Raw genomic sequence first — 70831 nt, forward strand, 5'->3', positions numbered from 1 at the left:
CCCAGAACAGCGACGGGAGCCTATACACACTGGCAATCCTATTGGATGTATTTCTCCACATCCTTGTCGTGGACCTGTCCTGAGTCAACTGTGTCTCCATATATCTTCATGACTCCCTCTTGTGTAGACCTGTCTAATACAATACGTGATGAAAGGTCATATCATTACATACAATCTCAGTAGGGGATTTAGGGTGCGTTTGGTTGAGGAGTGGAGGAGAATGGAGCGACCACATTCTAGTTTTCTGGATGTTTGGTTTCCAACAAAAGAGGAGCGAAGCGGCTTCTGAAGTCTCCATATATATAGAAATTTATCATAAATAGTTGGAGTGCTCCTGCTCCACCAAAATGGTCGGACGCGAGCGCTCTCCTCCCTCTTCTCCCCTCTACACTCATATGAGTCACCAACCAAACAAAGAACGGAGCGACTCCGCACTATTCTACTCTTACAACCAAACAAAAAATTGAGTGACTCTATTCTACTTGTCAAACGGAGAATAGAATGACTCTATTATCAAAAACTAAAATGAAACCGCTCCATTGTAATTGACTATGCAACCAAACCTACTATTAGCATATTATTTGTTCTTGAAGCATACACATTTGCATGTTTTCCATATAGCCCAGAAAACAGCTGCCAGACCCAAAACATACACCTGTTTTCCATGTGCCCAATTAGTGAAGTAAGAACTGAAGAAGCCACATGAAAACTTTAGCTTTCAGCGGAATTTTGGCTTTCCAAATCTTTTTTTTTTTGGAAATTATCCCTAAATTCAATTCCTGCAGAGCTTTCGAAACCTTTTTCGCAGATCTTTTTGCAATCTTCAATTGATTTTTCTGCTCCTCGTGAAGCCACTTCGTGAAGGTGAGGCGCCAGTTCTTTCGCTTCATGAAATTCCACAGAATAATCCAGTTCCTCACTGATATATAGCATATAATAAATAGTGTGGAATAATTTGTCTGCTAATGATACCTGTGAGCCATGCACACCATGTATATATCACGCCACCAGTTCTTTTGCTTCATGATTTGTAGCACTTAATTGCGATGGATCAGAACAAGTTTGATGAGCGAGCTAGCTAACATGCATGCAATGAGACAGTGAGTGCCCACCACAAGATCATAACACAGGCTATATACGTATTGACTACGCTGGCGCGCTCATGGCCCATCATATATCTCTCGTGTGTGCTAAGCATCCAATTGATTCACAGTTGAGCAGTCCATTCTGTCAGTTTGGGCAATCAAAGCTCTCCATTTCTCTCCGTCGTCGTCCCCTTCATCAAATCTCGATGAGGGAATAAAGCCAAATCACGGTCCTGGTACAGACGGGAGTAGTTTGATTTAAACCGGTCCGAATTGAAGGAATGAACGCGACTTGTACAAATCTACACGCCACGAACTAATCTGACGGAATGCTCGAGAATTATATATATATATACTCCTATATATATGATATGATATGATGAATAATCTTACCCCGGCCTGGTCGTACTGCTTGGGGCATATTTTGGAACGCATGATTTTCACGAGAATGAGACTCAGTTCATTTTCATAGAAAAAAAAAACACATGCAGGATAATAGGGATCTCTCTTCCTTCATTCCAAACAGATCCTTTAATTTAGCGTGCGTACGTGGCTAAAACTCAATTATGTTGACAACGCACGATTGACCCGTTGTGCATGCCAACCTCGCTATGGTCAGTCCTATATAAGGCGCAGTCTTATATGATTCCAAATGATATATATGTAATCAAGTTGTTTTCTGAACAATTAATCAAAGTAAAGTTTATATATAGTATTTACTAATTATATCTAAGTAGTACATATATAGTAGAAGTTGTGCGTCTAGAAATATCAAATCATTTTCAATTTAGAATGGGGGAAGTACTATTTCCGTGACATAAATAAGCATGCGTGATGCGTTTCTGGCCATGTGCATAAGTGGATTTAATCTCCCTTAATTCTCCTCTCTATCCCCAGACGCAACTGAACAAGCACTCAGGGTTTACTTCAGGAGCTCACGATGCTTTGCTGCTTAATGTTGTAGGAGTTCGTTTACAGATAGCCTTGCCACGCTTTCTGGTATCCGGAGTGGTAGTTGTTACCTATATATAGTCCTTTGTTGACGATGCCGCTTAACTTGGTTCTCTGTACTTTCGTTTGTGTGGCGATAATAAAATTCAGGCTTCGTTCGCGTTGTAATAGAAAGGAAGCGCATGGTTAAATTAAATTCGAAGCCAATCGTGTTTGCCTTTTTTTACTTTCATAATGTCTTCACGTATATTGTAATACATCTATATATTCTTATTTTTTTTGTGTGTGCCTGGTGAACCATGACACGTCATATATAACATGATAGCATAGTGGTTGGAAGGAAACACGCAAGTACCAAAATATTCTTTTTCCATACATGAATCAAATGAATAATAATATAATGTCCCAACTCCCAACCGATACACATACGTACAGTATTATTTGATATCGTTTTAATAATAGCAATACTTATATACAAAAATGAACAATGATGACTGTCATGTGGCGCCATTGATTTATGAAGCTAAGTACGTACACAGGAGTAGGGGCTGCATGCAGAGTATTTAGTTGGTCGGGTTGGTGGATTACATGATGATGATATGATACGTGGATGTTGCCTTGCATTGCCGCCCTCCGCCCGCCGAATCCGATAAGCTAGCGCGGCGCGCCAAGGCTGCTGGTTGGCCAGGCGTGGCGGGATTATTGTTGATTGGCCGGCCTAGCTACGCATGCATGCTTTGACTGCACTGCACTGCAGTGCACGGTACGTGATCTGATCGAACAATGTCATTATGGTCAGTGTATAATTGTATATACAGTGCGGGGAGCATATCAGACCACACCCAACGACTGAACAACGGCTTTGTCCCGTTACCTCTGGTGCCGTACGTCCGGCCGCCCCTCCCACGCAGGCAGAGTTGGACTAGCTGGTGTCTGGTTGCCCCCATCCTCTCGTGTTTGAACAGGGCATGGGCGCGGCCAATAGTTAGTTTCTACTCCGTCCTAGAAATAAAACAATCTATATGAATGTCTTCAATCAATTTTAAAAGTTTGGCTAACTTGTAAAACAACAACACAATCTGTAATGTTATATATACTTCCTCAGTTCTTTATTGTTTTAGTTAAAAAATTAAATTAGCGGACGATAAATATTTGGTAACTAAGGTAGTATAAATCTAACGTATACCTACTATATTCTTCACACGGATAGACTAGCTGCTAGGCTATGGTAGCGAAAGATAAACAAATTTTAAATTTTATGCAAACCTTGTGCAGTATTGAATAGATAGGGTACTTTACTAGTCATCCTAACCTAGCCATTAGGCAGCTAGTAGATTGAAAAAAAAATATTTTTTCGACGTCTACACATGTACTTAATTTCTCTGTCCACATGCCCTCCCAATGTTAAAATAAGGAATGTTAAAATAAGGAAAGTTACAGACAAAATCACAAATACATTTATCTTTTAGCTACTAGTAGTAGCTGATAGCTGATGTTACCACTAGTACAATTTGGCTCTATACAAGCGGTAGGCTTTTTACATCACAGACGGTTCGGTTAGAAAACCGCCTGTGATGTCCCAGGCGGTTCAGTACGCATGTGATGTAATAGTATCACAAACGGTTTTTGTTTAGGACCGCCTGTGGTGCTCTATCCTTTTCACAAGCGGACCCTAAGACAAAACCGCCTGTGATTGTAAAAATATGAAAATACAATTTAAATATGAAAATAATTTTAATTTTTAACAGAAACATGCAAATACAATTTAAATGAATTAATATTTAATTTTTAACAATAATATGCAAATACAATTTAAATGAATTATAATAGCACACATAGATAACTAGAGAGATTTTAAATTAATTGGGAACCATAATTCATAGTCGATCATACATGATAACAAATACAATTTGATTCATACAATTTTTCATGAACTACCATTTTTCCGCATGTATGGCTTTAAGTTCTTATCAATTTTCTTTTCCACACGCTTGATTCTCTCTGGACCGTTAAAGACGAACATCTCTTCATACTTATTGTATTCCTCATCTTGGTCTCCCACATTCTCAACTCCAACAATTTTTTGCTTTCCAGAAATAACTACATGCATCTTCTCATCTGCTGGATCGAGTACATAGAACACTTGTGCAACACATTCGGCGAGAACCCACGGGTCATCTTTATATCCTACTTTCTTTAAGTCTACCAGTGTGAGTCCGTAGTTATCCACTATCACCCCCACGGGATGTTGTACCCATTGGCACTTAAATAAGGGTATTTTCATGCTTGGGCCATAATCAAGTTCCCATATTTCCTCTATGAATCCAAAATATGTGGTCTTCTGTCCATGTAGGTCAAAAGCATCGATACGAACACCGCTATTTTGTGCAACACTTTTCATGTCTTTTGATTTAGTGTAGAATGTGTACCCATTGATGTCATATGCTTGCCATGATGTCACAAAACACGATGGCCCAGAAGCCAAATTCTTCATTGTTTTCTCTTCCAAAGAGTCTCCGAATGGGATGTTTTTGTCCATTAACCATTCGCTGAAACGATGTTTGTGCTCCCTCATGATCCAGTCCTCTGTGCGGTTCTGATTTTCTTTACGAAGCTCATCCAGGTGTTCCTCTATGTAAGGCTCGGCTATCGTGAGATGTTGTAGTACACTACCATGAGCACAATGTACTAGCTTGTAATCCTCAACGCGAAAAGTTTTCTTGCCCATTCTCCCTCTCCCACATAGTTTACCCTCATGTTTAGGTACAGGCACACCTATCATTGTTCCGTCACTGATGTAATCTATACAGCTCTCAATCACTTCTTCTGTAGTGTATCCCTCCATGATTGAACCCTCTGGGTGAGCGCGATTTCGCACATAACCTTTTAATACTCCCAGGTATCGCTCCAACTGAAACATATGATGTAAATATAGTGGCCCTAATATTTTTATCTGATCCACGAGATGTATGATTAGGTGTACTTGCATATCAAAAAATGATGGAGGAAAACACATTTCAAGCTTGCACATAGTCTCGATGATGCATGCCTTTAGATAGTCCAAGTCTTCTAAAGCTATTACTTTTTGTGAAACCGCATTGAAAAAGTAACACAAGCGTGTGATGACAACTTTGACATGCTCTGTTTCGAGGGCTCTTACCGCAATTGGGAGGAACACCGTCATCATCACATGGCAGTCATGAGAGTTGTAGCCAAATAGAGACAAGTCCTTCATCCTGACTAGTCTGCTGATATTGGATGAGAAACCTGTGGGCACTTTGACCCCACGCAAACATTTGCAAATCTTTGTTCTCTCCTCAACTGACAAGTTGTAGCTAGCTGGGGGAGGTAAGGCTTCCCTTTGCCACTATCCACTGGATGAAGTTCCGGTCTGATTTGAAGATCTACTAGATCATTGCGTGATTTGAGTCCGTCTTTTGTCTTACTCGGCATGCCTAGCAAGGTTCCAATGATGCTGTCAAAAACATTTTTTGTTACATGCATCAAATCAATGCTGTGGCAAATTTTCATATCCTTCCAGTACGGGAGGTACTTGAAAAAAATTGATTGCTTCTTGAAAGTTGTGTAAGTTGAAGGGTCAGTTCTCTTTCTCTTTTCTCCTTTGTTTTTTCCCTTTCCGAATACAACATGAATGTTCTTTACAATTTCAAAAACAAGTTTCCCACTATAAGGCTTTGGTGCACCTTCACTTTCCAGTTGATTGTTAAATTCCGCTTTCATCTTTCGATACTTATGTTGCTTCATCAAGAACCGTCTGTGTCCCATGAACACCAACTTCTTGGATGATTTAAGGTACATGGAAGCAGTTCCATCGACGCACACTACACAACCATTCTTTCCTTTAGTCTTTTGCCCTGATAGTGTGGCGCCACCGGGAGAATCATGGATGGTAACAAATATAATTGCTCTTAAGTTGAAATACTCATGGCAATACTCATCCCATATTCTAACTCCTTCATTCCAGAGCTTTGTCATATCTTCCATAAGAGGTTCTAGGAACACATCAATATCAACACCAGCTGATTTCGGACCTTGAATAAGAATAGTCAACATAATGTACTTTCTTTTGTGACACAGCCATGATGGAAGGTTGTACATCGTTAAAGTCACGGGCCAGGTGCTATGTACACTTCTTTTTTCACCAAATGGATTCATTCCGTCTGTACCCAAAGCAAATCTTACATTTCTGGTTTCTTTGGCAAACTCAGGATACATAAGATCGAAATTTTTCCACTGTGATGCATCAGCAGGGTGTCGAATCTGTTTGTTATTCTGCTTGCGATTTTCAGCATGCCAACGCATAAGCTCAGCCTCCCTAGGATTTGAGAACAAACGTTTTAAGCGATCAATTACTGGAAGATACCACATCACCAAAGCTGGGTTCTTCGACTTCTTTTTCCCATCCATGTCATCAAAAGTGTCATCGTCACTTTCAGGTCCAATAGTGGATTTCTTGTTTTTATTTTTCTTCGGGAATTTTTTTACACAGTCTTGATTGTAGCTCTTCTTGTATCGACTGACATTGCAAACTGGGCATCTTGATACGTTCTCAAAATCGCCACGATACAGAATACAATGGTTCGGACATGCATGAATTTTTTGCACACCCAGAGCTATGGGAGATATAAGCTTCTTCGCTTTATAAGTGCTTGTTGGTAGTTTGTTGGGTTTTGGTAGTAATTGAGACAGAAAATTCAAAAGATCTATGAAGCTAGTATCAGACCATCCGGCGCTAGCCTTCAACTTCAGAAGTTCTAGAACTGTACGCAGTGTAGTAAACTCTTTGTCACAACCCTTTGATTCATCATATAAAGGTTCTTTTGAAGCACTTTCCAGTCCCTCCATTTTAGATAGCCCTTTCTGCGATCCCACAGAACTCAACATTTCTGGTTCCATATGGCGCAACATCTCTTCGCAATCAAATTCTTCAAAATCTTGATTAGCATCCACATTATCCATTTTACCATCAACTTTAAGATCTAAAATTCCGACAACTCTCTCGTCATTACCAGGCACTTCACACGGATCCAACTCACCATGTTCTGACCATATCGTGTAATTGTTTGTAAACCCTCTTTTTAGCAGATGTGATTGGATTACTCCTGTATCTCTCCAAGCTATCTTATTATCACAGTCGATGCACGGACATAATATCTCCTTGCTCTTTCGCAAATTCGCGTGCTTTTTGGCCGCTTCAATAAAGCTTCTCAATTTTCGAATATATGACGGATGTGGTCTTGGCACATTGTACATCCAACCTCGGTCCATTACCTATCCTTATATTGATTAACATCAATAAAATCATTAATTAATTGAATTCATCCATAAAACATGAAACAAATTGATATGTATGAAAATAAAACAAACATTGCAATAATAGATACCTTGAGGTGAGACAATTGTGTTTTTAAACAATCTTTAAACTAGATCAACTATTATAAGTCCAAATCTTGAATTCCAAAGCTTTTCTTCAAATCCGTTCTATATTACAAAATTAAGGCAAAAAATCGCATCAAAATGAGAAAGAAAACAAATGGAGATCATATATATGCATAAACTATTGAAATCAATCAATAAACTCAAAAACAAAACCTTCTCCCTGTAGATCTCAAAAAAACCCGCCGCCACTATTGAAATTAGGGTTTTGCGAGTTAGGGTTCTGGAACCCGTCGGGGGGCTAGCCCTTTTATAGTGTACACACATCACAGGCGGTTATTTAGCCAAACCGCCTGTGATAGACAACATCACAGGCGGTTTTTGTTGTCGACCGCCTGTGAAGTTAATTTATCACAGGCGATCGGAATTAACAACCGCCTGTGATGTTGTCTATCATAGGCGGTTTGGCTAAATATCCGCCTATGATGCTTTACAATATAAAAAGCTGAGCGCCGCCAGGAACCCTAACTCTTCCCGCCCGAGCAAGAACCCGAGCGCCGCCAGGCTGCCGTCGTGTCCCCGTCCCCGAGCACGAACCCGAGCGCCGTCGTCCTAGTCCCCGAGCTCGAGCGCCGCCGTCCCCGTCCCCGAGCTCGAGCGCCGCCGTCCCCGAGCGCCCGAGCAACGCCGTCCCCTTCACCGAGTCCGAGCGCCGCCGTCCCCTTCACCGAGCTCGAGCCCCGCCGTCCTCGTCCCCGAGCCCGAGCGCCGCCGTCCCCGAGCGCTCGAGCAACGCCGTCCCCGAGACCGAGCCCGAGCGCCGCCGTCCCCTTCACCGAGCCCGAGCGCCCGCCGTCCCCGAGCCCGAGCTCGAGCCCCGCCGTCCTCGTCCCGGAGCCCAAGGGCCGCCGTCACGGTCCCCGAGCCCGAAGCGCCGCCGTCCCCAAGCTCTTAAACTTCTTCCTCTCGTAGTAAGGTCAAAGTTCAGGTTCATTTCTTCTAAGTTCATAGCTCGAATTTCCTATATGTGTTTGAATCATATATGTGTTTGAATCATATATGTTAATTGATGGCAGATTACTTGTGTTTGAATCATATATGTGTTTGAATACACAGCTGGATATATATGTGTTTGAATCATAGCTTAGGTTAATCAAATGGTTAGGTTAATCGAATGCTTAGGTTAATCAATGGTTCAAACACATTAAGGTGTTAATCAATGGCTATCCCTGATTATCAGTTCTTAGATTAATTACTGTTGTTGTTTTCACTTACATATTTTGTTTGGTTGTCAATATGCTTATTGCTTATTGCTTGGTTGTCAATTACTTGTTTGGCTATCCCTGAATTTTGTGTCCCTCCATCGATTGGGATCTATTTTTATCCCTTCTGATTAAATATTTTTTCACTTACATATTCAGTTATAAGAAAATCATGGAAGTACATAGCCATGACAATGTTATTATCTCCCTATGTTATAAGACTTGTTCTTATCTCCCTTCTTAGTTTTTTGACTACCTATCTTTGCTTCTGAGAGCACCTAGAGGGGGGGTGAATAGGTGATCCTGTAAAACTTAAAAATTAAGCCACAAAACTTGGTTAAGTGTTAGCACAATAATCACCAAGTGGCTAGAGAGGGGTCTCAACAAAACACGACCACAAAGATATCAATCACAGAGATGGCACAGTGGTTTATCCCGTGGTTCGGCCAAGACCAACGCTTGCCTACTCCACGTTGTGGCGTCCCAACGGACGAGGGTTGCAATCAACCCCTCTCAAGCGGTCCAAAGACCCACTTGAATACCACGGTGTTTTGCTTTGCTTTTCTTAATCCCGTTCGCGAGGAATCTCCACAACTTGGAGTCTCTCGCCCTTACAAAGATGTTCACACAGAATCACGGAGCAAGAGAGGGATTAGCAACTCACACACGACACAAAGATCACAGCAAATACACACACACAGAACCAGACTTGAGCTCAAAAAGACTAGCACACTAGAACAGGGCTCAAATCACTAGAATGTCGAACAAGTGCGCAAAAGTGAAGTGTGAGTGATCAAGAATGCCCAAAGGATGCTTGGTGTTCTCCTCCATGCGCCTAGGGGTCCCTTTTATAGCCCCAAGGCAGCTAGGAGCCGTTGAGAGCAATCAAGGAAGGCTGATCTTGCCTTCTGTCGACTGGCGCACCGGACAGTCCGGTGCACACCGGACACTGTCCGGTGCCCGATTTCCTTCCTTAAATGGCGAAGCCGACCGTTGTAGATTTGGGAGCCGTTGGCGCACCGGACATGTCCGGTGCACACCGAACAGTCCGGTGCCCCTTCTAGCCGTTGGCTCGGCCACGTGTCCCGCGCAGATCGCGCAGCCGACCGTTGGCCCGGCCGACCGTTGGCTCACCGGACAGTCCGGTGCACACCGGACAGTCCGGTGAATTATAGCCGTATGTCGCCGTTGAATTCCCGAGAGCGGCCAGTTCGCTCGAGCCAGCCTGGCGCACCGGACACTGTCCGGTGCACCACCGGACAGTTCGGTGCTCCCAGACTGAGCAGACTTTGGCTGAACTAGGCCATTCGATTTTTCCTGTTTCCAGCACTTAGACACAATACATTAGTCTCTAAAACAATGTACTAAGTCTGAGAAACATACCTTTATCCTTGATTTATACTTTGTCCACCATTTTACACTTAGGCACTTCTGTTGGACACTAAATCACCAAAATACTTAGAAATGGCCCAAGGGCACATTTCCCTTTCAATCTCCCCCTTTTTGGTAATTTATGCCAACACAATATAAAGCAAGTAGAACAAATACAAAATCAATTCAAATAAGAACTCAAGTTGTTTTGATTCAAATTTGACATATATGGATCACTCTTTGCCACCACTTGGTTTTTTGCAAATCAAACTCAATTTTCTTTCTCTAAGTCAAACACACATGTTAAGACATAAAGAGAGTCATTCCAAGATTTCAAAAACTCCCCTTTTTCCCATAATCAACATTTCTCCCCACAAGAAGCCAACTTTTGACAAGAGGGACAATAAAAGAGTTTTGACAAATCAAAAGCTCTATTCTACTATTTTCAAAATCTCTCAAGTGGTAGCTGATACATTTATCACTTTGGCCTTTATTTTCTCCCCCTTTGGCATCAAACACCAAAACGGGATTAATCTTGGCCCCAAAACCCCATTGCCTCACCAAAATCTTCAATAAGAATGCAAATGCAATAAGAGTACATGAGATGAACTTGGAATAAGTTACCCTCTCATCGGAGTGCAGTGGAAGTCTTTCATGGTCCAAGTCCATCTTTTCCCTTTCAAACCTCCTTTGAGACTAAAACAGCAAACTCAAGCACACGGTTAGTCTCAAAGGGTCAAGTTGTAGCACATCTCCCCCTAAATATGTGCATCACTTTGCAACGGACTTGTGAGGTCCGGGGAGTGTTTGTACAACTTGAGCACCATTACTAAGCAACACAATGCGTAAGAAACATGATCAAAGGCATAAACACATGTATGCTATAAATCAATCCAAGTTTCGCGAATCTAAGACATTTAGCTCACTACGCAACCTGCAAAAGGTCTTCTCATCTAGAGGCTTGGTAAAGATATCGGCTAGCTGGTTCTCGGTGCTAACATGAAACACTTCGATATCTCCCTTTTGCTGGTGGTCTCTCAAAAAGTGATGCCGGATGTCTATGTGCTTTGTGCGGCTGTGTTCAACAGGATTATCCGCCATGCGGATAGCACTCTCATTATCACATAGGAGTGGGACTTTGCTCAGATTGTAGCCAAAGTCCCTGAGGGTTTGCCTCATCCAAAGTAGTTGCGCGCAACACTGTCCTGCGGCAACGTACTCGGCCTCAGCGGTGGATAGGGCAACGGAGGTTTGTTTCTTAGAATTCCATGACACCAGGGACCTTCCTAAGAATTGGCACGTCCCCGATGTACTCTTCCTATCGACCTTACATCCAGCATAGTCGGAATCTGAATATCCAATCAAGTCAAAGGTAGACCCCTTTGGATACCAGATCCCGAAGCAAGGCGTAGCAACTAAATATCTAAGAATTCGCTTCACCGCCACTAAGTGACACTCCTTAGGATCGGATTGAAATCTAGCACACATGCATACGCTGAGCATAATATCCGGTCTACTAGCACATAAGTAAAGTAATGACCCTATCATTGACCGGTATGCTTTTTGATCAGCGGACTTACCTCCTTTGTTGAGATCAGTGTGTCCGTCGGTCCCCATCGGAGTCTTTGCGGGCTTGGCATCCTTCATCCCAAACCGCTTCAGCAAGTCTTGCGTGTACTTCGTTTGAGAGATGAAGGTGTCGTCCTTGAGTTGCTTCACTTGGAACCCAAGGAAGTAGTTCAACTCGCCCATCATTGACATCTCGAATTTCTGCGTCATCACCCTGCTAAACTCTTCACAAGACTTTTTATTAGTAGAACCAAATATTATGTCGTCGACATAAATTTGGCACACAAAAAGATCACCATCACAAGTCTTAGTAAAAAGAGTTGGATCGGCTTTCCCAACCTTGAAAGCATTAGCAATTAAGAAATCTCTAAGGCATTCATACCATGCTCTTGGGGCTTGCTTAAGTCCATAGAGCGCCTTAGAGAGCTTACACACGTGGTCGGGGTACCGTTCATCCTCGAAGCCAGGGGGGTTGCTCGACGTACACCTCCTCCTTGATTGGCCCGTTGAGGAAAGCGCTCTTCACATCCATTTGGAACAACCTGAAAGAATGGTGAGCGGCATATGCTAGCAAAATACGAATGGACTCTAGCCTAGCCACAGGAGCAAAAGTCTCCTCAAAGTCCAAACCTGCGACTTGGGCATAACCTTTTGCCACAAGTCGAGCCTTGTTCCTCGTCACCACCCCGTGCTCGTCCTGTTTGTTGCGGAACACCCACTTGGTTCCCACAACGTTTTGCTTAGGACGAGGCACCAGCGTCCAAACTTCATTTCTCTTGAAGTTGTTGAGCTCCTCTTGCATGGCCAACACCCAGTCCGGATCTAGCAAGGCCTCCTCTACCCTGAAAGGCTCAATAGAAGAGACAAAGGAGTAATGCTCACAAAAATTAACTAATCGAGATCGAGTAGTTACTCCCTTGCTAATATCATCCAGAATTTGATCGACGGGATGATCCATTTGAATCATCGCTCGAACTTGGGTTGGAGGTGCCGGTTGCACTTCTTCCTCCATCACATGATCATCTTGTGCTCCCCCTTGATCACACGCCTCCTGTTGATGAACATGTTCATCGTCTTGAGTTGGGGGATGCACCATAGTTGAGGAAGAAGGTTGATCTTGCTCATCTTATTCCTATGGTCGCACATCACCAGTCGCCATGGTTCGTATAGCGGCCGTCGGAACATCTTCTTCATCTACATCATCAAGATCAACAACTTGCTCTCTTGGAGAGCCATTAGTCTCATCAAATACAACGTCGCTGGAGACTTCAACCAAACCCGATGATTTGTTGAAGACCCTATACGCCTTTGTATTTGAGTCATAACCTAACAAAAACCCTTCTACAGCTTTGGGAGCAAACTTAGAATTTCTACCCTTCTTCACTAGAATGTAGCATTTGCTCCCAAATACACGAAAGTAAGATACATTGGGTTTGTTACCGGTTAGTAGCTCATATGACGTCTTCTTGAGGAGGCGATGAAGGTAGACCCTGTTGATGGCGTGGCAAGCCGTGTTTACGGCTTCCGACCAAAAGCACTCGGGGGTCTTGAACTCTCCAAGCATCGTCCTCGCCATATCGATAAGCGTCCTGTTCTTCCTCTCTACCACACCATTTTGTTGTGGTGTGTAGGGAGCGGAGAACTCATGCTTGATCCCTTCCTCCTCAAGGAACTCCTCCACTTGAAGGTTCTTGAACTCGGACCCGTTGTCGCTCCTTATCTTCTTCACCTTGAGCTCAAACTCATTTTGAGCTCTCCTTAGGAAGCGCTTGAGGGTCCCTTGGGTTTCAGACTTATCCTGCAAAAAGAACACCCAAGTGAAGCGGGAAAAGTCATCAACAATAACTAGACCATACTTACTTCCTCCTATGCTTAGATAGGCGACGGGTCCGAAGAGGTCCATATGTAGCAGCTCCAGGGGTCTTGATGTGGTCATCACATTCTTGCTGTGATGTGCTCCTCCCACCTGTTTACCTGCCTGACAAGCTGCACAAGGTCTATCTTTTTCGAATTGCACATTAGTTAATCCTATCACGTGTTCTCCCTTTAGAAGCTTGTGAAGGTTCTTCATCCCTACATGTGCTAAGTGGCGATGCCACAGCCAGCCCATGCTAGTCTTAGCAATTAAACATGCATCTAGACCGGCCTCTTCTTTTGCAAAATCAACTAAGTAAAGCTTGCCGTCTAATACACCTTTAAAAGCTAATGAACCATCACTTCTTCTAAAGACAGACACATCTATGTTTGTGAATAAACAATTATATCCCATATTGCATAATTGACTAACAGATAGTAAATTATATCCTAGAGACTCAACTAAAAACACATTAGAAATAGAGTGATTCATTTGAGATTGCAATTTTACCTAACCCTTTTACCTTGCCTTGGTTCCCATCACCGAATATTATTGAATCTTGGGAATCCTTGTTTTTGACGTAGGAGGTGAACATCTTCTTCTCCCCCGTCATATGGTTTGTGCATCCGCTGTCGATAATCCAGCTTGAACCCCCGGATGCATAAACCTGCAAGGTAAATTTAGGCTTGGGACTTAGGTACCCAATTCTTGTTGGGTCCTACAAGGTTAGTCACAATTTTCTTAGGGACCCAAATGCAAGTTTTATCACCCTTGCATTTTGCCCCTAATTTCCTAGCAATCACCTTTCTATCCTTTCTACAAATTGCAAATGAAGCATCACAAGCATGATAAATTGTAGAAGGTTCATTAACTTTTCTAGGAATATTGACAACATTTCTCCTAGGCATATGATGAACAACATTTCTTCTAAACACATTTCTACCATGCATATAGGAAGAACTGGAAGCATACATATCATAAGAGTCATAGGTATGTGAATCAAAAGTATTACAACTCCTATGAGACTGTCTTCTATCATTGTACATAAAAGCATGGTTCTTTTTAGTACTACTTGCCATAGGGGCCTTCCCTTTCTCCTTGGCGGAGATAGGAACCTTATGGCTTGTTAAGTTCTTGGCTTCCCTTTTTAAGCCAAGTCCATCCTTGATTGAGGGGTGTCTACCAATCGTGTAGGCATCCCTAGCAAATTTTAGTTTATCAAAATCACTTTTGCTAGCCTTAAGTTGGGCATTAAGGCTAGCCATTTCATCATTTAACTTTGCAATAGAAGCTATGTGTTCACTACAAGCATCAATATCAAAGTCTTTACATCTATTGCAAATAACAACATTTTCTACACAAGTTGTTGATTTACTAGCTATTTCTATCTTAGCATTCAAATCATCATTAATGCTCCTTAACCTAGAAATCGTCTCATGGCAAGAAGATAATTCACAAGAGAGCATTTCATTTCTTTTAACTTCTAAAGCATGAGATTTTTGTGCTTCTACAAATTTGTCATGTTCTTCATACAACAAATCTTCTTGTTTTTCTAAAAGCCTATTCTTATCATTCAAGGCATCAATTAATTCATTAATTTTATCTACCTTAGTTCTATCTAGGCCCTTAAATAAACATGAATAATCTATTTCATCCTCATCACTAGATCCGTCCTCACTTGAAGAAGCATAAGTAGAGTTTCGACTACATACCTTCTTCTCCTTTGCCATAAGGCATGTGTGACGCTCGTTGGGGAAGAGGGATGACTTGTTGAAGGCGGTGGCGGCGAGTCCTTCATTGTCGGAGTCGGAGGAGGAGCAATTCGAGTCCCACTCCTTTCCTAGATGTGCCTCGCCCTTGGCCTTCTTGTAATTTTTCTTCTTTTCCCTCTTGTTCTCGTGTTCCTGGTCACTTTCATTGTCGGGACAGTTAGCAATAAAATGACCAATCTTACCGCATTTGAAGCATGAGCGCTTTCCTTTGGCTTTGGTCTTGCTTGGCTGTCCCTTGCGATCCTTAAGCGCCGTCTTGAATCTCTTGATGATGAGGGCCATCTCTTCATCATTAAGTCCAACGGCCTCAATTTGTGCTACCTTGCTGGGTAACGCCTCCTTGCTCCTTGTTGCCTTGAGAGCAACGGGTTGAGGCTCATTGATTGGACCGTTTAGAGTGTCGTCCACGTACCTTGCTTCCTTGATCATCATTCGCCCGCTTACGAATTTTCCAAGGATTTCTTCGAGCGACATTTTGGTGTACCTGGGATTCTCACGATTGTTATTCACCAAATGAGGATCAAGAACGGTAAAGGACCTTAGCATCAATCTGACGACGTCGTGGTCCGTCCATCGCGTGCTTCCGTAGCTCCTTATTTTGTTGATAAGGGTCTTGAGCCGGTTGTATGTTTGTGTCGGCTCCTCGCCCCTTATCATCGCGAATCGTCCAAGCTCGCCCTCCACCAACTCCATCTTGGTGAGCAAGGTGACGTCGTTCCCCTCATGTGAAATCTTGAGGGTGTCCCAGATCTGCTTGGCGTTATCCAAGCCACTCACTTTGTGATATTCATCCCTGCACAATGAAGCTAGAAGAACAGTAGTAGCTTGTGCATTCTTATGAATTTGCTCATTAATAAACATGGGACTATCCGAACTATCAAAGTGCATTCCACTCTCTACAATCTCCCATATACTAGGATGGAGAGAGAACAAGTGACTACACATTTTGTGACTCCAAAATCCGTAGTCCTCTCCATCAAAATGAGGAGGTTTACCAAGTGGAATAGATAATAAATGAGCATTTGTATTTTGAGGAATACGAGAGTAATCAAAAGAAAAGTTCGAATTGACCGTTTTCTTTTTCTCGTAGTCGTCGTCATCCTTTTGGGAAGAGGAAGATTCGTCGCTGTCGTAGTAGACGATCTCCTTGATGCGCCTTGTCTTCTTCTTCTTCCCATCCTTGCGCTTGTGGCTCGAGCCCGAGTCGGTAGGCTTGTCATCCTTCGGCTCGTTGAAGATAGACTCCTTCTCGTTGTTGTTGATCACCATCCCCTTTCCCTTAGGATCCATCTCTTCGGGTGATTAGTCCCTTCTTGAAGAGAATGACTCTGATACCAATTGAGAGCACCTAGAGGGGGGGTGAATAGGTGATCCTGTAAAACTTAAAAATTAAGCCACAAAACTTGGTTAAGTGTTAGCACAATAATCACCAAGTGGCTAGAGAGGGGTCTCAACAAAACACAACCACAAATATATCAATCACAGAGATGGCACAGTGGTTTATCTCGTGGTTCGGCCAAGACCAACGCTTGCCTACTCCACGTTGTGGCGTCCCAACGGACGAGGGTTGCAATCAACCCCTCTCAAGCGGTCCAAAGACCCACTTGAATACCACGGTGTTTTGCTTTGCTTTTCTTAATCCCGTTCGCGAGGAATCTCCACAACTTGGAGTCTCTCGCCCTTACAAAGATGTTCACACAGAATCACGGAGCAAGAGAGGGATTAGCAACTCACACACGACACAAAGATCACAGCAAATACGCACACACAGAACCAGACTTGAGCTCAAAAAGACTAGCACACTAGAACAGGGCTCAAATCACTAGAATGTCGAACAAGTGCGCAAGAGTGAAGTGTGAGTGATCAAGAATGCTCAAAGGATGCTTGGTGTTCTCCTCCATGCGCCTAGGGGTCCCTTTTATAGCCCCAAGGCAGCTAGGAGCCGTTGAGAGCAATCAAGGAAGGTTGATCTTGCCTTCTGTCGACTGGCGCACCGGACAGTCCGGTGCACACCGGACACTGTCCGATGCCCGATTTCCTTCCTTAAATGGCGAAGCCGACCGTTGTAGATTTGGGAGCCGTTGGCGCACCGGACATGTCCGGTGCACACCGGACAGTCCGGTGCCCCCTTCTAGCCGTTGGCTCGGCCACGTGTCCCGCGCAGATCGCGCAGCCGACCGTTGGCCCGGCCGACCGTTGGCTCACCGGACAGTCCGGAGCACACCGGACAGTCCGGAGCACACCGGACAGTCCGGTGAATTATAGTCGTACGTCGTCGTTGAATTCCCAAGAGCGGCCAGTTCGCTCGAGCCAGCCTGGCGCACCGGACACTGTCCGGTGCACCACCGGACAGTCCGGTGCTCCCAGACTGAGCAGACTTTGGCTGAACTAGGCCATTCGATTTTTCCTATTTCCAGCACTTAGACACAATACATTAGTCTCTAAAACAATGTACTAAGTCTGAGAAACATACCTTTATCCTTGATTTGTACTTTGTCCACCATTTTACACTTAGGCACTTGTGTTGGACACTAAATCACCAAAATACTTAGAAATGGCCCAAGGGCACATTTCCCTTTCAGCTTCCCAACCCTATGTTATAAGACTTGTTCTTATCTCCCATCTTTGACTTGTTCATAGCCATGACAATGTTATTTGGACCCCTCTTTTTGCCCTATAAGCCACATCCTTGTTTTCCCTTTGATCCCTGCCTTTGTTGCGATCTCAATTTTGATTGTGAGACTTGGCCATTTTCAGTTTTAGAGATGGAAAAAGAGCCACTTGACATGGTTGAGAGCTCAGTTCGAGTCATCGAGACACATGTTGACATCATTCGCAGTCTAGTGACTGATGGGGTTGTGGATACTAGTGAACCGGAATCAGTGTACACACTTAAGACCACTTTGTTTCAAATTGGAGATGTATGCGACATGCTTGAGAAGTGTGCTCTGTCCATCAAAAAGTATGCTGACTCCAAGAGGGCTAAAATTATTCAAGATGAAGCCCTGTAATATGCTGAAGATGATGAAGCTGCAGATGATTTGGAGGAACTCCCAAGCCCAGATCTCCTTACTCAAGCCGACATATTGGAAAAATATTTTGGAATTGAGTATGATAGCGACCAGTCAAGGGGTTGTTGATGTTTAGTCCTAAACAACACGATATGAGTATCGTAGGTTTCACTCTTAGAGATAATGTATTTTGTATGAACCTCTTAGAGAGTGTCAAGTCAATGAACTATCTTCGAGTACTATTGGGAAGTGGATCTCTTTGATGTATTTTTTTCTAGTGATATCGATGGTGCCGAGTAGCACCAAATTTGGACTTGTGTCCATATCTATAGATGCTAGTAGTTGAGCACTAGCGCCTACAATCTTGACTACCTCATCCCTATTCTCTGTTTGGGACTTATATGGAGAATGGCATCGGCGGAATGCCTGAATCGGGTCGGGAAGCAAGCTCGCAGATAGAAGTGCACTTTCCAATGCAATTAGACACTTTCCAATGCACTTCCCAATATTAAAAGATATCGACGAGAGAGCTATTCGTTGGATCTTAGGTCGGGCAGGTTTGAGTGAGGACGACAAACTTTTGCATCCAGAATTGGTAGGCGAAGTTTCGACAAAAATTCAAGAATATGCAGATAAGAGAAAAAAAGGAGAATTTAAGCCTCGGAGGGAGAATGATATACTAACTGCAGCACTAGGCAATCCTGAACACACTGGACGGGCTCGGGGAATCTCTTCTAAGATTTCCTGGAGAGAGGCGTTTCCAGAGTATGCGTCGTCATATAGGAAACACGAGAAGTCGAAAAGGACCCTTGAAGAGACTATTGATGAAAGGGTACAAAAGGCTATTAATGACGTGATGAACAAAATGAAGAAAACAGAATGCATATCATTTGAACTCAAGCCAAGCCACATGAGTCCACCTATAGTCCCTAGCAGCGTTGGATCTGTGCAAGACTTGACCAAGTACCCTGTAGACGATATTGTTGAGGACAAGCCTTGCTTTCTTCATATTCCAATCAATCGATCTGGGACAAAAACAAAGCAAGCTGCTACTGGTTTGGTAAAACCAGGACTTGTTAACTACAAGGATAATCCTGTCCCGCCACACTATGCTGTGGTCCAAGTTCTAGAAATCACAGACAGTGGTTGTGAAGATTGGGAGATAGATTTTCGAGTTGAGGGGATCATAACTTTGCAGGAGGCAATGAACGAGTTGGTCCTTTGGCATCGACGCGACATCAAGTTGGGTGATGAGCCGAATTCAACACCAATGCAACAAAAAGATAGTTCGATCATTCCACACCCCATGGTGCAGGAAAATATGACACCGACCTCCAAAAAATCGTTGAAACAATCATATCGCCTCTTGCGAAGGAACTCGACGAGGGGGACGTAGACAAAATTGTTCCTCAGAATGTCGACGTCAACATCAAAAAGGAACCAAAGGTTGGCACCAATGTTGAAGGGCCAACTATTTCAAAGAAAATTCATAAGCGAATCGCCACTGACGATGTCAAGAAACCGTCAGAATCAGTGGCACGCTACCTGCATAAATTGCAGAGAGTTATGACAAATCAATCAAAAGCGGAATCAGCATCTCATGGAGTAGGCACACGGTCGACCCAAATAGACAATTTCGAAGTATGGGAAGAAGATGAAATGATTCATACTCGAGAATCATTACGTCTTAAAACCAATATCTCGGTATACAAGAAGGAGGATGTTCCTCCTAAATTTGTGAATGGGAGGCCGTTCTTAACGACGGTGCAACTTTCTAAGTTGTCGACTCCGGAGATTAGAATGCATGAGTGGTACATGGTGGCTAGCAACAAATACAAACTCGAGGAATTCACATTTGTTGTGCCAGAAGATGCATTTTGGAGCAATGATCATATAGATCCTGTGCGGCATTTATTCTTTGACGATCTCTGGTCGTTGTACCACCGACAAAGGATGGAAACCAACTACTTAACCCTCTTTTGCTTGTAAGTACCTCTAAACTTTCATATTTGTTAGTTTTGTACACGCACACATAAACGAGAGTCTAACGATTAACACTATTACACGTAGGATGCAATACATGGATGATAAGAAGAAACAACTTAAGACAGGGTTTCTTGACCCGTTGATGATATCCCAAGCTCGCTACAAAGTAGTTGCTCGGAGGCATGGAGAAGAATATAAAGACTTGAACGATGCTGAATTTGAGAAAGCTGTCAAACAGAATCAGAGAAAGAAAATGAAGGTAATGGCGGCATACATTGGACGAGCCATGTATAATCATGTACAACATGGCAAGGACTTAATAATAGCTCCGCACCACTTTAAGTAAGTTATCGACATGGTTTAATTTTGAACTATAAATTATGGCAATCGTGATATTAACATGTGTTTTCGTCTATGTCTATATAGTGACCACTACATTTGTATCATGATCTGGCCAAAGGATGGTAAAGTCGTGGTCTTCGACTCACTGAGAATGGAAAAGACTACGTATAATGACTTCTTGAAGATTTTAGAGAAGTATGATTATTATTGCACACTTGTACTTATTACAACTTAACAAATGTATTCTTAATCTCACAATGCTATTCTTATATGCAGTGCATACCGTTTTTATTGGAAAGATCTTGGCGGCGAACATCTAGAGGACAAGCCTAATTTGTCAATATCATTATTTCCATATGGTGACAAACAACCTCCGGGTACTGTCCTGTGCGGTTATTATGTATGCGAATGGTGTCGTGTCACCTTCCATTACATGGTCAATCGTGAGGATGTAAGTTCGCTATCATTGTCTATGTTGCAATTTTTATGTTATATTGTTGCTCATCACATTACTCTTAGCACCGATTGCTTTTTGCTTTCATTGCAGGTTCCTAAATCCAAGATCAATGCTGAATGGTTAGAAAGAGATATGGTTTCCGTCGGCGTTGCTAAGGTTGTAAGAGACTTGCTTTACTTTATGCGCCGTGAAGTTCTTCATCAACAAGGGCTATTCTACAATGTAAATGGAAATTTGCAAAAATTCCCAGAACTAAGTTTGTACACAATATCACACAGTGTTTAGGTCTTTAGTTAGGAACTTTAGATGTTTAGTTGTCTATGGAACTTTGAGATGTTTAGTTGTATAATTCTGTGTATGACGATGGAACTTGATATGTGGATGAATCTGTGTATTATCCCTGTTATGGAACTTGTAATCTGTGTATTATACCTGTTATGGAACTTGTAATATGTGTAAATCTGTGTATGTGGATGAATCTGTGTATAATCTGTGTATTATGCAATCTGTGTGAATCTGTGTATAATCTGTATATATGAATCTGTTTATACCTGTTTGAAAATTCTGTGTATTATACCTGTTTGAAAATTCTGTATATATGAATCTGTATAATGAAAACCGTCTGTGATTTATAGTGTATGCAGTCGGTTCCTTTGAACTGGACCGCCTGTGATGTGTGTCTATCACAGGCGGTTCCGTTGAACTGGACCGCCTGTAATCTGTGTTTTTCACATGCGGTTTTTGATTGACCGCATGTGATGTTGTTTTACATCACAAGCGGTGCACCACAAGCGGTTCCTGGAACCGCCTGTGTAGTGGCGAACCAGACCGCCTGTACAGAGGTGTGCTGTAGTAGTGTACCGGCCAGCAACTAGTACCAGTGGATCAATCAATACGTTAGTTTTGGTGGTGGTGCCTCGTCTTGGGGGGAAATTTCTATGCATCCTAGGTGCAAAACCATCTCTTTGGAGTTAATGGATATAAGACGCGCGCTGCAAACATGTGGTTTAATTTTTGTTGGATTTATGGGCTAAATCCAAATTAAGAAATTCAATTAAATCGTAGAAAAATCTCAAAATCTCATGTGTGGGTATGCTAAAGAATGATGGAACAAATAGTCTCATATTGCTAGTCCAATTGGAGTGGAACTAATTTAAATACAAAGGCTACACTCACTCACCAAGTCATTGATGAGAGAGACAGTGTGGAGAACTTCGTGCGTGTGCTCGCTCACCTCGCCTAACATGCATGTGAATGGTCCGCTAAAATCACCCTCCTCTTCGGGGGCGCGACTTGCTTTTGCCATTTTATTTTTTAGTTACTTGACTTTTAAGTTTATAGCCCTAATTAACCAATCACGATAAGGATTTGAACCCTTATCGGAGTGCGGGTCTATCAGTTCGTGGATAGCGTGTAGATTGGATCGTGGGTCCTTATCGGTTCGCGAACACGACCCTATATAAAACACCGGACAACCAGCACCAAACCAATCCGGACCGTCGACATCCGTCGCCTTCGAGATCCTTCGTCGGGAGAGGGCGAATAAGAATTTTGAGAAGCGTCCTCGTGCCACTGTTGGCGATCTTCTCATCGATCCTGCTGTCGATATCGTCATCGACCCTGCTGATTCCATGATGTCGACCTTCCCGACATCAATATCAATGAGTATGTTTAATGAATACTCTCATATTTCAGTTTCCATCGTTATAGATATGTCAGGCTAGTTTATTTATTCTTGGTCATGATTTATACTTAGAGTTTAATCTGAAAAATGTCTAATTATTCAACAGTTTTACATCACCGATGCATAGAAAAAAAATTCGGTCTTTAGACTCCCTGTTACACCATTTGGAAGGACAAATGCAAAGTAGTAGATTGACAAGGAGTGACGAGCAGCGGAGCAGGTAGTATATCTATCTATCATCATCACGAGTGGATTGCCCGAGAGAAACACTTTTGCGGCTACGATGGCCGGTGTTTCGGTTTTTATTCTAAACTAGATATGTACTCGTGCGTTGCGACGGAAGTAAAAAAAATATATATGAAATATAGATATGGAACGACAAACATCACTATAATGTGCGCTAGGTAGATGATGTCTAGTGTGTTGTTCCTCCGTGTTCCATTTTCTATGTCACCAAGCATTGTAATTTTTCGCTTCCTATCTAACAGAAGTAGACAAATTTGTAATTAATTGAAAGGTAAACCCATAACAATGCAATCTTATAACTTGAGTATTTACAACAGCGATCAGCAACTTAAACCTGCAGTTAAGTTGACCGTAAGCAAGAATGCGACTGTTATAGCTAACTATGCAGTTCTCCACCATGGGCACCGCGACAACCTTGAATATGCCATCCTAATGGTTATCCTTGCTTAGAATTCAGATACTAAAGTGCTCACATAAACTTCTTGATTGAATTTTGAGTCCGTCAAATAATCTCCCAATTAAGTCCATCATCCTGAACAACACGAAAAGGAGAAGTTGCACATTTTTGCAAAGTTAACACAACAAAAAATCAGCATAAGGAAAGAAGGGCGAATACTAAACTGAGAAGCGAGAGTAACAAAAGCGCCTACGTGACATGTTCGTTCGTGTCAAGGTCGAAAGTGAATCGGGGCTCAGGTGTCCAATCTAGGTAAGGCTCTGATTCTATTCATAACTAACGCACCACGTCTTCCCCTGCAGCGACACCTTAGTGCTGCTAAGCGGTCGTATATGGACTGCAACCTACAAATCGGAGCAGTTAAGCGACCATAAGCATTCATGTGCTCGATGAAATGCTAATGGGCACAGTCCCGCACGAGGAGAGCTCTGAGCATCTCGGACTGTAGTCCAGATGACCGCTCGAGTGCCGGCTCGATCTCCACGTCGACGAGACGCTCGTCACTTCGTGTTGGATCAGGGGAAGGGGGGCTCACCTTGACCTGGGCCGGATCTGTTACCGCCGCGCGCGTCGCCTCCGGACAGCCGCTCGAGTGCTGGCTCGACCTCCACGACGACAAGCACGCCCACGAGACGCTCACCGCTTCGTGTCGGATCAGGGAGAGGGAGGCTCACCTTGACCTGGGACGAAGCAGCAGCCCACTCTCCTTTGTTGCGTGGCGCTGTCCACGCGAGGGAGTCGGGCGGTGACGGAGGAGAAGGGGCACGTTGCAGGGGGAACCGCGCGACCGACAACCTGAATGTTCTCATAGCGGTAGGGGTGGGGCAGAGGGGCGTCACTATGGCTACTAAATCGGGCGGCGGCAACCCTAGACGGAGAGGTGTTTGCTGGGACGCAAGCGCGAGGAAGTGCAGGGGGGACGCTGACATTAAGGGCCCACTTGTCTTGGTCGGGGTGGGTAGAACGAGGTGCAAGGAATATCCGCTTCGTCGATGGAAGGTGAGCGCCGGGATTGGAAAGGGATTGCGGGGGTAATGGAGTTGATTGCGGGGGCCGTCGCGGACGTGGGAATGAGACCGTTGATGGCAGCGATGAAAGCGCGACCACCATTCGGATCAGAGCGGGGCAGAGGATGTCGGGGGTGGGAGGCAGAACCGTGCACCACACCGGTGTGGACGTCTACGCTCTACTCTTAAGAAGTAGTAGAAATATGAGGATCATGGTCGACTGATTATGCTAACTAACTCTTTAATACACTTTCTGCTTTCTCTCTCCTCTCTTTATATCTTACAAAGTACTATTCATCATGTGTCTCTTTTCTGTGAGTTTTTTTTGTAGGAGTCTACAAGACGAAGAACAGAGTCAACGTTGTTGTCGGACTTAACCTACTTCTCGATGAACAATATGTTACATTCCTCGTTGCATTTACCATCGTAATAATGTCGAACACGAGTGTGTTAGCCCTGCTTCTTGATGTGAGATCTGAATCAGCATGGACATGTCACTTGGTTGTTAATTAGCTGTCAATCAATGGCCCTAGTTTCTAGTAGTATGACAGAGAACCGCCGGACATTAGTACAGGGACAGTATTCATTCATACGCACCGTACGGAGATGGCGTCTACACGTATACAGGTACAACACGGAGGAGCACGCGACGGCCGACGACGGCGACACGAAGCCCCTTTCCAAAAAAAATCCGCCGTCTGATGTCGATGACGACGGAGGAGCCCAGCTAGCTCCCCAAAGTCAAGTCAGACCGGTTTCCACAAGCTTAATTACGCATTAAACAACACGGGTAATCACCTATCTAGCACATGCTGGTCTGTTCCGTCCACGGACGACGCACTCCTGTGAGCCCATCCATTTCATTCAGGGTGAATAAACAAAGGTAAAAAAGGCAGGATCACAGAGGAATGGAGGATCCATGGGACGGGACGACGCAGCCTCCACCTCCACCTCCACTGAGGATGACGACCATTGCCTTCCTCGCCTTTCCGTCGTCCGACAAGCAGGCAAGCGCAGCACGTTTTGGTTCCACGGCACTCGTCGTCGTCGTCGTCTCGCCGAGGAAGAGGGCGGTCTGCGGTGGAGCAGCGAGCAGCCTGCCCAGGCCAGGCCAGCAGGCCAGCAGAAGGGAAGGAACCGAAGTCAAACCACGCCGTGTACAATACAAGTACGTAGCATTGTAGCAGCAACGGAAGGAAGCAGAGAGCTCTTGTTGTGTCACTTCTTCACTAAAAAAAGTTTGTTTAATTCTAAAACTGTCATATTATAAACTAAAACAAAATCTAAATGAAACGTCCACTTTCAATGTAGATTTCGTGAAAATTTTATAGGTTCTTAGACATTCAACTCTACGGTTTTCCTTGTGTAGTTATATTATTGAAGATGTTTACTATATGACAACTTATTTAATAAATCGTAGTAGATGGTGGTGCTAAAGCGCGGACTGGACTACTGGACAGAGAGAGAAGCGAAAAGGACCCCCACAACTCGTGGGGTTAAAACTTAAATCCCCGAGGAGTCTAGTCTCTCGAGGGCATACGAGGCGAGCAGGAGCGGCAGCACGAGGAAGACAGAAGAAGCAAAGCGAAGCAATCCTCCCCTGCTGCACAGAGTGGGCCGGGGCCACGGTTGCAGGCGCGAGAAGGAAGCAGTCAGTAGCAGCGGTGGAGGTGCTCCGCGGTCCTAGTTCAGTAGTTCTCCCCCTCCGGCGGTGGCAGCGGTCGGATCTGTGTCGCGGCGGCGGAAAGCACCCCCTGCCTGGAGCCCGGAGCCGTCCTTCTGAAGCTCGGCGGCGTCGAGATCTGAGTTCGGTCGCGCGGAGAAGAGGTTTCGCTGTGCCGGCGTGGTGCTCTCGGAGTCGCGCGCGGAGGCGGCGCCTTTGCGCATTGCCGTTCCGTTCGTCCCGTCCCTGCAAGCTCTAAGGCTTTCGAAGAATTGAAACCGGGGTTCTTGGGCTTTGCGCCTCGCGCCGTGATGTAAACTTGAACCCTCGGATCGAAAAGGCCGTCCCTTTGCGCCGGCCGGCCGACCGGAGGTTTGGCGCTGTTCGGCGGAGGAGCTGGGGTGGGGTGATGAGGATAGAAGGGGATGAGGCTGCGCAGATGGCGGTGTGGAGCGCGACATGCGGGTGAGCGAGCGCGGAGGCGCCGTTGCGTTCTGACGCGTGAGCGCGACATGCTGTGAGGGCTAGCCCCACAAGGCAGGCTGACGATGCATGCACGGAGGGCGGGCGGCACTGGCATGCGCGGAGGCAGTTTTCGTAGGGGAGAGGCGGGGGCACAAGGACGGTCTACACTATTGTCTTAATAGATAGTAGAGATTTGCATTCTGTAGATATTATAGTATATAATATAAAACAGTATTTTAAAATGTGTCCGTTCGTATAAGTGTTCCGGGCCAGCAGATCTTCCATGTATCCTCGGACCGCGCATCGTGGTGGCGATCCGACCGAGCGGCCATGCCGTTGCGGTCCCGTGGGCCGTGGGCGGGGCGTGAAGGGTCAGGGTGACGGACGGGACGCAGCAGGTCGTTCTGCCGGTGTGTGTGTCCGGAAGCCGAGGCTATCTAACGGTCGCTGGCCCAACGGCTACGCTAGGATCCCTGATCCCTCTCTCTCTCTCTCTCTCTCTCTCTCTCTCTTTGCTTGTGGTGGGGCCATTGCGGACGCTAACGCCACACGACGAGTACACGACCCACGTGAACGGATTGGACGTGCCCCTGCAGCCGCGGTCCGGCCCATTCCATCCATCCATCCCTGGTCCATCACGCGTGGGCCCGCCCAGGCGACCCCGGCTCGCTTTTTTTTTTTGCTGTGGGGAGTTGACATTCTCCACACGCACTGGGGGGGGGGGGGGGAGCCCGGAGCCCCCACCCGTCGGCGACACGTCATAGACGGACGGTACCACGCGAGATCGACTGACTGAATATGTGTGCTTTGTGGACCCGCGGTACAGTACTACGCGAGATGGGACTCTCTGATGAGTCTCGCGGTGCATATTCCCCGTACCGCAGGCACCACGTGGTATGGTACCAGATCACACATATCCCTTATTCATCCCATCCGCCCGGTCTTGGCCATAATTAAGCGACCCACCCCCACAAAATTTATTTACATACGTGAACCTGCAATCACGCAAACAATGTGGTAACTGATCACGAGTGCTTTGGTCTGTCTGCTCAGTTAAAAAAAAAAAAAAACTTCCCCCCATTGGCCGGCCGATCTGATCCCGTCGTGCGTCATGCGTTTGGGCGGGGAAAGGACAGGCAGGCAGATTTTCTTGGACGCCACGCACGAGACGGTGACGTGGGCCCTCCGTCGCGTACGTGTGGGGATGGGCCGCGTGCGTGGCCCCACTGGCTGCCTCAAGGCGCGGCGATGCGGTGCGGCCAGAAGGAATATTAATTGGAGACATAGATGCTGGTATTTTTTTCCTTTATTAAAAACTCGGTTAAACTTTAAAAGGTCTAAATTATCTTTATGGAACTTAGGAATACTCTCTCTATCACAGTATTCCGTGCGCTAGCTCTACCCTGGCAGTTGTCGACAGCGACTGAGGAATACTCTATCTCGCAGTTGGAGCTGTGCACACGGGATCGAAAGATAATAAATAATGCAAAGTTCGGCGATTCAGAGCAGAGCCGTTCAGGTGTCGGATGGGCGTCAATTGCCCAGCCCAGGTGCCTAATTAAGCTATTAATTAATTCAGGCATTTAGCTGCTTAGCCGCTGGCTTCGGTCGGCCGCAGGGGTGGCTCTGGCTCTCCAACTCCAAGCTGGTATATGAATCGTCATCTTGTAGGACCAACAGCAAACATGTGTTGACGAGTCGCGATACCGATACGATGGGGTGGCTCTGGCTCTCCAACTCCCTCCCTACGTTGCTGTCGGCCGTTTGCTGGCTTGCTACGCCACCGGTGCCCAGCTCGCACCCTCCAAGACCATGATGGTGTGTGCACTAGATAGCCAGCATTGGGTTCATTACTGCGTTAACGACGTGTACATATTAGTTAATACATAGATAGATTACTCGGATGGTTAGACGACGCATGCAGCGTCTAGCCTGCTTCCGGCCATGATTGATCGCCCATGGGCCATGGCCGGCGCGAACGGAGCCGTTGTGTGTGTGTGTGCGGCGTAATCATGCCATACCGTTGGCGGCTGCTGGCCGTGTGAAACTTGCCAATGAAAAAATGCATGGGAACACAAGACGTGCGACGGGTCGCGCTGCTTCCTTTCCTTCTATTTCACTCCTCTCTTTGGTCTTTGGCTCTTTAATTTGCCCCCCATCGACTGCTTTTCGTTCACTTCTCATCCCGATGACTCGATCGTGCTACACCGTAACGTAATCAGAGCGAGCGTCCAAAAGTTCAGATTTGGCACTCAAGCCCTGAACCTGAACAAACGGTGAAGACACACGGGCGCCCGACCAAACTTTGCATGCATAGCCCATACATTACAGTCCAGTCACCCCCATGCGTACGGCGTACCTCTCTTCCAGTGGGGTCCATACCAACCAGACACAGGTACTCAAACTGTTCCGCCCTTCCACCTTGGACCTTTACTCTTCTAGACAGCACAGTAGACAACAGTTATTGTATATGTGTACGTGTACATCTTCAGCAAGATAGTACTACCTCAGCTAGAATGCGTGCTCTCTGCTGCTTGACTCAACCATCGCTACGCTAGCTAAAACAAACGATACAGCTAACGGTCGCCTGCTTGGAGCAGCCCTTCTTGCTCGCCGGCCTGACTGACAATGTTCAGGTATAACTGCCACTGCCAGTTTGCTTAACCAAGTCCTGTCTCATTTTGGTGCATGCGCACCCCCCGCTGGCTCATGCTTTCTTGAAGAACGACATAATGCTCCCTTGCTTGGCTCCAGCCTTCGCAGCTTTCTTGTTGCCTGCTGCTGTTTTGCTTGGAGCTTTGCTTTTGTCAGCGTTTGTTGCGGGCTTCGGTTTGCTTGGGACAGTCGCCCTGGCAGAAAGTTGGAAATCAAAAGGAGCAACGTTAGTAGGCTTACAAGTTCAAACATGGAAATAACAAGGCAGCGCAAGTTATCTCGTAGTATGCTGAAGATGTACATCAGGCCAATGAGGTGCTGCTCTTGAGCTGCATCTCTACATGTGCATACTATAAGGAATTTCAATAAGCGAACAAAAACTACGCAGAACATATTGATAGTCCCTCACTGTTATCCTCTGGGCATGTCCATTCGTTTCAGAGACAATAAGAAACAATCCAATAAGCACAGCAGAAATGGATAAGAATCCAGGTAGCTGTGGAAGACAGTATGCTTCAGTAATCAACTGATGTGCGTCCAGCGGTTTTTAATTTTTATATAGGACTCAATAGCAACAAATAGCTTCATGCATCAAATTGAGTAACCACAAATGCATTGCTACGCTGTATACAAGCGCCTTTGGTTCATATGTCAAAATTCACTCGGGCAAAAAAAGGCAGATTAAACTAGGAAATATACTAGCACCCAGCAGGGGTCCCAGTCAATGGGGTCATTGGTTCACCAAGCATAAGCTGACAATTAACTGTCTTTGTACCATCTGTTTTGGGTCAATTTCTCTCAGTTTATGCTTGAAAGTGTTGTATTTATTTTACAAGGGAACCGTGATCCAGCAGATATACCCCTCTGCAGATTTTTCACTGCTGGCTCAGGGTCACCGACTAGAACAAACTGCTACTGCCTCCATTCCAAATTATAAGACTTTTTGGTTTTTTAGATGCATTGCTTTTATATCTAGTGTATAGCAAAATCTATGTATCTAAAAAAGCCAAAAACGTCTTAAAATTTGGGATGGAGAGCTGTAGATTTACATGGTGGTCATGTTCGGGTGTGTTGTGCCCTAGGCTGTTTGCGCCTGTGGTGATCTGGGGATGTCGGGTTCCACCTGTTCATTGCTGTGTTTTGTAGTACCTTCCTCTTAATTGATTGGCAGAGCTGCTGGCCTGCTGCCTTTTCGTTAAAAAAAGATCAATGCTATTATTACTTCAGCTAAACAAGTATCACTTGTAAAACTATATAACTTTTAGAATTGCCCTTATACGAGTAGTGCATTAGAATCGATTTGCAATTTTCCTTTTGCTCCTTGTGATCTAGCAAGAGAAGATGAGTTATCATAACAATGTTGAATGGTACTCGATTCACTCTCAATATCATCTGCCTCTATTGATCTCAATTATAAACATGCAAATATAAGTTTATAGATCAGGATTGACTGATTGATATAAAATTCACATGCTGTGAAATTAAAAACAATTCTATTACCCGCTTGCAGTCGCATCAATAGTGTTGACATTCTGCTCTGCCTTGTCATCTGCAGAAGCTTCATTCTCCCAGACAACCTCGGTAACTGAAAATAATTATAAGCAAATTTTCGACAGATTCAGAATCATGATGCCAAATCAAAAAGGTGATGACACAACAAGCAAATGGATAAGCGGTATCAGTAACACAAATCATTGGCACATATAAAGAAAATTGTAGACTTTGCATGCATGCAACCAGAATAAGAATAATAGATCTTTTTTAAAAAATTCTTCAATGTTCTGACAACTTGAACATTTTACTATATCACATCACATTATTTTTTTCGTTGCAGATTGTCAAAACTATTTTGCACCAGATCAATATTTTAACACAGCATGTCAGCAGAATAATGGTGTACAGCATTGGAATTTCATTTTCAGTATCCATTAGGCATAAAAATAAAAGATCGGATATGCAGTGTCTTTTACACAGCTCAGTATAACTACCTTCCCTTCCCCTCTCATCTATGCGTGTCTTCAAAACCTTTCTCCTCTTTGGTGAGGTGGAGGCAGGCTCAGCAGCAGAATCCTGCTTCTTGTCATTGATTGGAGGATCACTGCTCTTTTCTTTTAAAGTAATCCCAGAATCGTTCATAGGATCGATCGTTTTGATTTTACATTCAGATGTGAAGTCAGAATCCACCCCCGTTGAGGAACCTTTCCCATTGTTTGGTACATGGTGTTCAGTTTCCAAGTTCTTTTGATTTACTTCAGCGTCTTCAGCAATTCCAACAACAGGGTCTGGGGTATGCTGTTTTGGTAGCTCAGGAGATGCAATGCTTACAATATTGTCATCTTCCTCATCATCCGAATAATCAAATACCGCTCTTCTCTTTCTGTTATTTGCATTAGTGGATCCCCTCTTGTACTTTATCCCATGTTCATCATCGCTGCTATTTCCATCTGCTTCTTCCTTTGCACAAATTTGTGCATCAGCAGTAGCTGAAAATATTAACAGCATGAGTTCTATAATAGCATGCTTGTAAAGGGTTGATATACAAGATTATATGTGTGCTGAGAGTTATACACAAGTAAAGCACAAAGAATTTGAATATGAACATTTGTGAGATAATACCTGCAACACTTGCTACAGCTGTAGAATTAGTGGTACTTGGAGGCTTAGGTTTTGCTGATGCACGGCCCCACATGTTAGCCAGTGATCCACCATTACTAGGCATGGCCTTTCCATTTTGAGCTTTACTTTTGCTTGCATGGGCATCAACTGATTGTTCTTTGACAACAGGACCATTGCCAGCCTTATCTAATACTGTGGAATTATCCTTCTCGGACTTAGTGTCTGCTCCCTGCTTTGAACTTACAGGCAAATCTTGCCGTCGAGCAGTAACAAACTGCTCCTTTGGAGTAACACTAGGCTTAGACTGCGCGGCGGCTGCAGCACTATTCAAGGGCTTTGGTGGCAATGAACTCACATGCTTTCCATTGGATGTTCGCTTGACAAAAGAATTCAAAACACCACAAAACCTGTGCATGATTGCGAAGTGACGAAATTGAGAATACTGATCAGGGATAAAAGTTGCATAACTATACATGCATATTAACACAGGTTTGCATCAAGGTATTATCTCTGACAAATTTCGCTATTTTATATATAACTCTATCTCCATCTATATGTGTGTTTGGTTATGTATATTCTCATCTGGTTATGGCTTCCCTTACAATATCCTTAGTGGGCATGCCTGAGACTTGGGAGAAAACCAAAGGGGCTAAGAGAACAATACCTATTATCTCTCAAACAGTTCTCATAATCAAAAGGCTGGTTGAAAAGCTCCTCTGCCTGCACAAATTCAGGATTCCAAAGTACAGCTGTATCTTTTGGAATACAGGCCTGGATACTGTAGATCTGAACTGAACAAGAATCTTTGAAAATTTGCCTTGCTTCTGCATGGAAGACAGATTAACTTTTCACATAAGAAATTTGACACTAGATAAAAGAAACATATCACTGGGAAGTGAAGACACAGGAAAATTTCGATCTAGTTAGCAAAATATTCATCCTAGAGGATCAGAAAATTCGTGCGTTACCTTCAAGTTTTGGGCCTGAAATGAGCTTTACACAATAGTTTTGGGGATTGCTCTTCAACCACCCCGACACACTGTAAATCACTTGGAGGTCAGTTCCATGTTTGTTGACAAAGTCCTGAAGCAACCTGAACAAAATTTGCTAACTGCATAAGTCATGCTCCTGACATTACAGTTTCCCAGGGCAAATATTAACAAAGCTGAAATACTACCTCTTGGCATCATTTGATGACACAGAGAAGTTCCGACTGAGCCATTTGTACGAAACCTGACATGAAGCACAAGACAGAATGTTGGAACGTTAGTCACTGGGAAACCATTCCAACAAAAGAAAAGAATAATGGAGGAAAACTAGACAAGTAAACAACAATCTCAAGTGACAAAGGCATATTACTAATTTATCGTACTGAGTTGGGGTAACAGTCTTCCTTAGTCACTCTTAACAGAATCAAACGTAGAGATCTCATTTATTCTCTTTCATCATTTGTGAGACAGCCACGCTGAACAGAATTAGACAAATCAAAACCGAATGGTAGGACAGCTCCGCATAGACAGGCTTCAGAAAGGAGTTGCAGTAAATCATATATAGTCTTCAAAGAAACATTAATTAAATTAATATTAGGAACCCGTACAAAAGTTAAGCAACAACGAGACTGGTTTTTTTATGAGTGCAGAGCATAATCAACAGATATGCAGAACATGATGCACTTTGGAGCTATTTCCCCCGCACAATCAGATAGTTACCAGTAGTAGAGCATACCAAATGCCAATGAATCATCAGAAATTACCATGATAACGCAGACCAAAACCAACAGAATCCAGTCCGTGTCATCTACCACCCCCAAACCGTAGGAGTCTACGAAACAGCTAAGCAACGCACCGCGAGATCGAAGGGGAGTTTAAAGCAGGTGCTGAGCCCATCATTACCACGCGAAGCGGGTCGGAGAAGAGGGCATGGATCTGGGGCAGCAGCGACTGGTCCACGACCGCCATCCTCCCGCGCCAGAAGGTCCCGGAACCTTCCAGGCTAGGGCTTCCGAATCGGGGGGTGGGGAGCGAAGGTTCGAGAACCCTAGCGTGGCGCCTAGGGTTTCCTTCCGAGTCGGGAGAGAGATAGACGAAGAACAGGGCGCGCGGGATAGGGATAGGGAATTTGGGGTTTTGGGCGTGGAGCCGCGGATGAGCCACCAGGCGGCGGTTTTCCCGCTCCCGCCTCGGCGGCTCTCTATTTCCCTGGCACAAACACAGCGGGTCCCGCCTTACAGGCCGCGGAGGACGAAGGCCACGCCACGGTGGTCCCCATACATCAGCGAGACATATCTGGGCGTTCGTTTCCCTGGCGGGTGTGTCGGCATCTTCCGGCTGCACCAACGGACCAACCTGTTCTGCATTCCGCCGGCGTGACCGGTCCCGGTGGGCTCGGCCTCGGAGTAGAAGCAGTAACAACTCTCTATCACAATGCACAACCTTAGGTTAATAAAAACCCAAACCACCGTCGGGCCCTTGACAGCCAGTCAGCCACGCGTGAAAGAAGAGACACAGGAGAAAGTAGCAGAGAACGGCATTTTGGACATCTTCACTGGCCAAGCCCAAACCGGTGAAAACGCAACACAAGGTAGACAAAATGATGTGGAGGACCCAAAAAAAAAAAAAAAAAACTCGCACGAGTAGCACCGATATCTACTCAACTTTTTTAATGATACACAGTAAATAACAGATTTTTATAATGGCCTAACATTTTTAACGACACACTAAAAATTACAAACTTTTATAATGGCTCACAGCATTGCTTATAAGAGGTACGGAGTATAAAACAGAATTGCTTGAGAGGTATACAAGAGAAATGCATGGAACAAAGCAGGCGATAAGCTTGTCAAGGCAAAGGTGGCCGTCAGAAACGGTGTACAAATTGCACTGCCATTGCCTTGCCGCCGAGATCTCACGATTCAATAACAGAACAAAGAATAGCCCAGACTGCTGTCGAGGTAGAACAGTAGTAACATCAATGTATTCGACACACACAAAAACATGGATCCAACTAACTCCAGTAGGACCAGTACAGGCAAAAATGATAATGCATCTGATTTTCTTCTAATACAAATCCCACCGCCAGATATACTCCATTAACTCGAAGCACTAGAAGAGACCAAGAGGGTCTAATATCTTATGGTGACGCTTAGGCTTAGGAGGTGTTGGCTTGGGCCTTGTTGAGGATCACACCCTCGTACTTGACCTGGAACCACTTCATGGCGTCTTCCTTAGTGACCCTATGCTGGATCCCAACACGGGACTTGCACCTGCGGCGACGGGCGACACGGTACCCAGCACGCTCAAGGACGACGTAGAAGTCCATGCCGTAGATACCAGTAGATGGATCATACCTTACAAAGTGCAGCAAAGAGGAAGGTTACCAATTATTAACAAAACGCAGCACATCTCAGCAAAAGCTATGATAAGGACTGCGGAAAAAAAAGAGGAACTATACACAGGAACAGGGTAACAAGTGATGTACTCCAAAATCCCAAATCCCTAAATGAAGAAAATAGCCACAAACACATATGTGTACACTAAAGAAAACACTATTACAATATTCTCAAACGATCAAAAGAAAATAATTCCTTAAACAACACAATAAAATATGTTTGGTGCACCACAGTACTACAAAAATCCAATGTGCATATTATAAAGACCAAAAAGGTAATTAATTAGAAGCTTGACTTCATCTGAATCTTGACAGAAAATTATTACTTCAATGAAGCACGGGAATTCTTATGACTCAGCCATATTAGTATATCAGCGAATGGAAAAGGCTGCCCAAAAGCTATCTTACAGCCAATCAGCAGTCTCAATTCCCAAAACTGTGTTAAGCACTTAGCCTTAAGCTATCCCAGTACGTAGTGACCCATAGTGGGTACAGGCTACATGAATACAAAGTTACATATCTTTTCCCCTGCTTACAGGCAAGCAACAGTGCCCATCATAAAACATCCGTTCACAGAAACAAACAGGCCACATTCAAATTATTTACAATAAGACATGAGATCATCTTACTTGATGCCAAGATCAATGTGCTCTTGGATGCCAAATCCAAAGCAGCCAGTGTCACTGAAGTTCCTCCTCAGCAGCTCGTACTCCTTCACCTTCAAGCCACTCTCCAGCAGCTGCATTGCCTTCTCACCCCGCACCGTCACATAGCATGCGATCTTCTCATTGCGCCGGATCCCAAACGACCTCACAGTGTACCTTGCTGCAATGTCACAACATGGTTGCTACGACCATCATAAATCCAGGACCACACTACACATTGATAACGTCAGGTATAAGAAAATTACCCTTGGAGAATACCGGTGACTGACCACTCAGCTGCTCCAGTACCTAATTAACAACCAACAGAGGTTAGAGCAACAGTCCAGTATGAACACTAACAATAGGCGACAAAGAAAAACCTCATTTTAGCCCTAAGAAATAAAAGCAAAATTGGGACCATTGATCAGTCTCTAATTAAAATTATGGAAACAATAACTAACCACAGCTGATGTTGAAAATAATCATATTACTACTTCTTAGCATTTGGATAGCACAATTTAAGTGGTGTCAACAACACGAGAGATTGGACGGCTTGAGGAGCTGAGATTAGGCTGCAGTGCAGAACTAATTCTCACAAAAAATGGAAGTGGTCTAGTGGAGCACAACTAGATGCGACTCAAACACATTTGCTCTAGGTCACACGAGCGCGGAGCGAACTGAAAGAAACAGCAGGTAGAACCTACAGAGAAGTATTCTGGGGAATGGGCATATATACCTTGGCGGCGCGGGTGAGGCGATCACCGCTCTCGCCGACGGAGATGTTGAGCACGAGCTTCTGGACCTTCATCTCCCGCATCGGGTTCGACTGCTTCTTCTCCGACGCCTGAAATCGCGGGCACCACCATCACACATCGTCAGAATCGCACACGCGCGAGGAACGAATGATTCGGTGGGCAGAAAAAAAAACAGAGCTGAATGGCGCTAAGTGCAAAGCATTATCCGTGCGGGGACCTCACCATGGGATGATCTGGTAGACAACGGCGAAGGAGGTGAGAGAGTACAGCAGCGCGGGGCGAGGGCTGAGGCGGCGGCGGAAGAAAAAGCTTGTAAGGTAAGGAAACCCTAAATCGTACTATGCTTGCTTGTGTACAATTACGTACGTAACCCTGATCCGCTTGAAAACGTCGCGTTAAAAAAAGTTCAAAAATTTCCGTTGCCGGGACTCGAACCCGGGTCTTTCGGGTGAGAGCCGAATATCCTGACCAGCTAGACTACAACGGATTTGTTATTCACACAAATGTAGTATTAAGTATTCAGTTTATTTTAGGTTGTAAATGGCTAATTCACTGGATTACTGCAAAAAAATGTTTATGTGCGTCAAAAACCAAAAAAAGGTGAAAGTTCTGATTACTAAAAGGAGTGCCAGGAGTTCCAAAAAAAATGTAGGCCATTTTAAACTTCTTTATTTGCCAATTGCCACCTAGTTAGAATGTACATCAAATTCCAAACAGATGTTGTAGAAATACACAATCCATGGTAGATTTAGAGAAACTAATTCCGTACATAACAAAGTAACTTACGTAACAACAGGAGATTGCCATGCCTACACAAAAGTTTCGGCGTAGTACAACAATACAGCTCCACCGGTTCTATAGTATAATAACTACACACATTGTTCTAGTTCTTATCAATGAACTGACTAGATCGTTTGGAAAGTCGGTAATCTCATCATCATACAATTTTTTGATCGGTAATCTCATCATACGTTCGAAAAGAACATGTGTCCCTATTAACTGCGAAGCTGCTCTGCATCATGGTAGTTTATTACGTAGTAGCCCCTCTCAACCGATCAATGAGCTCGCCCTTCTTAAGCTTGGAGTAACCCCTCATCCTTCTGGCCCTCGCCAACTCTCTCAATCCAGCCACGTTCATGTCCTCAAGACTCTTCACTTTCCTCGGTCCCTCTGAAACGTCGTCGGTGCCGCTATCTCCTCCACCTGTGCCTTGTGATTGTGATGATCAGTTCACACCACACATGACCACAACATGATAACAAAAACATGTAACATATGATCTAAAGTTGGAAAACAGACAACTTGTGCTTCAACCGACAAATGGCATGCATGCTTGCAGGAGGACTAGTGAGCTGCAATACGTCCATTTCAGAAAAGAATTCAACTCCATCGAGCATCGTACGACTTGGACATACCGTGTGACTGTTCCTCCCTCCTGCGGACCTCTTGGAACAGATCAGGCGGCTGCTTCCTCGTCCTCTTGGAAGCTTTACGCGAGCACTCGGCAATGGATGTCTGTATGTCTCTGAAGAAGGTGATGAGCTCCTCCTTGCTACGCTTGATGACCGTGCCTGGCGACGCCACCGCGTTGCCGCTGGCTTCTGATCTGATGACGGCCGACCAAGATGAGCGTGGAAAGCCTTGCCGCAGGGAACAGAAGAGGTGCACATCTGCAAGTTCAGTGACCGCGTCAAGATGCATTACTGACTGCTGAGCTCTCAGTTCCAGTTTGCGCTATCGTGCAGTTGACTGCAGGCAGCTTCGATCATGTGATGAACTCTAGAATGTAGATGCATGCAAGCTGATGTGTTTGCTGAGCGTTATTTTTTGTTTGCCCCAGAGCAGAACGAGAGGTCCTGCAAACACTAATTTCAGCTTAAAGCTCCAAGGTTTGCGAAATCAGACGTACCAGGTGCAAAGTAATGAAGGTTTTTGCGGTCGCCTTTGTGAAGAGAGAGAGGTCCCGGGATGGAAGCTTGCAAAGAATTTGGAAAGGTTCGGTGATGCGGCAAGAGCAAGCCTCCCATTTCTCTTCTCCTCCAAAGAACAGCAGCAAAACCCCCTGGTTCCTGTCTTCCAATGGATACGGTTCTGAGGCCTTCTTCTATCCACTTCCTGACCACATGCAAATGAAAGACGATACAGACCTGGAAAGTTTTGCATAAATACCCTCCTCGTAAGATAAAACTTTCTTAGCTATTGCTGGTAAAGACTGCAAAAAAATGTGTTATCAATTCATGTGCTCCTTTGTTGAAGTTTGTATAGAATGTGAGGAGCAAAAGGCAAATGGGCAACCTAATCCAGAAAGCTATCCAGCCCAGCACAAAGCACACCAAGATCAAGACATCTCACGGCAAGCTTTGAACTCCCCTCTTCTTCCTCCTGTTCCAATGGGTACAACAAGAGTTTGCAGCCACTGAGAGTCTCAGACTGACAAGTTGCCCAAGAGTGCAACAGAAAGATCATTCAGAGACGGTTCAACAAGCCGTCAGTATAGCGCAGAAAAACATTCGTCATACATCATCCTTATATTATATGTGCTACCACAGGTTGCACCATACCGAGAAATAAAAGCTACAAGCCTACAATCTATAGAAACCAAAAGGATAAACACAATCAAGATAATCTCTTCCAGCACAAACAAGCCTTATTTTCTCCAAACACATAAATTCATTTCACCGTACAACAGAGATATACATGCCGAGTCCAGCTAAGCTAGCAGACTGGAAGTTGTACAAAAAGTTCTGACAGTAACAAAATAATATATACTTTATCAGATCTGTTCTGCGCCACAACTGACATTGCAAATTGCTAACCAATGACCTCACAATTCAGGAACTGTCTGCGGCAGGCTTGTAATATCTGGATACCAGAGTCAGGACCAGATTGGTTCCAACGGTCAGACAAGCTTCACTCCCTCAGATAACTGCCTGACAAACTGAGGCTACACCTTGATCCATCTACCGGAAACTATATACTTTGACCACCTTGGATGTGTCACACACAATCAAGTTATCTGAATCAGTTGGAGCAGTACACAGCCAATTTACCTGCCAAAACAGAGGTGATTTTTTTTTACTGAGCCTAAGAACTTTATATTTTAGAATACAAAAACCCATTTATTATATTAGATCTCTATATTTTGTTATCAGCTGTACATATAAATAGTCAAAGACACAATACTCGCCAAAATTTGAAGGTTCAGTCCTGACCTTTTTCTTTACATCAATATCCAAAACCAAATCAACTTTGCTGTTTGTTTCAGAGTAAAATCCTTTCGACCAATCCCACAGCTTCACTGATGCATCATTGCCACCTGAAATGAGGAACTTCCCCTTCTCACCAAATGCTGAAAATGCTCTGTTAAGCAGCTGATTAGTTCAAGAAAACAAAGATTCGCCTCAAATACGCAGGACAGCTGCATATAATGATATTTAAATGATACATTGACAAAATGAAGGGACTTACACACAAGACACAGCTGCAGTATGGCCGCCCATGGTGTAGTCAAGATGGATTCTTTTCGCTCGACTTTGATTGCAGCTCCCATCTCCAAGTTCAGCGCCTTTTGATCTCGTTGTCAAAATAGCTGCCCGAGGAGGTCCCTTCGATTTCGCAGGGGCCAGTTCATACTCAAGATCAACCACATCAACAGCACCATCCCCCCTTGCAACAGCACAAACCTTGTAGAGCCCTCCCAAAATACCCTCTTCAGAAACTGCTACTGAATGAACAAAAGCAGGGTTGAAACATTGCCCTGCACTACCGGAAGAACTGCCGTTTTGCAATTCAGGTGATCCTGAAACTCAGTAATGAATATTATGTTGATTGATCCATTGGAGAGTATTTCGAGGTTGAAAACAATACTGATTCAGCTGTCATACAAGAAACTTATATTTTTTATATGTAAAGCAAGGTAAACCGACTTTCAATGGACAATACGAGGGCTCAATTTACCAACGCGTAATGGAAATGTATGAGATCATCACGGAACTGCTAGGGTACTTTTTTACAAAGACAAATAAGAAAATAGAGCAGCCTAAGTAATGCACACTATTCACAGGTGTTCTATGGAAGGTAAGGAGGTACCATAATCAATAGAAAACAGTGTTCGTCCTTTGGAGAAATCCCATGCAGCGAGCTTTGAGTCAAGGCCCCCAGTAATTGCTGTCAAATGAAAATATTTATTATTGACAATCAAAGGCGTTGAAAATATACCATAGCAACAACAACAAAGCCTTTTATCCCAAGCAAGTTAGGGTAGGCTATAGTTAAAACCCAATAGAACCCACAAGTCATGGTTCCGGTGAAAAATTTGCTATTTTGTCACTCCCAGTTTGGACTCTTTGCTATTATGTCACCCCATGTTTATAATTTGTGGGACCATCTATGTCTATGATTTGTGGACACGATGGTAAACAAGAGAAGCTCACAACTGAGAGTCACAAAATAGCAAAATGCTGGGTTCGGGTACATGGATATTGGATAGCTGTTTTCCATGCGCTCATATTCAAGGCTAAATCTTTAGGTATATCTCATCCTTCCAAGTCCCTTTTTAGTTTTTACTGCCTCTTCCTATGCCAACTTCAGTCTTTCCCTTTCTCTCTTCTCATTACTATCGCTCCTTAGAATCCCCTTATGTGTTGGAGCCTCTCGAGGTCTCCTTGGGAATGCCCAAACCATCTCAACTAATGTTGAACAAGCTTTTCTTCAATTGGTACTATCCCTAGTCTATCACGTATATCATCGTTTTGTTTTTTTTACCGGGAAAACTGTAGGGGAAACCCCTACAACAGCGCAAATTTTATATAAAGAAAGGTACAAGAGAACTGTTACAGACAAGGAAGAGAATAGAGAGGTGGGTTGTACAAACCTGACTTAGCTAGAGAACTAAAAGAGAGGCAAACAAAAGATATGGAAAAAAGAAACAAACTAGGCACTATCCGAACAACCACAGCAGAAGAGGAACTACAAGGAGGAGAGCCAAAGGTTCACTAGGCTCTTCAAATCAGAGGGCATTCTGAGCATCTGCAGATCCATAGTCTGGAAGGAACCAAGCTTCCATCCGAGAAATGAAGGTGGGTTGTCCTGAAAGATGAAATTATTCCTTTGCTTCCAAATATCCCAAGCCACAGCAGAAAAGATTTCCATGAAGAAAGGGAGACCAAAATTTCCTTAGCCATCTAGACCGTATTGAAGAAGCTGAGAGTCCCAGTGAATCCCAAGAAAATTCCAGCAGTCCTGGCTAAAGGGGCACTAGAAATCATTGTTTCGTATTCAATCCCTTCTTGTATGGTCATAGATCCAACACAACATACACATTCCAGCAATACTTATCTATTGAACATGTGTCTTTTTGTTGACCAACATTCTGCACCATACAATATAGCAGGTCTAATCTCCGTCCTATAAAACTTGCCTTTTAGCTTCTGTGGTTCCCTCTTGTCATATAGAACGCTAGATGCTTGACGCTACTTCATCCACCCTGTTTTGATTCTATGGCTAACAACTTCATCAATATACTCGTCTCTCTGTAGCATTGATCCTGAATATCTAAAGGTGTCCTTCCTAGGCACTACATGACCTTCCAAACTAATGTCTCCTTCCTCATGTGTAGTGCCAAAATCGCATCTCATATATTCTGTTTTAGTTCTATTGAATCTAAAACCTTTTGATTCTAGAGTCTCCTACCATAACTCTAGTTTCCTATTTACTCATGCCCGAATTCATCAACTAGCACTACATCCTTCGCAAAAAGCATACTCCAAGGGACCTTATCCAGCACCAAGGCAAAAAGGTAAGGGCTCAAAGTTGAACCCTGATGTAGTCATATTCTAACTGGAAAGTCATTTGTGTCTCTATCTCCTGTTCGAACACTAGTCACAACATTGTTATACATATCCTTAACGAGTACCTAAAAGGCATTGAAAACATAAGAATTAAAAATCCAATAATTTTTTTAGGATTGGCTCCCTAAAAGATTGACAAAAAGAAGCCACAAGACTACAAGATTAAGCCAAACAAAACCCTGAGAAAAGAAAAAGAAAATGATAACACCAACCTGTCCAAGGTCTCCAAGGAATGAATTGCACGCTGCTGCAAATCTGTACAAAAATGTATCAAGGAATAACTGATGTACATATTGCATATAGAGAGGAACTTATTGCACATTTTTAAACATAAAATGGAATGCTAATGCAAATAAAAATTATCAAAAGCATCCAGTTACACCAGATAAGGATACACTTGTGTGGGCTTCCCTTAATCTTTTATACAGGCATTTCTGAATGGTATTGACAATCTGCAAAATTAACCATAACTTCTCAAGAACAAAATCATTGAACAAGTACAAGATTAATCATGCCTATCAGTGTGTTGCACATATCTTTCTTCTAACTTGAGGGGGCATTCATTCTACTGTTCTCCAGTTCCCAAACCCTCTAGCAATCTAGTTGCAGTTCAAAAAGTGTAACATAACAACCTCTTCTTGGTTTCAGAACAAAGTACAAAGAGATAAGCCGGTAAATTTGAATTCATAATGGCAAATGATCATACAGCAAACTAATTCTTCAGGAGCATCAGTTTGTGCCATTTTTCAAACAGAACAGTACAAAATAAATTCCATACAATATGCTTATACCTTAAGCAGGAAAAAGTGTGCTCTATAATTTGCTTTACAAGTCTCATACAATAAACTCGTAAATTTTATATAAAACATTTTTTCTAAATTTACTCATGGCGGCACTACAATGGCTGGAGGCATGTAAACTCTTTAAACACGTTCATGCAACAACCTCAAAATAGTCAACACCAAAATCTGGAGAATGTGGACAATATTTGTGAAAAATGTAATGATCTTCGACATTTATGTTCGTACACTTGCAAAATATTATATACCTTAACATCCCCACTATCATCTGCAGCAGCGAGAAAACCTTTAGAGCTGACAGCAATCTGCATCAAAAGTGGAAGTATCAGATTCTGAATCTTTAGCTCAATTCAATGTTATCATAAAGCCTAGAATTGAATTGTAGGAGAAAGATCACAGTAACAAAAAGAGCTTGTGCTAAAATTGAGGACATTTTACAGTGCTCTTGTAGAATAGCATACTACCTGATTGATTTCATCTCTATTGTAGTTATATGTCTCTAATGGCTTTGATTGAGTTCCCTACAAGAAAACCACTGTAATCGTGTTAAACCAAGGCACAGACAACATCATAGTAAGTTGGATCATATAACTTCAAACTAGCAATGAAAATGCAATTGAATTCTGAACTTACCATACGAACATCAAAGGACAATATTTCATTTCCAGCAGAGATATACACAAAATCTTCATTTCCTACACAAATAATGATTTTCTAAGTGCAAAATGTCTGCACGCCCACTAAATATTCAATTCATGGATTAACATATGAAGATGCTTGTTTGGATGGCATACTGACCTGGTTTAAAGCAAATTGAAGAAATTGGTTTATTTGCTGCCTCCATGGTCAAAAGTGCATCTTTGGTGCGCAGATCAAACCAGCAAAGACATCCATCCTGAGGTGATATGATAAGACATGAGAACAAAACAATTAACCCACTAAGGGCTAGAAAAACAGAGGAAGGGGGGCAAGGCAAATTGTACAAATCATATGCATAAGATAACCGTAATAGCCTAAAAGCTGGTGTAGAAAATTTTGAGCTAAAGGATCACTACACATGATGGCATGATGGGATTTATATTTATTTTTTCAACAGCGAGCACGAAGGTTTTTGTTAAATGGATGGACTGGGCGGCAGATCTGCCATGAGAGAGGTCTGCGCCAGGGTGACATTGTCGCCAATGATCTTTGTTATTGTCATGGAGCTGCTGAATGCACTGATTTGTTTGGCGGAACAATGTGGTATTTTCAAGCCACAGGGCCATAGTGCCCTCTGCCAAACATCTGGTGTGGATGATCTCGTGGTCCTGGTTGCTCCACTTATATTTTTTTACTTGACTTGAGAAGCATTCTGGGTACATTCGAGATTTCGAGGGGGTGACCACTGACCAGGCTTCAGACCAACCTGGACAAGTGTCAGGTCATACCCATCCAGTGATCCATGGTCAAACTTGCCTTTGTACAGGAGATTTTCAGCGGTCAGATTGCTCCTTTCCCCTGCCACTACTTAGGTGTCGTCTCTCAATCTACAAGCCTGAACACAGTAAGGATTAAGGAGCAGCCGCTGTATATGATTGTGGATAGGCGGGCTAAATTTAGCTAGGTGGGCTACCTTGGTGAAGGTCACACACTCTGCAATTCCGATGTTCATCTCCATTGCCACCTGTTTGTCGGTATGAGCCATTGAACAGATTGATCTGTCACCCTACTGAGCTTGGTAGGTACGCCCTCAGATTAAGGTGGGAATGGCCATGGTTATTAAAGCGGTAAAACGTTAAAACGTTATGAACCAACTTTTTAACATTTAAACGTTTAAACGAACGTTGAAACGTCTTTTCAGACTTGACATAGAAGTTCAATATAAAATAAGTTCATACATAAGTTGAGTACTTGAGTTCACAAACCAAATTGAAATTCACTGTGAGCAATATGGTTGCACAATCAGTAGTTCAGTACTCACCAATATGGTTGAGCAAATAGAGATTGATTGATTCACTGTGAGCAAAATCAGTACTCACCAAATGATCAAATGGAGAGCAGTGGAGGTGGAGGATGGCTGGCTGCTAGTGCTGGTCTTGGGCGCTGGCAGAGTGGAGCCGCAGAGGATGGCTGGCTGGCTGCTGGTCTTGAGTGCAGATCTGCTGTGGGGTAGGCGGCCAGCGGTGGCGCAGGTCTGCTGTGCCTCCACGGCCGGCGGCCGGCTTTGCCTCCGCGGCTGAGGAGAGACGCGCCGGAGATGTTGGAGGATAGGAGGGAGGAGGGCGGCGGCCGGCTGAGCCGTAGAGGAGAGAGGAGGGCGGCGGCCGGCTGAGCCGTAGAGGAGAGAGGAGGGTGGCGTGCGTCCAACACATACACAGAAAAACCTAAAGGCCCAGGAAAGACCCATAATGGGTAGAACGTCCCAAGCACGCATAAAACGTCCTAAAACGCGATTAGGACGCTTAAGCGACGCTTAAACGCTCGAAACGGACGTTCTACGCAGCTTACCTAAAACGCCCGGACGTTCCAACTGCTAATCACGTTTTAACGCTTAAACGACGCTTAAACGACGTTTAAGCGACGTTTTAATAACAATGGGAATGGCTTCACAGAACTGACCCAGATCGTACTTGGGTTGATCTTCTAAGCCTGGCTTGATGGTTCCTCAATTAAGCATGTGACACCAAGCCTTTTTCAGGCGGTCCCAAAGAGATGTCACAGTATGAATGACCGTAAAGGAATCACTGATCACCAGTGGGTTTCAAAATTCATGCTCTGGTGGTACAGTTAATATTAAAATATCTGGATATCTGGGAAAAGGTAGAAGCTTTCTCTCTTCAGCCAGCGGTGGAAGTCCAATTTATTTGGAGCTAGTCTACAAAACGTCAGTATCCGCCATCTTCTGCTTACAGAGCAATCTTCATTGGATCAATGTACATGGCAGGTGCTAAGAACTTTGGAAAGTTATAGTGCCTCCCAAACTTATGTTTTCTGTTTGGTTAGTCCTCCAAGATCATTGCTGGACTGTGTAATACATGAAGCGTCATAAGCTGCAGGACCATGAGTTTTGTGTTGTGCAGTCAGGAGTTAGAATCCATATATAATCTTCTTCTTGGTTTCTATTACAGTCGGGAGGTTTGGTGCTGCCTGCTTTTGTAGATAAGACTATCACACCTTGTATCACACCCTAATCCTACTCTACTGCACAATGGCGACAGATGGCTAGAAAGAAGGTGCACAGACAATTCAGGTAAGGTTCAACTGCTTGGTGTTGCTGGTTACCTGGCTGCTATGGAAGGAGAGAAACTAGAGTTTTCAGAGAACTACTGTGGTGGCTGACTGTGTTCACATGCAATTGTGGAGGAAGCTGAATTTCAGATTTCAGCAGGCTTCTCAGTTCTCTGGGCTTTGTCGAGTCTTGTTACTAATCCTTTAACACAGGTTTCAGTTTAGATCCAAGGTCATTCCAGTCGCGAATTATCTACGCACTAAGTCCTTAAAAGTACTCTTCAGTCCGTTTTCCTCTGGGTAAGTCATGGCTTACCTAGTTCTTGCAATCGCTATTTGTTGTTCTCCCTCTTCATGAAACACACGCCCTTGGCAGTTACTAAAAAGGAGCCCTACACAAGGAGAGCACCTGCTGCCCTATGATACCAGAATTTCCAGCATAGTGACCAGGTAGTTAGTGATGGATTGTCTTCTCTTCTCTGCCTACCAGTCTATCACACATCTCTTCCTAGTTCCTAGTGGTGCTTTCAACCAAGCATGAAACATTTAATAGAACTGTGATACATGAATGGATAATGGATAAAATACAAAAAAAACGGCATGGGAACATGGGGTGTGGCATAAACTCGTAAGGTTGTTACCAGATATAGTTTACTTTCATGGAGGCAATGGTCACATGACCAGATAGTTCCACAGAGGATATCGCACCCAGTGCATTGATAGAATGCAAGGAGGAGCCGCAAGGCGCGGTTCATTGTTCTGGCAACACTTAGCTTGACGTGCAGTCAGCGAAGCAAAAACATCACATATACTGGCGCATGGCTTGCCAGTTGCCACCCGACCGAGTCTCAACCGAGCACCAATTAACCAGCGACCAATTGGACATGAGGTGTTCGACTCGTGTCCTCCTCGAAAGATACCATGGCCTGCACTGCAACTATTGGCTGACGCCCATGGACCACGGCGCGCCCTTGTAATAACTCCCGAAGCAGGACGCCAAGTTATGGTACGGCGCAGTGTTTGTTCTCGGAAGTGTAGAAGAGTAGACGAGCAGCGTGAGTGGAAACGCCTACCTCGCCGGAGGACGCGACGACGCCGGGGCGGGCGGAGGAGGCGACGCAGCAGGTGACGGCGCCCTTCTTGTGCCCCCGCAGTCGCCGAGGCTTCGATTCAGCCGCAGCCACCGGCGCCGCTGCCGCCGATTCGGTCTCCGACATGGCGGCGCGCGACTGGTGAAGACTGAAGGGCTGAAGGCACGAAAGCCCTCGACTTGGTCGCAGCAGCATAACCGCCAGAAGGACGTCAAACGAACGCGGACCGTGCGATTGGAAATCGAACGGTCTACATCCCCTCAGTCAAATTCCAGATTCCAAGTGGGTTTTATAGCCGGGCCGGCCCATTGCGGCTGCCGGCTTCCATTAATGAAGCAACTATGCAAGGAGGCATTGTAGGAAACTAGGAATAGGTCTATTACGAAATTATCGCAAGATACATTTTTTAGGACAAAATCATTTAGAGAGTTGTTTACAACTTGGCAATATAAGCAACCTTATAATTATATATTATAGATAATATAGTTGGTGATCCTTATAAATGCAATCAAACTCTAATTGTGATTTTTGATGATAATGACCATGGAATTAGAAACTAAGGCTCTGTTTGGAAGCAACCTGGTTTTAAGCCAGCATACACTTCATAGGGTGGTACTACAAAAATGAGTCTTCGAAACTTGATAAGCTATATCTTAAATCCTTTTTAAGCCAGCATACATTTAAGGGTCTTCTCTTTAGTCGGGTAAGTCTTGCTGAGTAATTGTGTACTCAGGATTTTATTCCCTATGTTGTTGCAGGTTATGAGTTACTTGTTTGTTGTTGATGTTAAGTGTCGGTGAACTCGGCCTTCTTACATAAGTATATCACATCTATAGTTTCTTTATGAGGATTGTCACTTAAACTAGCAAGTATTTCAAGCTTACAAATATTTTATAACATATCAAAGTGTAATTCTTTTGAAATACTTTCTTTTGTTATCGCTCTGATAATGTGTAATGTAAACCTGTTGTGTCTTATAACATTTTGTAATAAAATTTGACCAACTTAGTAAAAGCAATGTTCAGTCTTAACAATTATTTGTTGATCGGCCTTACACTACACATGAGCTCCACCGTAAATGAGCTCATGCACATTATTCCCCACACTTGTTGAGCGATGAACTTTTGTGAACTCACTCTGGCGATAACCCCCACCCACAGGTAAAGAGCATGTGCCACCGGAGGAGAACTACTACGACGAGGTCTAGGTGTCGTCTCCTAGTTAGCTTGATGGCGCCAAGCGAAAATAATATTAGTTCGATTTATTTATTATTAGTTGTTTTGTAAGACATTTCCATTATGTAATAAATTTGCGACATTGTATTATCAGTTATGTCTATGCACTGAGTCATTGTATGTGTTGATCTTCTTCTATGCACATGTGAGACGCATCCGGGTTTGCCCCTTAAATGCGGGTGTGACATTGCTTATCCTGTAATATAAAAGGTATGTTGTAGAATATGCAGGACTTTCATTTCAATTCATAGTTGCTAAGTACCTACATGCAGAAAGTCATATTGCGGCTATCCATTTTCTCCTTTGTTGTATAGCCAATGTGCCAGTGGATGCTGAGGATAACATCTTATGCTAATCGTCTTCTTAAAGATTTGAATGATCTTGATTGGCCTAAGAGTATCAAAGAAATGCAAAGAAACTGGATAGGTAGATGAAAAAGGTGTTGAGCTTATTTTTTCTATAGTTGACCAGGGAGGACATGACCTAGGTGCTACTTTGTTGTTTACACAATGAGACCTGACACAATTTTTGGTGAAACGTGTGTAATTTGGTTTCTCTCTTGTTTTCTTTTGCAATTACTGTAGTTTATGGACCCAATGGACAATATAGATATGATTTTTCCGCTGTTGTTTACAAATAAATCATGGCTTATTGAGGCTAATCTCTACTACTTATTAAGGCGGTAAGGGTAGCCTGCCATTTTCTGTTCTGCCTTTTTTCATTTCCTGTTTTGCCCTCATCCCTGGTATGACTCAAAAAATGAAATCTGCAAGAATTGTGAATCGAACTCAAGACCTGCTGCTAGATTAGAGACAACATATCCACCACACCACGTCTTATTTTGATGTTATAGTAGAAGATATGAGAGTTATTAAAAGTAAGGTATAGCTGATTGAAAGGGAAATAGGGTCAAACCTTTTCCAATATGATTTTTGGTGGTTGAATTGCCCAACACAAATTATTGGGCTAACCAGTTTGCTCTAGATTATGAGTTCTACATGTGCCCAAGGTTCAACACAAACCAATATAAAGTCCAAGCAAGGGTTCAAATAAAAAGGAGCAAAGTTAAACCGAAGGCAACCCTGGTCTGGCGCACCAGACTATCCGGTGTGCCACCGGACAGTGTCCGGTGCACCAGGGAGGAACGACTCTGAACTTGCCAGCTTCAGGAATTTAGGAGGCCGCTCCGCTATAATTCGCGCCAACGGAGCAACGGCTACTTCGCGCCAACAGTCATCTGTAGAGAACATTAAATGCGCTATAGTGTGCGCCTGCGCGCGCAAAAGTCAGAGCAGGCGCCAGAAGGCGTACCGGACAGTCTACAGGACCTGTCCGGTGCACCACCGGACTGTCCGGTAGCCCCACAAGTCAGAGCTCCAACGGTCGAACCCTACCGGTTGGGTGACGTGACTAGCGCACCGAACAGTGTCCGGTGGCGCACCGGACTGTCCGGTGCGCCCGTCGACAGAAGCCATCCCCAACGGCCATTTTGGTGGTTGGGGCTATAAATACCCCAACCACCCCCACATTCAAGGCATCCAAGTTTCAGCCATTTGCATTCAATACAAGAGCTCTAGACTTCATTCCAAGACACAAACAAGAGATCAAATAATCTCCCAAGTCCAAAGTTCGTTCCAATCAAATAGTGACTAGAGAGAGTGACATTCGTGTTCATTTGAGTTCTTGCGCTTGGATCGCTTTTCTTGTAGCATCCCAAAAATTCAAATCCTGAAATTTTCTCAAATTTGCTCTAAATTCAAAATGAATTTCAAATTTCATTTCAAAATGTTTGTTTGCGAGTTGATATCAACAAATAAAGTATAGTGGTCTATATTCTCTCCAAAATCCTCCTCAAAATATCCTACAAATGTTTCCCCAGTGACCCCCCTCAAATTCTTTCCAGAAATACTGCCCAAATATTTCCCTAGTGATCCCCTTCAAGTTCTTTCCAGAAATACTACCCAAATATTCCACTGATATATCTCCAAGTATTTTCCTCTTGAGAAATACCTTCAGTATCATTTTTCAAGTCCCTATAAATATTTTCTTCATAACTTTCCTCATGCTCATACGTATACGTATGCCTCCAGTATCATACGGTGAGCTCTACAAGCTAATCTCACTTATACAAGACAAATACATGCTAATCTCCCATTAATCCTCTCATCTCTCCCCCTAATCCCCCCACCATGGCTATAAATAGAGGGGCAAGGGCCTCCTCTCATCCCACCCCAAGCTATTTCATGGCAACTCTCTCCCCCCCCACACACCCACTCCATGTTCCACACAAGCACACACTAGCACAAGGATCGTTCGATCGTTCTTCAATCGTTCGTCCCCTGTTCTTAGTTTGTTCGTTCGTCCGATCGTTCGATCGTTCGTCCGATCGTTCATGGTTCGTTCATCCGTTCGTTCGTCCAAATAATTTTTTTCCTGCCGTTATGCTGCCGAAATTCTGATCGTTCGTTTGTTCGATCATTCGATCGTTCATCGTTCGTTTATAGTCCCTATTCATCGTTCATCGTTCGTTCATAGTCCCTATTCATCGTTCTTCCAGATGATCTTTGTCCTGCCGTTATGCTGCCGAAATTCCGATCGTTCGTTCGTTCGATCATTCGATCGTTCATCGTTCGTTCATAGTTCCCTATTCATCGTTCTTCCAGATAATCTTTGTCCTACCGTTATGCTGCCGAAATTCTGATCGTTCGTTCGTCCGATCATTCGATCGTTCGTCCGTTCGTTCGTCAAAATAATCTTTTCCTGTCGTTATGCTGCCAAAATTCCGATCGTTCGTTCGTCCGTTCGTTCATAGTTCCTATTCATCGTTCGTTCATACGACTATTCACTATCACTATTCACCATTACTATTCACTGTTACTATTCAATACGCTATTCATCATCGTTACTATTTACCATTACTGTTCATCATCGTTACTATTCATCGATTTCCGTCGCCACTATTCATAGTTACTAATCATCGTTACTATTCATCGGTCATCTAGTTATCCCAAATTTCAACTACTCATCCATCATGCTGTCCAGTCCACCTAAGACCAGCCAGACCCATGTTCCAGTCATACGAACTCCGGTGACTGTGATTTTCCTTCCAGTAGGGAACTTCCCATCTGGTCACCCATCCTAGGTTTCTCCAAGTTGAGCACGCTTAACTTTGAGATTCCTTCGAACCAGGCTCCCAAACTCTGATTCCAATAATTCTTGTTTCTAAATTCTTATCAAACTATTCCCTACCCAACCATGTCATCCCTTAAGCATGGTCCATATTCCAGAAAACTCCCAAAATACTCTTGTCCCATATTCTGCCTATAACTCTCATGTTCATACTAAGTCAGACGATTCATTCGTCACTATTCTCACCAACAGTGAACTTCACTGTACTACACCACATACACCCAGCTATAAATACACCCAGCTACCCTCTCCCTCTCCACACACACTCAACACCCTCAGCCAAGGCAAACACCCCACCCACTCAGTTACTCTGCTCTGCCGGCTACACGCATAGTGTCGCTTCGCCTCCAGTCCACCCTCCTGGTAAGCACCTCCACTCCACCACTAGTAGTATCTCAACACCACATGACACATATTCTACTCAAGACTCTACCCATCCATGTATCACTATTCTGACCACTATACTAAATATTTGTTGGTATACTTGCTCGTTTGTATGTTTGCTTGTTCATGTTGCATAGTTATCGGAGCGTTCGTGCCGTCTCGTGGAGGCCAGATCCGTAAGTCTACGCTAGGCGGTGGAGCCAGAAGCCAGTTCCGCGAGCTCCCCTTCCCCCTTCGCCAAATAAGCACGACAAGCTCACTGGATCCCTTTGATGCATAAATTACCTATGATTTTTCAACCACAACCCTCAGCCTGTTATTTTATGCATAATATGATTTTGAGACAAGTTATTATGGCCACCCAGCCGCTTGCCGCAATCAATCCCTGATATATTTGTTACAAATGATTTGAGGAAAGGTGTGAGTTTCCAAAAGAAAATGCTTTTCAAAATGTGTTTGATGAAGGGTTTTCACCCTTATCACCTTTGAGTAGGGATGATCAGGGACTCCCTGGTTTAGGGGAGGGCCTAAGGTGATGGCTCAGCTGGTTTAGGCGTGAGCAGAAGGATTGTCCCCTCATATAAGGAACGGTTTGTCATCTTCACTACCTGTACTCTTTAATAGTACACCACTCGAGACTGTGTGGGCAGTCACTCAATCTGAACTTGTGCGGTCCGACCCCAGGGTTATGAAGGCTGAGGAGCACCGGGAAGATAAGGAGGGGGAAAGTTTTGTCCGGTTTGGACATGGTGGTGGCCTGACTCCTTCCGGATAACCGTTAAGGTTAGGACGTGCGGGGAAAGAAAGAGATTCGGATTCGGGTCTCACTAGCTATGAGATCGCAGAGCCGGACTAGTGGGTAAAGTGTACACCTCTGCGCAGAGTTTGAAAACCTATTCGAATAGTCTGTGTCCACAGGAATGGACGAGTCTGGTGTGGTATGGCAATTAGTGTTTTGTTTTCCAAAAAAAGAGGTGCTTTTGAGAAAAGTGGTTTTTAAAAGGTCCGACGGTTGAGCCGTGAGCTATGGTGGACGGGAAGTCCAGTAACTGTTTTCGAAAATGAAAGCCAGTGGGGAACTGCTGAGATACCTGGATGGTTTAGTCCAGGGGATTTTGTTCTAACATTGAAAAACTTCCTGCTCCTTTTGGAGAGGATGCGCTTTGCAAAAAATACAAAATGTTTTTCAAAACAACCTTGCATAAAATATTGCTGTTTCTACAAAATATCCTGAGCTCCACATATTCCATGCATTATATCTGATTTCCCCATTCCACGGGTGAAGGTGGGCTGCTGAGTACGTTTGTACTCACCCTTGCTTATTTGTTGTTTTTCAGAAAAAGGAGATCGGGTAAGAGTTACGACTGTTCCCAACCTTGCATGTGGCTGTTGGACCACTGATTTGCTTCGCTGCGTATATCGGGCTGCTTCAGCCCCACTCTGATGATATGTCCCGAGTTGTGGACCAACTCTTAAAGTTGTTCGCCACCTTTGTAGGTTTGTCTCATTTAAGCAGATTTGATATCATCTGATGTATAAATGTGTTTACTAGCCTCCTGGGACTAGTAATTGTATCACATTTGAGTCCCAGAGGATTGGGGACGCTTCATTTCTTCTTCTTTCTTTCTTGATCCTAACTCAATTGTAAGCAAGACAAGAGACACCAATTGTGTGGTGGTCCTTGTGGGGACTTGGTGTCCCAAGTGATTGAGAAGAGAAGCTCACTCGGTCTAAGTGATGGTTTGAGAGAGGGAAAGGGTTGAAAGAGACCCGGTCTTTGTGACCACCTCAACGGGGAGTAGGTTTGCAAGAACTGAACCTCGGTAAAACAAATCACCGCGTCTCACTCTTCATTTGCTTGTGATTTGTTTTCGCCCTCTCTTTCGGACTCGTTTATATTTCTAACGCTAACCTCGGCTTGTAGTTGTGCTTAAGTTTGTAATTTTCAGATTCCGCCTATTCACCCCCTCTAGGCGACTTTCAATTGGTATCAGAACCCGGTGCTTCATTAGAGCTTAACCGCTCGAAGTGATGTCGGGAGAACACACCAAGGAGATGGTGACCGGCGAGAAGCCCGCCACAAGCCACGGGAAGGCTCCATCGGGAGAGTCCCGCAACAACAAGAAGGAGGAATCACCTTCTCACAAGTCGCATCGGAGTGGCGAAAAGAAAAAGAAGATGAGGAAGGTGGTCTACTACGAGACCGACTCTTCGTTGCCATCCACCTCCGGCTCCGACGCGCCGTCCGTAACTTCTAAGCGCCATGAGCGTAAGAAGTTTAGTAAGATTCCCCTATGCTACCCTCGCATTTCTAAACGTACTCCATTACTTTCCGTTCTATTAGGCAAACCACCGGTTTTTATGGTGAAGATTATAACATGTGGAGTGATAAAATGAGGCATCACCTAACCTCACTCCACACTAGTATTTGGAACGTTGTTGAGTTTGGTGTACAGGTACCATCCGTAGGGGATGAGGACTATGATTCAGACGAAGTTGCCTAAATCCGGCACTTCAACTCACAAGCCACCACAATACTCCTCGCATCTCTAAGTCGAGAGGAGTATAACAAGGTGCAAGAATTGAAGAGCGCCAAGGAGATTTGGGACATGCTCAAAACGGCGCACTGTAAAGCCCAAATTTTGTTTAAAAAAATAAAAAATGAAATAAAATAAATAAATAAATTTAATATTGTGCTTTAGGGTTTTTTTTAAAAAAACCCTTTTGGGATTTCTCATGCTTTTGAATGCTCAATTTAAAAGGAAGTAAGCTAGCTACATAACAAAATAAATAACTATAGGAATGTACATTTCATGGTAGAACTTCATTTGTTATGCAATCAATTCCCATTTTATGGTTGAACCTGAATCAAATTTGAATTTGAAACAAATTAAGAAAATGGGAAAATAGAAAATATAAAAAGGAAAGAAAAATGCGAGTCTCGGCTTGGGCCCCTTCTATCTGCCTCGACCCAATAGCTCGCGTGGCCCAACTCCATTTTCCACCAAACGGCTCCACCGCGCGATCTGCTAACTCTGCTTCTCTTTTGGGCATGCGGACCCCGCAACTCAGTCTCCTGGCGCGCGCCGTGGTCTGCTTGTCACTGCTGGTGGGCCATCCTCGTCAGGGCTTCTTCCTCAACAGAACACCGATGCTTCCGGGCGGATTCCAGGCTTGAGCTCCATCCACTGCCGCCCTCAATCCAACAGACTTCCGTATATATCGCTCATGGCTCGCGATGGGATTCCTCCTCAACTGTCCGCGGTGCTATCGCTACCTCCTACCATGCGCCACCTTCTTCCCCGCGCATTTGTCGGGTGGTTCCGGCCGTTGAATCGTGCGAAGTCCGCGCGCCGAAATCGGGCGATTGCAACGAACCGAGCACTGCGCGCGGGAGTCGTGGGCGTGGATCGGATCGGCGGCCGGGATCCGCGGCACTGCAGCCCTGCTCGCCCATAAACCCGCTGGTCTGCGCGAGCTCCACCTCCGCGCGTCCGTGGCGCTGACCGCAACCACCTACGCGGAATTCCGGGTCGGCCAAGCTCGGACTCCGCGCGCTACTGCGGGGTATAAATTGGCATGTTCGCTCCATACCCTCGCGACCTCCTCTCTCCTCGTCCTCGCTCGCGACATCCCTGTTCTCTAGAACCCCTGCTGCCGCGCGCCCCTCTCTGGCCATTCGCCGCCGCCGCGGGCCAACTTCGATTCGCCGCCGACTTAGCCTCAGTGGGGGCCCGTGTGTCGTCACCAAGGGACCTTGGAAGCTTACACGGGGATCGACAGCAATCGGGGTCATCTCGGGTGCGCTGAATTCCTCATCGGAGTTGAATCATCGCCGTCGTCTGCACTCTGCCGTGGCCGGGGCTGTCCGTGCGACAATCAGCGGTGAGATTCCTCCTGTCTGTTCTTTGTGACCCGAATTTTGTTTTTACGCAATAGTATTTGGGGTCCCTGCTTGGGAGCGGGCTCCGCACGGTGGTTGCCCATGGCGCCGCTGCGGCGGGTCACCGCGCCGTCCGATCGGGGAGCTCGGGGAAGGAGAACGGCTCCTAGCCATCCGATCCCTATCGGGCGGTTGCGATTAGGCGCGCTCTCACCCCTTCGGTGGGATCATTTCGGATCGTCCGATCAGGATTCCATGACCCAGATTCAATCTGATGAGCCAGTATGCTCGTGTCTCATCGTGACCATTGATCGATTATTGGACGACTCAGATCAGGGCCTCGTAAACCCATTCGCTTCATCGATTCTTGATCCTTGGATCGGGATCCGGTGGACTGGAATGTATACCGCTTCATCAAAACCCCTGTTTAATCGCGAGCGCAAGATTTCGATCCTACGGCTCAGATGAGCCTATACCCCTTCGCCCGAGAACTTTTGCTAAAGAGACCCTGGACATTTTAATAATAAACCCGCCGTCCATTAGTCACTATGCGCTGGGTCTCTGTAGTTTTACTCCGAGGTCCCTGCGTTTCCCATTAATTGAGGCCCAGTCCAGAGCTTATTTAAACTGTATAAATGAATTAGAAATTGAATATTTAATAGAAAAATAATTGCTAGAACTTCAATAATTCATAGAAAATTCATACTTGCTCCAAATTAATCCATTCCACTTTCTAAATTTTTATAATTTTATTGTCTATCACTTAGAGCCACTGTTTTATCATGACAACAGTAGGAAAATTAATCTCACACTTAACCTTATTTAAAACACGTAAAACCTTTGAAAATGCATAACTTAAATTCTATAACTCCAAAAAAATATGATTCCTGTTCCTAGAATTTTATTTTATTATGTAGAATATTTCTGTGTATTTTGTTTACATGCTGGGTGTAATGTTAATTTTCCCTATATCCTGTGCTTGTTTGTATTGCTACGACTAGCGCGAGGTTACGAGTCACCTGAAGATCATCCTGGTACCTGGAATCTCAAGTCACAGGCAAGTTGTGCCCTTGATCACTTCTTTTTACCTACTCATGTTCTGATTAATCATAATGATCTGCATAGGTTAATTTTGATGGGACCCAATAGGTCACCCTAGTTTGTTCATCCTGAATACCTTGTTTACCCCTGAATCACTTGGGTAGTTCTGCTACTGCTTTATATGGTTTTGGGTTAATATTTCATTACATCTATGTTCTGTAACGCCCCGAATTTTGCAGTTGAATTTTTTTCTTTTCTTTACTCGCCAAAATTCGGGCGTTACCTTTCCTTTTCTTTTTCCCTCGCTAAACCTTGACCTTTTCCAAAGTTCTAGCGGGATTCGGTTTGGATTTCCCGTGTAAGAAAAACCCTAAATGCTTTATGTTGCTCGATGCACCATGCCGAACCTTGCATTTCCTTTGATTGCTTTGAAAGTGCAAATGCATTCATGTAGAAGAATCGGATTTCGAAAATGTTTTCTTTCTCTTTTCTTTCTCTTTTCTCTCTCTCTTCCTTTTTTTTTCTCTCTCCCGCGCCGTGGGCCGACCCCGGCCGGCCCAGCCGCCCCTGCGCGCCCCCCCTGGGCCCAATAGGCCCAACCGCCCCCCCCCCCCACCTCCCCTTTTTCCCCAAACCCTCTCCCTCTCCCTCTCATTTTCTCTCATTTTCTCTCCCTCTCCCTAAGCCGCCGCCCCTACCCCTGCCCTAAGCCGCCGCCGCCCCCTGCCCAACCGCCGCCCTCGGCCGCCCCTGCCGCCGGCCGCCCCTCGCCGTCGCGCCCCTCCCCGGTGAGCTCCCCCTCCCCCTCTCCTCCCTCCCCCATCCCCTCTCCCCTTTCCCCATGGCCGGTTCGGCCGCCTCCCTGCCCGCCGGTTCGGCCGCCCCGCCCCCCGGCTCGGCCGCCCCCTGCGCCGCCTCCCTGCCCGCCGGTTCGGCCGCCCCGCCCCCCGGCTCGGCCGCCCCCTGCGCCGCCTCCCTGCCCGCCGGTTCGGCCGCCCCGCCCCCCGGCTCGGCCGCCCCCTGCGCCGCCCCCTGCCCCGCCGGTTCGGCCGCCCCCCCCCCCGGCTCGGCCGCCCCCTGCGCCGCCCCCTGCCCCGCCGGTTCGGCCGCCCCCCCCGGCTCGGCCGCCCCCTGCGCCGCCCCCTGCCCGCCGGTTCAGCCGCCCGCGCCCGCGCCCCGCCTAGGGCCGGTTCAACCGCCCTAGGGCCGGTTCAACCGCCCCCCCCCTTCTGTTTTTTTTATTTTTTTTATTTTATTTTATTTACTTTCTGTAATCATGATTACTGTATTTTAAGTAGGCTAATCACTGTTCATGCTATGGGAAAATAGGAAGTTTAATTTAAAATTCCGTTATGCTATTGATGCACGTAGTTAATTGTTTACCCTATGCAATGTTGATCAACTAAAAGTGATTAGGTTTCCATTAGTGTATATGTAACAGAATTCTTTTGTTAAAAACCAATTGTGTCATTAGTGCATAAGATTTAACCCCCCCCTGCGAGACCTTTCCCGTTTCTTTCTAACCATAACAAATGCGTTATCGAATGTCATACTTGATGCATATTCGCTTTATTTGTTATCTTGTATGGTGTACTGTTCTTTTGTATTAAATATGTGGATGTATGTATGTATGTTTGCGCTCGCATAGAGAACGATCCGGTCGAAGAGCCCGAGGAATTCGCAGGAGAAGCCCCTGAGCAGCAGTCGTTTGGTGGAGGCAAGTGTCCTTTGACCTATCTATGTCCTATTCATTCTTTAATTCACCTCCCGCTTTACACATTTATACCTAAGGATTGACTAGCTTTTGTTATCCATGTCCTTGTTTACCTATTTGGGTCGGATTATTACTACTTAGTCTGATGCTATTGCTCAACTCTAATCAATGAACATGATGTGATTATCTATGATACGCTGTTTTCCCGCTCTTCTTTATGATTATACTTGTGGTTTTCAAGGGGACTCGAGCGGTTTCTCGAGTGCCTCTCCGTAAGGACCTGTTCTATGGATGACCGCCCGGGAAAACAGTGCAACCATGAGGGTGGAATGGGGTGCCCTTAGCTGAATAATTAGAGGATCCGGGGTGTAGTTCACTTAGCCGTCGTGCCGTCAATGGGGCTCGGTGTATGCGGCTCGCTCTGCCAAGTTTGGGTTCGCCCCTTGGGGAGGAGTGCGGTGCATTTAGGAAACCTAACGGGTGGCTACAGCCCCGGGGAATCTTTGTAAAGGCTTCGTAGTGATGCCCTGCTGGATCACCTTGGTAGTGATCAATGGAGAGTCATGATCTCCGGGCAGAATGGGAATCACGGCTTGTGGGTAAAGTGCACAACCTCTGCAGAGTGTTATGAAACTGATATATCAGCCGTGCTCGCGGTTATGAGCGGCCAAGGGAGCTCCAATGATTAGTGGTACTTGATCAGAGATATTGTGGTACAGGTGGTTATGAGACTGTTGAATCTGGTTATGATTATGGTGCTGGTAAGTGGTATTCTTTCCGTTTGGAAAGGATACATTGGGCTAATAACTTGGGTTAATGTTAAAACCTGGCTTTCTACTAGTAAGTAATAACCTGACCAACTAAAAGCAACTGCTTGACTTATCCCCACATAAAGCTAGTCCACTACAGCCAAACAGGATACTTGCTGAGTATGTTGATGTGTACTCACCCTTGCTCTACACACCAAACCCCCCCCCCAGGTTGTCAGCATTGCAACCACTGCTCAGGCGAAGATGAAGCTGTGGAAGGAGACTTCCAGGAGTTCCAAGATTACGACGAGTTCTAGGTGTGGGTTAGCGGCAACCCCCAGTCGGCTGCCTGTGAAGGCCGTGTTATCTACGTTTCTTTTCCGCACTTTGATTTATTGTAAGAACTATATGGACGTCTCAGACGTACGATGTAACCGACTATTATTCCCTTTTAATACTATTTTGAGCACTGTGTGATGATGTCCATATTATGTAACTGCTGTGTACGTGAATAACTGATCCTGGCACGTACATGGTTCGCATTCGGTTTGCCGTCTAAAACCGGGTGTGACATAAGTGGTATCAGAGCCGTGCTGACTGTAGGACCGCTAACCTAGAGTAGAATGGTCGTTCTAAGGATTATAGACCTCTGTCTCTTCCTTGACTTTGATATCCCTTCAAAAGTTGGTCCTACTGACCAAACCTATGTTCTACTATATATTATATACCTTGCTAAAAATCATGTTTTATTCCAATCCTTCATTTACTTATGATTCATTACTTGCTGGTCATATTAATTCTGTTCTCACCCTTTTGCTTGCGATGTCTTTTGTAGATGGCTCGACTTAGACACACTGCACGAAAGTCAGTCATCCCCTTCTTACCCTCCCGTCTTGCTGAGCGTCCGCTTCGCCGTCCCGTGGCCGGACAGTCCAGCCACTTGGAGAGACTACACCACCGCCTGCGTGAGGAGCAGGAACGTCGACGACAGGAGCAGCGGAGCTCTTCCCTCTCGCTCCACCAGGAGATAGAGTCTGTGAGGAGCTGCTCCCCTGTGCTTCCTCTGGAGCCGCCCCCTGCACCACCACTGGGCGCCCCAGCTTCTGGAGTAGCTGCTGGAGGAGACCCAGACGACGGAGGAGGCGACGACAGCTCGAGCCACGACACCGACTTCTCTGCTAATCCTGAGCCGGAAGGATGGGTTGCTCGACCCATCACTCGCGACGCTGCTCGCGGGTGTCACTTCCATGATGCGCTCGACACCCTGCTACGTCGGGCATTTGACCGGCATACTTGGTCCGTCGAGTATCGCTGTGTGGTCTACCAGCATAGTCGCGGGGTCTACCCGGACCGCTGGGAGGCGACTTGCTTGGTGCGCTGCCCGGAGGACAGTCTCCAGGGTGCAGAGGCCTGTTCAGAGCACTATTCTATCTCTGAGCGGGACTCAGCTGAGGCAGCCATGCAAGATGCTGCACGGCGTGCGCTTTCGCACTACTGCTCGGTTTTCGGTGGGGCAGCTGACGGTCTTGACCTGAAGTATTACCCCCGCCGTTCATCTGGCAGCACAGGAGGCGTGATTGTCTCACCCGTCGGTGAGGGCAATCCTAGGTTGAGCAGCACAGTCAACCTAGCCGCCGTGCTAAACACGGAGCTGGACCATGCATTAGACGAGCTGAGTAGGGCTCGTGCTGAGATCGCCCTGCTGCGGGCTGAGCGCGCGGAACGTCGTTTTCTGGACGGTGGATCCCCCGCTCCCGTTGGGACTCAGCACCCGTACCGCTCACCTCAGCGTGGACACCAGTCTTATGGCAATCCCGCCTGCAAGACCAAGATAACTCTAGAACCATAGATCGTTAGAGTTGGATCTTGTAATTAATACGAAATATATACATGGAAGCTTCAGTCTTAGCGTTAGCCTCGATCTTAGTTAGTTTTAGTTAGACAGGGTAGTTTGCTATATCCTGTGCATCTATGTTTGTCATGATGAACTATGTTTGGTTTGGATCTTTGTAATGATTGTCACCAGAGTGTGGGTATCCCCTGCATTTTGGTTTACATACTATGTCAATAAAGTTAGTTATATAGTTGGGAAACCCATTATTCTCCTTTCCTCTTTATCTGAGAAGCTGTGTGGTCTGTGTTGGAGATCAGTGAAGATGCTCATCTGTTCAGTGCTGTTGGAGAATTCTATACTCTTTTCTTATGCTGCAAGCTTTGCCAGATCAGTTCTGATGTGTGGTTGCGTTCTGCAGATGTCAGAGAACAGGCGTAGAGGAGGAAGGCGTGCTCAGCAGGAGCGAGCCGCTCCGCAGGATGAGGTGCCCCAGCAGCAGCACCTGCCGCCCCCGCCCCCGATGTCGATTGAGCAGATGTTTCTGATGCAGACTCAGGCAGTTCAAGCTATCGGTCAGACTTTGGCCGCCATTCAGCAGCAGCAGCAGCAGCAGCAAGCACCACCCCAGCCTCAGATGCCTCAGATGCCTAGAGATAAGCGTGCTGAATTCATGAGAGGTCATCCACCAACGTTCGCTCACTCTTCTGACCCCATGGATGCTGAAGATTGGCTGCGCACTGTGGAGCGGGAGTTGCATACCGCTCAGTGCGATGACAGGGAGAAAGTTCTGTATGGTCCCCGTCTGTTGAGAGGAGCAGCCCAGTCATGGTGGGAGTCTTACCTCGCCACCCATGCCAACCCCGACACCATCACCTGGGAAGAATTCAGGGGTAGCTTTCGTCAGTACCATGTTCCTGCAGGTCTGATGACAGTGAAGAAGGAGGAGTTCCTGGCCCTTAAGCAAGGGTCATCGTCTGTCAGTGAGTATCGGGACAGGTTTCTGCAATTGTCTCGCTACGCTCCCGAAGATGTCAATACCGACGCCAAGCGACAGTACCGTTTCCTGAGAGGCTTGGTTGACCCTCTGCAGTATCAGCTGATGAATCACACCTTCCCGACATTCCAGCACCTGATTGACAGAGCAATCATGACAGAAAGGAAGCGCAAGGAGATGGAAGATCGTAAGCGCAAGATCAGTGGACCCCAGCCTGGAAGCAGCAGCCGTCCCCGTTTCTCAGGCAATCAACCTCAGCAGTTCAGGCAGAACCAGCGTCCACCTCAGCAGCATCAGCAGCGTCAGCAGTATCAGCAGTTCCAAAGGCAGTATCCTCAGCATCAGTACCAGAACCGTCAGAGCAATCAGTCAGGAGGTCAGTTTCAGAAGCAGAATCAGCAAGCACCTCGTCTTCCTGCCCCAGCAAATCAGCAGAACAGTCAGGCAGCACCAGCTCAAGTTGGAAACAGGGCATGTTTCCACTGTGGAGAGCAAGGCCACTGGGTGATGCAATGTCCGAAGAAGGCAGCCCAGCAGCAGTCAGGCCCCAATGCCCCAGCAAAGCAGAATGTGCCTCAGCCTGGAGCAGGCAATCGCTCTCAGCAGCGCTATAATCATGGAAGATTGAATCACTTGGAAGCTGAAGCAGTTCAGGAGACCCCCGGCATGACAGTAGGTATGCTCCCAGTCGATTCCCATATTGCAGAAGTGTTATTTGATACTGGAGCAACACATTCTTTCATTACTGCATCATGGGTAGAAGCACATAATCTTCCAACTACTACCATGTTAACCCCCATTCAAATTGACTCAGCCGGTGGTAGACTTCGAGCTGATAGCATTTGTTTAAATGTAAGTGTGGAAATAAGGGGGATAGCGTTTCCCGCCAACCTTATAGTAATGGGTACTCAGGGAATAGATGTCATCCTAGGGATGAATTGGCTAGATAAGTATCAGGCAGTTATCAGTTGTGATAAAAGGACCATCAAGTTAGTGTCCCCACTAGGAGAGGAAGTGGTGACCGAGTTAGTCCCGCCTGAGCCAAAGAAAGGAAGTTGTTATCAGATGGCTGTTGATAGCAGTGAAGCAGACCCAATTGAGAGTATCAAGGTTGTGTCTGAATTCCCAGATGTGTTTCCAAAGGATTTACCGGGTATGCCACCAGAGCGGAAAGTTGAATTTGCTATAGAGCTTCTTCCTGGAACCGCCCCTATCTTCAAGAGAGCTTACAGAATATCTGGACCAGAGTTGGATGAACTTAAGAAGCAAATTGATGAGCTGTCAGAGAAAGGTTACATCCGGCCAAGCACCTCGCCTTGGGCCGCCCCTGTCTTGTTTGTGGAGAAGAAAGATGGTACTAAGAGGATGTGTATCGATTATCGAGCTTTGAATGAAGTCACGATCAAGAACAAGTATCCCTTGCCCAGAATAGAAGATCTGTTCGACCAGTTGAGAGGAGCCAGTGTGTTCTCCAAGATCGATCTGAGGTCAGGTTATCATCAGCTCAGGATCCGACCTTCGGACATTCCGAAGACGGCATTCATTTCCAAGTATGGTTTGTATGAGTTCACAGTGATGTCTTTTGGTTTGACCAATGCGCCAGCATTCTTCATGAACTTGATGAACAGTGTATTCATGGATTATCTTGATAAGTTCGTAGTGGCAGATGCTTTGAGCAGAAAGAGTCAAGTCAATCTGATGGTTGCTCGCCCGATGCCTTATGAGTTGGCCAAGGAGTTTGACAGGTTGAGTCTCGGATTTCTGAACAATTCGCGAGGAGTCACAGTTGAATTGGAACCTACCTTGGAGCGCGAAATCAAGGAAGCGCAGAAAAATGATGAGAAGATCAGTGAGATTCGGCGATTGATTCTAGATGGCAAAGGCAAAGACTTTCGAGAAGATGCAGAAGGCGTGATATGGTTCAAAGACCGCTTGTGTGTTCCCAATGTCCAGTCTATTCGGGAGTTGATTCTTAAGGAAGCTCATGAGACAGCCTATTCGATTCACCCTGGCAGTGAGAAGATGTATCAGGATCTGAAGAAGAAATTCTGGTGGTACGGAATGAAAAGGGAAATCGCAGAGCATGTGGCTATGTGCGATAGTTGTCGAAGAATTAAGGCAGAACACCAGAGACCAGCTGGATTGTTGCAACCGTTGCAGATCCCTCAGTGGAAATGGGATGAAATTGGCATGGATTTCATAGTCGGATTGCCTCGCACTCGAGCCGGCTACGATTCCATTTGGGTAGTAGTGGACCGCTTGACCAAGTCAGCCCACTTCATACCTGTCAAGACCAACTACAACAGTGCAGTATTGGCAGAATTGTATATGTCTCGGATCGTTTGTCTTCATGGTGTGCCAAAGAAGATAGTGTCAGACAGAGGAACGCAGTTCACCTCTCATTTCTGGCAGCAGTTGCATGAAGCCTTGGGCACGCATCTGAATTTCAGTTCAGCTTATCACCCGCAGACAGATGGTCAGACTGAAAGAACCAATCAAATTCTTGAAGATATGTTGAGAGCCTGTGCGTTGCAAGATCAGTCCGGATGGGACAAGCGATTGCCTTATGCAGAGTTTTCCTATAACAACAGTTATCAGGCCAGTTTGAAGATGTCACCATTTCAGGCGCTCTATGGAAGGAGTTGTAGAACTCCGTTGCAATGGGATCAGCCTGGAGAGAAGCAAGTGTTTGGGCCAGACATTTTGCTTGAAGCCGAAGAGAACATCAAGATGGTCCGAGAGAATCTGAAGATAGCGCAATCAAGGCAGCGAAGCTATGCAGACACAAGAAGAAGAGAGCTGAGTTTCGAAGTCGGAGACTTTGTCTATCTGAAAGTGTCACCGATCAGAGGAGTCAGAAGATTCGGAGTGAAAGGCAAGCTAGCACCCCGCTACATTGGTCCGTATCAGATTCTTGCAAGACGTGGAGAAGTGGCTTATCAGCTCAGTTTGCCAGAGAATTTGTCTGCTGTGCATGATGTCTTTCATGTGTCTCAGTTGAAGAAGTGCTTGCGTATGCCAGAAGAGCAGTTGCCAGTGGAAGGTCTTGAAGTCCAGGAGGACTTGACCTACGTTGAGAAGCCAGCTCAGATCCTTGAGGTTGCAGATAGAGTCACCCGAAGGAAGACCGTCAGGATGTGCAAAGTCAGATGGAGTCACCACTCTGAGGAAGAAGCAACCTGGGAGCGTGAAGATGATCTGATGGCCAAGTACCCGGAGCTCTTTGCTAGCCAGCCCTGAATCTCGAGGGCGAGATTCTTTTAAGGGGGATAGGTTTGTAACGCCCCGAATTTTGCAGTTGAATTTTTTTCTTTTCTTTACTCGCCAAAATTCGGGCGTTACCTTTCCTTTTCTTTTTCCCTCGCTAAACCTTGACCTTTTCCAAAGTTCTAGCGGGATTCGGTTTGGATTTCCCGTGTAAGAAAAACCCTAAATGCTTTATGTTGCTCGATGCACCATGCCGAACCTTGCATTTCCTTTGATTGCTTTGAAAGTGCAAATGCATTCATGTAGAAGAATCGGATTTCGAAAATGTTTTCTTTCTCTTTTCTTTCTCTTTTCTCTCTCTCTTCCTTTTTTTTTTCTCTCTCCCGCGCCGTGGGCCGACCCCGGCCGGCCCAGCCGCCCCTGCGCGCCCCCCCTGGGCCCAATAGGCCCAACCGCCCCCCCCCACCTCCCCTTTTTCCCCAAACCCTCTCCCTCTCCCTCTCATTTTCTCTCATTTTCTCTCCCTCTCCCTAAGCCGCCGCCCCTACCCCTGCCCTAAGCCGCCGCCGCCCCCTGCCCAACCGCCGCCCTCGGCCGCCCCTGCCGCCGGCCGCCCCTCGCCGTCGCGCCCCTCCCCGGTGAGCTCCCCCTCCCCCTCTCCTCCCTCCCCCATCCCCTCTCCCCTTTCCCCATGGCCGGTTCGGCCGCCTCCCTGCCCGCCGGTTCGGCCGCCCCGCCCCCCGGCTCGGCCGCCCCCTGCGCCGCCTCCCTGCCCGCCGGTTCGGCCGCCCCGCCCCCCGGCTCGGCCGCCCCCTGCGCCGCCTCCCTGCCCGCCGGTTCGGCCGCCCCGCCCCCCGGCTCGGCCGCCCCCTGCGCCGCCCCCTGCCCCGCCGGTTCGGCCGCCCCCCCCCCGGCTCGGCCGCCCCCTGCGCCGCCCCCTGCCCCGCCGGTTCGGCCGCCCCCCCCGGCTCGGCCGCCCCCTGCGCCGCCCCCTGCCCGCCGGTTCAGCCGCCCGCGCCCGCGCCCCGCCTAGGGCCGGTTCAACCGCCCTAGGGCCGGTTCAACCGCCCCCCCCCCCTTCTGTTTTTTTTATTTTTTTTATTTTATTTTATTTACTTTCTGTAATCATGATTACTGTATTTTAAGTAGGCTAATCACTGTTCATGCTATGGGAAAATAGGAAGTTTAATTTAAAATTCCGTTATGCTATTGATGCACGTAGTTAATTGTTTACCCTATGCAATGTTGATCAACTAAAAGTGATTAGGTTTCCATTAGTGTATATGTAACAGAATTCTTTTGTTAAAAACCAATTGTGTCATTAGTGCATAAGATTTAACCCCCCCCTGCGAGACCTTTCCCGTTTCTTTCTAACCATAACAAATGCGTTATCGAATGTCATACTTGATGCATATTCGCTTTATTTGTTATCTTGTATGGTGTACTGTTCTTTTGTATTAAATATGTGGATGTATGTATGTATGTTTGCGCTCGCATAGAGAACGATCCGGTCGAAGAGCCCGAGGAATTCGCAGGAGAAGCCCCTGAGCAGCAGTCGTTTGGTGGAGGCAAGTGTCCTTTGACCTATCTATGTCCTATTCATTCTTTAATTCACCTCCCGCTTTACACATTTATACCTAAGGATTGACTAGCTTTTGTTATCCATGTCCTTGTTTACCTATTTGGGTCGGATTATTACTACTTAGTCTGATGCTATTGCTCAACTCTAATCAATGAACATGATGTGATTATCTATGATACGCTGTTTTCCCGCTCTTCTTTATGATTATACTTGTGGTTTTCAAGGGGACTCGAGCGGTTTCTCGAGTGCCTCTCCGTAAGGACCTGTTCTATGGATGACCGCCCGGGAAAACAGTGCAACCATGAGGGTGGAATGGGGTGCCCTTAGCTGAATAATTAGAGGATCCGGGGTGTAGTTCACTTAGCCGTCGTGCCGTCAATGGGGCTCGGTGTATGCGGCTCGCTCTGCCAAGTTTGGGTTCGCCCCTTGGGGAGGAGTGCGGTGCATTTAGGAAACCTAACGGGTGGCTACAGCCCCGGGGAATCTTTGTAAAGGCTTCGTAGTGATGCCCTGCTGGATCACCTTGGTAGTGATCAATGGAGAGTCATGATCTCCGGGCAGAATGGGAATCACGGCTTGTGGGTAAAGTGCACAACCTCTGCAGAGTGTTATGAAACTGATATATCAGCCGTGCTCGCGGTTATGAGCGGCCAAGGGAGCTCCAATGATTAGTGGTACTTGATCAGAGATATTGTGGTACAGGTGGTTATGAGACTGTTGAATCTGGTTATGATTATGGTGCTGGTAAGTGGTATTCTTTCCGTTTGGAAAGGATACATTGGGCTAATAACTTGGGTTAATGTTAAAACCTGGCTTTCTACTAGTAAGTAATAACCTGACCAACTAAAAGCAACTGCTTGACTTATCCCCACATAAAGCTAGTCCACTACAGCCAAACAGGATACTTGCTGAGTATGTTGATGTGTACTCACCCTTGCTCTACACACCAACCCCCCCCCCCAGGTTGTCAGCATTGCAACCACTGCTCAGGCGAAGATGAAGCTGTGGAAGGAGACTTCCAGGAGTTCCAAGATTACGACGAGTTCTAGGTGTGGGTTAGCGGCAACCCCCAGTCGGCTGCCTGTGAAGGCCGTGTTATCTACGTTTCTTTTCCGCACTTTGATTTATTGTAAGAACTATATGGACGTCTCAGACGTACGATGTAACCGACTATTATTCCCTTTTAATACTATTTTGAGCACTGTGTGATGATGTCCATATTATGTAACTGCTGTGTACGTGAATAACTGATCCTGGCACGTACATGGTTCGCATTCGGTTTGCCGTCTAAAACCGGGTGTGACATGTTCCAATTATGTTGTTATTCTATTTATGTTCATGACAAGATCATTAAATGTTAATTGGAACATAGAGCTTAACTTGAGAAACACGTGCCACCACAAGGGTTTATGGACGCCCTTGGCTGATTAATTAGGAAAGCTAGTGGAGGACTACCTTACCCGAAAGGGGCAAGGGCAGTAGGGGAGTGGTCAGTGTAGGGAGGCCCTCGGGAGGATTTTGCTGCGATGGCGGTCCTGCAAGGGATTCCTGCATTGGAGCTTCCTATAAACTGTAGCGGGTTTTCTGAAGCTAGTGGAACTTTGTAAAGGCCTCGTAGTGTTACCTTGCCTCGCCTCCTCGGTAGAGGTGTATGGGAAGTCGCGATCCCTTGGCAGACGGGTAACATGACTTGTGGGTAAAGGGTACCACCTCTGCAGAGTGTAAAACTGGTATACTAGCCGAGCTCACGGTCATGAGCAGCTCAGGACTCTCTGATGATTAATTTATGGAACTAAATTCAATTTGTCATATGCATTGCATCGCAGGTGATGATGTTACTTTTGTTCTACTACTTAATTGGGTTGGTATTTACTTATACTTAGTAATTGCTAATAAAATTTTGACCAACTTTAAAAGCAATGCTCAGCTCTAACCATCCTCTTTGGTAAGCCTTACACTTCACGTGAGCTCCCACCTTTGGCGAGTTCATGCACATTATTCCCCACAACTTGTTGAGCGATGAACGTATGTGAGCTCACTCTTGCTGTCTCACACCCCCCCACAGGTGAAGAACAGGTACCACAGGATAAGGCGCATGGAGGATGCTGTGATGAGTTCGTGAGAGGTCTAGGTCGTCGTCTCCCAGTCAACTTTGGGTTGCTGGACCGTTGTCTCCTTATAATGTAATTATTTATTTTGTATAGAACTCCTGTTATTTAGTAAAGATGTGACATTCGATCCTGTGCCATGATTCATCATATGTGTGAGACTTGGTCCCAACACACCTGGTGATTATGTTCGCGCCCGGGCTTTGGACCCCTAAAACCCGGGTGTGACAGAAGTGGTATCAAAGGAATGTTGACTGTAGGACGAAACCTAGATAGAACTAGACACCCCTTACTTACTTACCTTTGCTACTCTGATTCTTTTCTAAGCTTTTCTTAATCTTTTCTCATCTAATTCCGCTTTACTCTGATTATTCTTACCTTTTCTTTTCTAAAGACAAATGTGGATTTCACACTTTGAAATCCTGCACCTAAAGTGACTTTTAGGAATAGGAGACCTACTCTTAGAAAAAAAAACAAAACTATTTTTTTTGTATCTATATGCTTGAAATGCTGTTCTTATGATACTTGTTTGATTTGGATCTTTGATTGAGTGTGATGAGTTGTGGAGTAATGTCCACAATTACATCTGCATATACATATAAAAAAATGTTTATAAAAATAACTAGATAAACTAGATTATTCCCCTAAAAAAATATATCTAGTATTCCATATCCAACTCATCTTATCAGATTCTATCTTACCTTTGGACATTCACCTCATACAACTAGTTACCCTAGTCTTGACATAAAATATTTGGTCAAGCCCTACCAAAGAATCTTCAGTACATAACCAACTATTAGCTTATTCATTCTGCCTACCAAATGATTCCCTTGCAAAACTATCTTACGATATGCTTCTAACTTAGATGGTCAATACCAGGAGGGGTGGTGGAATTGATTTACCTCCTAATCGACACACTCGGCGGATATATAGACAACCCCAGCCACAACCAGCAGAGATGAATCCTCCTAATCCTCCACCAGGCGGAGTTGACCCACTGATTGCAGCTCAAATGAGGATGATGCAGCAAATGGCTGACACTATGGCAGATATGCGCGCCCAAATGCAACAAGAACGCCAGGAAATGCGCCAGGAAAGAGAGGATGCACGTCGGGAGATGCACCAAGAGCGAGAAGAGATACGCCAGGAAAGAAGGGTGCAACAACAGCAGCTGCAACAACAACTTCAACAACAGCAGCAACAGCAACAGGTGCCATTGCCTCCACCTCCACCACCAGTTCCACCCCGAGATAAGCATCGGGAATTCATGAGCCACAAACCACCAACCTTCTCCAACTCCACGGATCCACTACAAGCTGATGACTGG

At 45.3% G+C, this 70831-nt stretch overlaps 4 protein-coding genes and 1 non-coding gene across 11 annotated transcripts; all 5 read right to left on the bottom strand.

Annotated features, from left to right (window-relative positions):
• Nucleotides 1-28877: 28877 nt before the first annotated feature.
• LOC100194011 (DNA-directed DNA polymerases) lies at nt 28878-33952 on the bottom strand. 2 transcript variants are annotated; one of them, XM_020549499.2, is made up of 8 exons: nt 33224-33298; nt 33029-33084; nt 32820-32944; nt 32516-32675; nt 31852-32258; nt 31224-31718; nt 30736-30820; nt 28878-29429 (listed from the first exon to the last, which is right to left on the bottom strand). In XM_020549499.2, the coding sequence occupies exons 1-8, from the start codon at nt 33281-33283 to the stop codon at nt 29288-29290; spliced, it is 1530 nt and encodes a 509-aa protein (XP_020405088.1). In that variant the 5' UTR covers nt 33284-33298; the 3' UTR covers nt 28878-29287. The 2 variants fall into 2 exon arrangements, with proteins under 2 accessions (XP_020405088.1, NP_001132546.1); NM_001139074.1 differs by lacking the exon at nt 33224-33298 and adding an exon at nt 33744-33952 and having other exon boundaries at nt 28978-29429.
• An 819-nt stretch (nt 33953-34771) lies between these two features.
• On the bottom strand, nt 34772-36935 carry LOC100192743 (60S ribosomal protein L11-like). Its single transcript, NM_001137942.1, has 5 exons — nt 36860-36935; nt 36619-36726; nt 36149-36191; nt 35868-36063; nt 34772-35197 (listed from the first exon to the last, which is right to left on the bottom strand). The coding sequence occupies exons 1-5, from the start codon at nt 36860-36862 to the stop codon at nt 34999-35001; spliced, it is 549 nt and encodes a 182-aa protein (NP_001131414.1). The 5' UTR covers nt 36863-36935; the 3' UTR covers nt 34772-34998.
• Nucleotides 36936-37051: 116 nt separating this feature from the next.
• On the bottom strand, nt 37052-37124 carry TRNAE-CUC (transfer RNA glutamic acid (anticodon CUC)). Its single transcript has one exon. It is a non-coding gene; the product is annotated as a tRNA-Glu (tRNA).
• Nucleotides 37125-37288: 164 nt separating this feature from the next.
• On the bottom strand, nt 37289-38810 carry LOC100285344 (uncharacterized). 2 transcript variants are annotated; one of them, XM_035965920.1, is made up of 3 exons: nt 38547-38810; nt 38053-38307; nt 37289-37846 (listed from the first exon to the last, which is right to left on the bottom strand). In XM_035965920.1, the coding sequence occupies exons 1-3, from the start codon at nt 38662-38664 to the stop codon at nt 37668-37670; spliced, it is 552 nt and encodes a 183-aa protein (XP_035821813.1). In that variant the 5' UTR covers nt 38665-38810; the 3' UTR covers nt 37289-37667. The 2 variants fall into 2 exon arrangements, with proteins under 2 accessions (XP_035821813.1, NP_001357640.1); NM_001370711.1 differs by having other exon boundaries at nt 37385-37840; nt 38547-38737.
• A 336-nt stretch (nt 38811-39146) lies between these two features.
• Nucleotides 39147-47841, bottom strand: LOC100279942 (uncharacterized). Of its 5 annotated transcripts, none has more exons than XR_563473.3 (11): nt 47567-47841; nt 44085-44181; nt 43920-43981; nt 43751-43807; nt 43535-43591; nt 42882-42938; nt 42699-42741; nt 40727-40804; nt 40106-40436; nt 39850-39986; nt 39147-39687 (listed from the first exon to the last, which is right to left on the bottom strand). XR_563473.3 is itself a non-coding variant. In NM_001152892.1 (11 exons), the coding sequence occupies exons 2-11, from the start codon at nt 44128-44130 to the stop codon at nt 39598-39600; spliced, it is 969 nt and encodes a 322-aa protein (NP_001146364.1). In that variant the 5' UTR covers nt 44131-44181; nt 47567-47661; the 3' UTR covers nt 39148-39597. The 5 variants fall into 5 exon arrangements, 3 of the variants coding, with proteins under 3 accessions (NP_001146364.1, XP_035821701.1, XP_020405266.1); NM_001152892.1 differs by having other exon boundaries at nt 39148-39687; nt 39850-39997; nt 47567-47661; XR_563472.2 differs by having other exon boundaries at nt 39151-39687; nt 39850-40008.
• Between the last annotated feature and the right edge of the window lie 22990 nt (nt 47842-70831).

This window comes from Zea mays, chromosome 3 (assembly GCF_902167145.1).
Source record: "Zea mays cultivar B73 chromosome 3, Zm-B73-REFERENCE-NAM-5.0, whole genome shotgun sequence".
NCBI classification, from domain to species: Eukaryota; Viridiplantae; Streptophyta; class Magnoliopsida; order Poales; family Poaceae; genus Zea; species Zea mays.

Bases quoted from the DNA above. Each gene is read 5' to 3' on its own strand.
- LOC100194011 (NM_001139074.1), bottom strand. From the start codon at position 33,809: ATGGCGGTCGTGGACCAGTCGCTGCTGCCCCAGATCCATGCCCTCTTC. The intron at 31,719-31,851 runs GTATTATCTCAC...TAATATTTTCAG, and splicing joins AGCTGTAGCAAGTGTTGCAG to CTACTGCTGATGCACAAATT. The intron at 30,821-31,223 runs GTAGTTATACTG...AATTATTTTCAG, and splicing joins AGATGAGAGGGGAAGGGAAG to TTACCGAGGTTGTCTGGGAG.
- LOC100192743 (NM_001137942.1), bottom strand. The intron at 36,064-36,148 runs GTAATTTTCTTA...GTGACATTGCAG, and splicing joins GTCACCGGTATTCTCCAAGG to CAAGGTACACTGTGAGGTCG. The intron at 35,198-35,867 runs GTAAGATGATCT...GCACTTTGTAAG, and splicing joins CACATTGATCTTGGCATCAA to GTATGATCCATCTACTGGTA.
- LOC100285344 (XM_035965920.1), bottom strand. From the start codon at position 38,664: ATGGGAGGCTTGCTCTTGCCGCATCACCGAACCTTTCCAAATTCTTTG. The intron at 38,308-38,546 runs GTACGTCTGATT...CTGAACTTGCAG, and splicing joins CCTTCATTACTTTGCACCTG to ATGTGCACCTCTTCTGTTCC. The intron at 37,847-38,052 runs GTATGTCCAAGT...CACAATCACAAG, and splicing joins GAGGGAGGAACAGTCACACG to GCACAGGTGGAGGAGATAGC.
- LOC100279942 (XM_020549677.2), bottom strand. From the start codon at position 47,779: ATGCTGCTGCGACCAAGTCGAGGGCTTTCGTGCCTTCAGCCCTTCAGT. The intron at 43,982-44,084 runs GTCAGTATGCCA...TTATTTGTGTAG, and splicing joins TTCAATTTGCTTTAAACCAG to GAAATGAAGATTTTGTGTAT. The intron at 42,742-42,881 runs GTATCCTTATCT...ATTTTTGTACAG, and splicing joins TAAGGGAAGCCCACACAAGT to ATTTGCAGCAGCGTGCAATT.